The following is a 62,594-nucleotide window of genomic DNA, read 5'->3' on the forward strand; positions in this document are numbered from 1 at the left end:
TGATACATCTTTTAATTTTGAACAGGTCTGGCGACCCTTTATTCAATATTTTCACATGATTTAATTATTTATTTATTTATTTATTTATTTATTTTCCTTTATTCTCTTTAGGGAAAATCCTTAATTGTGAATGTTCGGAGATGACTGGAAGGATGTTTTTTTCCTCTCTTTCTCTTTCTTTTAATTTTATCCTCAAATGGACTGCCCAGTCTTTCTTTTCTTTTTTTTTTATTTCAGTTTAGTTAGTGTTTTTTTTTCCTTTATTAAATAAAATTTCCAATCTTTTTTCCTACGATTGTTAACAGGAGTTTTTTTTATTATATTGTATATATAACAGCATAACATTTTACCTATCTGATTTTGACAATATATACTTTTTTATTGCTGTTTATATGTTTATTGTATTATCTGTTTGCTAACCTTCTCCTCTGATTTGTATATTCTTTACTGGAAAATCATTAAAAAGATTGAAAAATGATATAAGGTCACAACTTGAATACGATGTACAATTTTAGTCTCCATATTGTGTGAGGGATGTGACGGCACCGGATGCAGTGCAGAGAAGGACAACTAGACTCATTCCATGTCTGAAGGATATGAAACATGAAGGAAAATTGAAAGAATTAAATCTGTTCAGCCTAAGTAGATGCAGATTGAGAGGAGACTTGATATAAATGTTCAAAATCATTAAGGGTATAAGTAAGGTGGGTGCCAGCTGCTACTTCAGAATTAATCTATCAACAAGGTCACAGGGCATAGAAGATTGAAGCATATTGAATAATTCTTTGAAGCATAGAAGATTGAGGGCTGATCTCATAGCTGTAATAACAAAATCATGAAGGGCATTAATAGGGTCAGTGGTCTTTGTTTGCAAGGTTGGGGAAATGAAAACTATAGGATATACTATTACAGTTAAAGAAAAATGATGAATATTGTCAATTCATATTGACAAAGGGTGGTGACTCTATTGAAACAGCCAGCAGACGAAGTGGATGTGGCACGTACATTAGACACATTTGTCAAGTACATGGACAACTCTGAAGATTATGAGAATTCAGAGGAATATGGGAATGTGCTGGAAAATGGGATGAGCTTGAGAATACATTTTACTCTGTATGGACAAGCATGGCTGATGGGATGCTTTCCCTGCTGTAAAACTCAAATGACTCTATGATTGAGAGACAATGGTCAGTGTACAAATATATGCCAAAAGAAAGGACAGAGAAAGATCAGTCTGTGCACAGATATCCCACTGAGGGAGATATCTCCCCAAGAGAGTGAGGTAGAGAGACATCAATCACTGTGCAGATATTCTGAGAGAGGTGTACAGAGGGACACTGGTCACTGTAGAGATACCACCCTGAAAGAGAGGGACTGAGAGACACCAGTGAAGGATGCTGTACCTGTTGCAGGGATTTCTGTTCTATGCTTTTTTTTTGCCCATTGTAAATGAGAATGCTGCTCAGAAGGATAGCCAGTGAATAGATGGAATTGTCATTGTGGTTGTCCCCCTGCAGGTGAACAGACAATCTGTTAGTGAGAGCTCTTGCTCAGAGATCAGTCTAATGGATAAGCAACTGTACATTTCTTGCTCAGTTTTTACAGAGGTTGGTGGGGTTTACAGAGGCTTCACTCCACAGCATCCTTGCTGTCAATGCCACCAGGAGCAGATGTATGGCCAAGGAAAGACTTTCAGACAGAATCTGGGCCAGTGCTCTCCACCACAGTGCCCGGAGAGAGCACACTCTCATGGCATCTTATCATCCTTTTCATTTGGGGGGATGAGGATGGGATTTGGTGTGGGTAGGACATGAAATGGAGTGGGTAATGGTCTTGGACCACATGCAGTTCCAATGAAAAAGATGACATATTTCCTCCCTGGAGCTCAGCATGAACCTGTGATAAAGTTAACTAATTAATAAAGTAATTCATTAATTTTTATTTCAAATCTAGATTGTAAACAGAATTTCAAAGTCCACACTGCCTGTGGTGAGATTTGAACTCTGGTCTGTGGATCTTTCCTCTGTCTGTGGGTTACCCATTTGGTAATGAAACCAGTGTTCTGAGGAGGGGGATAGTTGAGAGGGAGCAACTGACCTTCTCAGGATCTCCCAGCCCCTCGGTGTCCAACAACAGGAGAACCTCATTGGGTCTCTGCGGGAGGGATCGACACCACATCCAGGTTCCTTTGGTGTGAGATTGGACAGATGAATCAACTGAGAATCCTGCAGAGTGACAGAGAGACAGAGACAGAGATGTAAAGTTTGCAAGGACATAAGTGGGTCTGTGAGTACCCTTTCCCCAGTTTGTGAGTGAGGAATCGATTTGGGTGGAATTGTTGGAAACATGGGAAGAATAAAATGGATTGTTGTAGATTTCGTAAAAAAGAATGATTGATGGTCGAGGCAGAGTCGGTTTTACAGCAAGTAACTCTAGCCACCATTAATGAGACCAGTGTGCTCTCTGCATCCGAGATATGAGGCAAGCATGCAGTTTAAGTTGCTCAGGTTTCTCTAGATCGATTGTCCAACAGTGATGGGAACACCAACATGACACCAACGGATGTCACCAGTACATCTCCCACTACTGACAGCTTGACAATGCAAGTGTGCTCTGTGTGTCCCAGGTCTCGGTTAATTTTTGCAAGAAAGAGAGTAAACAGAGGTGAAAGGTTAGAGGTGGAAGTTTACAGCCACGGCCCTTACCATTCTTGTCTCCCGCGAGACAATTCATGAGGTAGGACTTCCCTGTATGAGCAGCACCAACCACAGCCACAACAACCATTGGATCCTTGATGGACTGGAGGATCTTTAGAGCCTCTGGGTTAAGCTGCAGATCCTGCCTAAGTTATAAACCAGCTGCAAGAGTTTCTCCATCTTCTGATTGGTGGCAGCAGTGTCTCCAGTTACCGACATCAGACAATCCTTTCCCGAAATGTCTACATAGTCAGAGCAAGTGAATCACACACTGATTGAATTAGAGTAAATGGAACAGACAAAACTCAGAGCACGTCAGCAAAATGTCTGCATCTCAATCGCAAGCCCCTGGAGTAAATTCCAAACTTTTATTTACTCACCGGGATCTGTTAATCCACGGTACATACCAGTCCTTAATACCAGTAATTTTATCTCAGTCTCTACATCACTACCAAGATCTGTTATATATACTCCCTCTGAACACCTGGAATGGATTACAGCCTATAATCCACTCCCAGGAATCTGTTAGACAAAATATTATCTCCCCAAATCCCTGCATTAAATCAGATCCTCTAAAGCACTCCCAGTGATCTTCTTTTTCTCTCTGCTTAGAAAGTTCCAAACCACTGGATTAGGTCTCAGCCTGTAATTCACTCCTGGGAGTTTATTGTTGTATAGTATAATACCCCAAAGAACCCTTCTGTTACTCACACCAAGGGATCTGTCGTGATATTGTCATGGTCCTGACTGAACAGCCGCAGGCATCCAAGATCAAGCACTCCAGTTACCCAGAGTATGGTTAGCTGCCACTGTCCCTTAGTGACTCGGACTGACAAATATTGCCTGCCACATTCCTTCATGGAAAGTCTGTACTTAAAGCCCAAGCTATGCCTGCCTCTTTGTTGGCTATGTAGAACAGTTTATGTTAAAAACCTTGCCCAGTTTTACTCTCCAACTCATTCTCTGCTACATTGATGACTGTGTTGGTGCTGCTTCGTGCACCCATGCTGAGCTCAGCAATTTTATCAATATTGCCTCTAACTTCCACCTTGCACTTAACTTGGTCCATCTCTGACACCTCCCTTCACTTTCTTGCTCTCTCTGTCTTCTTCTCTGGAGAGAAACTGACAACCAACATCTTTTGTAAACCTACTGAATCTTGACTTTACTTTCTCAGTGGCTCAGGCACAGTGAGTGTTACTGTCAGAGCCCTACGGAAGTTGGGAGAGAGAGTATAGAAGGAGCAGATTTGGGTAAGGAAAATCTTTTTTGGCTTCACAGGCATGGTAAATGTCGGCATCAGAGGCCTAAACTCAGATGCAAATAAATGAAGATAGGGTCAAGCAGAGTAGCTAATATTGGAGTGTGCCAGAGATACAGTGGGAATGCTTTAGCTTTACAGGCAAGAAAAAAATCTGCAGATGCTGATAACCAAAGCAACACACATAAAATGCTGGAGGAATTCAGCAGGCCAGCAGCATCTATGGAAAAGAGTAAACAGCTGACATTAAAGCCAGGCCATGTGGGAGTGTTCGGAGACTCATTAGTTAAGGGTCAGAAAGGAGATCCTCTGGCCACAAAAGAGACACCAGATTTGTGTGTACCCTAGGCTGCTAGGGTCCAGGATGTATTGCAACGGCAGCAGAATATTCTCATGGGGGAGGGTGAACAGCCAGAACTTGTGCTGCGTATTCACATCATTAACAGGCAGAAAATGGAAAGAGATCCTACTTAATAAGTATATATAGTTAGGAAAGAGGCTGAAGAGAAGGATATCCAAGGTACTAATCTCCAGCTTACCTGCGGTGTCATGCCTAGAGCAGTTAGGAATGAGGTGATAGAATGGATTATTGAGTGGCTGAGGAGGTGATGCAGGGGACAGGGTTTCAAGTTCTTGGATCATTAGAATATTTTCTAGGGAAGGAGTGACCTGTACGAGAGGAGTGGGTTGCACCTGAACTGGAGGGGAACCAGTATCATGCTTGAATGTAGAGAATGTGAGTGGGGTACTTAATGAATACTTTATTTCAGTGTTTACCAAGGAAAAGCACATAGAGGACCAGGAGATCAGAGCTGAGTACATAAATATGTTAGGGCGTTTAGAGGTCAAGGGGAAGGAGGTGTTGGGTCTGCTAATAAGCATTAAGGTGGTAAATCCCCAGGATCTGATGGGATTTATCACAGGTTATTGAAGGAGGCAAGAGGCGAGATTGCTGGGGCCTTTATCAGTATCTTGATGTCCTCTCTAACCACAGGTGAGATCCCGGAGGACTGGTGAGTGGCTAATGCTGTACCTCTATTTAAGAAAGGAACAAAGGAAAATCCTAGGAACTGGGTGAGTCTCATGTCAGTTGAAGGAAAATTGCTACAGAAAATTCTTTGTGGTAGGATATAAGAGCATTTGGAAACTCATGGCATAATTAGAGAGAGCCAGGCAACACACACACAAAATGCTGAAGGAACTCAGCAGGCCAGGCATCTATGGAAAAAAAGTACAGTTGATATTTCAGGCCAAGACCTTTCTGCAGGATTGAAGAAAAAAAGATGAGGAATAGATTTGAAAGGTAGGGGAGGGGAGAGGGAAACACAAGGTGATAGGTGAAACTAGGAGCAGGAAGGATAAAAGAAAGAGTTGGGAAGTTGATTGGTGAAAGAGTTATCGGGCTGGAGAATGACAATTATGATAGGTGAGGATAGAAGGCCATGGAAGAAAGAAAAGTGGGAGGACCACCAGAGGGAAGGGATGGGCAGGCAAGGAAATAAAGTGAGAGAGGAAATGGAGGTTGGGCTCTGGTGAAGGAGTGGGCGGGGGTGGGGGCATTACCGGAAGTTTGAGAAATTAATGTTCACACCATCAAGTTAGAGGCTAACCAGATGGAATACATGGTGTTGTTCCACCAAGCTGAGTGTGACCTCACCGTAACAATAGAGGAGGCCATGGATTGACATATAGAAATGGGAATGGGTAGTGGAATTAAAATGGGTAGACCGATGTAGATGTGGAGACCATTTGACTGAGCACCTACACTGTCCGCCAGAAGAATTGGGATCTCCCGGTAGCCACCCATGTTAATTCCACATCCCATTCCCGTTCTGATATGTCCATCCTTGTCATGAGGAAACACTTGTGTTGCAGAAACAACACCTTGTATTCCATTTGGGAAGCCTCCAACCTCATGGCATGAACATCGATTTTTCAAACTTTCAGTAATGAACCCCACCCCCAGATTTCAGGGAAAAGCCCCAAAGGTGACCCAATTCCTCGTGATTTTGCCGAATGAAGTGCCATGGGGAGACTAAGGCATCGAGACAGCAGGCAGTGTGTGTGCTAATTGCTGGCTGCTGTCGGAGGAAGGCTCCTGTACTCAAGTGATCCCACTCTCTCTGAGAGAGAGCCTGTCAGTCCTTAAGACAGGGGTCAAAGAGGTTGTGACGTGGAAGACTAACATCAGAGCAGTGGGTTGCTGGTCTCTGCTCTTGGCAGGAGCGACCTCTTTCTCTCACTGGAGAGTGAGAGCCTGTCTGAGATACCGAAGTGCTGGTTTGTGATCTGTAGTTGGCTGGACTCTGGATCAAGGACACTTTGGGCTCTGCAGCTGCTGCTCGCACGGTGGGGGTGTTGGGGTTTGTCAGTGATTCTGCTGCGCGGGTGGTCATTGGGGTGGGTGGGGTTCGATGTTTTTTGTGCGGCTTGTGCAGATACAGAGGGGAGGGGAAGCTATGGGGTTCGATGTTTCTATCGTTCTATGGGGTTTCTTTGTTTCATTGACTTCTGTGAAGATGATGAACTTCTAGTAATACACTGTGTACATTTTCTGATATTAAATATACTTTGAAATTTTGAACTTTATTTGCATTAACAAACAGGTGTACAGGTGTACCTAATAAAGTGGCAGAAGAAAAGGAGTGACCCAGCCCCACCCATCTTCTTACCATCAAAGCCAAGATACTGAACTCTGTCACACCCAGTCAGAATTTTTTAAGATTTAAAAGTCCCCATTTGTTTATCTGAACTTGAGTCTATAAGGTCCTGGAAATGAAATCAATTCTCATGTGCGAGACTTACTATTACTGGAACCAGTGTGGTAAAGCTTCAGTGCAGTCCACCACTGGTGAGAATATATGGAAGGGCACTAAAACTTTTACTGTAACCCCATCAGTCCCCTTTCTCTGTAACTCCCTCTAGCCCTTGTTCTTCCCCCCAACATTATAACCACCCTGCCCAACCAGTCTTTCTCCTGAAATTACCACCAGCTATTTCACTCCTCCTTAGCAACATAATGCCCTCAGGCACTAAAACAGCTTCATATTTTTGTAAAATCCTCCAGCCCTGTCACACCAGTTGTTGACAGTGGATGACACAGTGTATGGAAAAACTATCAGGCACAGCAATATTAAATAAGCCTTGAATCCCCTGTAACTTTCTACCATCAAAGCAGCAACATTTGTTGCACAAGCCATTATATTTTCCAGTGGAATATTGTATTGAAAGAAATAGAGCAGGGATGTGACATTGAGGCTCCATAAGGCACTTATGAGATCACACTTGGAGTACAATGTGCAGTTTTGGGCTTCTTATTTCAGAAAGGATATACTGACATTGGAGAGGGTTCAGAGAAAATTCACGACAATGATTCCAGGAATGAAAGGGTTGCCATATCAAGAACGTCTGGCAGGTCTTGGGCTGCATTCCCTGGAGTTCAGGAGAATGAGGGGGATCTCATAGAAACATTCTGAATGTTAAAATACCTGAACATATCAGATATGACAAAGTTATTTCCCATGGCAGGGGAGTCTAAGACAAGAGGGCACAACTTCAGAATTGAAAAACGTCCATTTAGAACAGAGATGCGGAGAAATTACTTTAGTCAGCAGGTAGTAAACCTGTGGAATTTGTTGCAGGATAGGCTGTGGAGGCCAAGTTACTAGGTGCATTTAAGGCAGAGATAGATAGGTTTTTGATTAGCCAGGGTATCAAAGGGGATGGTGAGAAGGCAGGGGAGTGGGGATGACTGGAATCATTGGATCAGCTCATGATTGAATGGCGGAGCAGACTCGATGGGCTGAATGGCCTACTTCTGCTCCTATATCTTATGGTCTTATAGTATAGGTGAACAGGACAAGCAACATCTGGTAACACTAGTGCAGCTGCAGAGACCAGGGCTTTCATGATGTTAGTCATAGAAACATAGAAAATAGGTGCAGGAGTAGGCCATTCGGCCCTTTGAGCCTGCACCGCCATTCAGTATGATCATGGCTGATCATCCAACTCAGAACCCTGTACCCGCTTTCTCTCCATACCCCCTGATCCCTTGAGCCACAAGGGACATATCTAACTTCCTCAAAACCTTTTCCTCTCTTGCACTCTTCTCACTTCATGCAGAGGGAGATGCCCTCCTTGAATTAAGGCCTCTATCAGTGCCACTAGTGCTGAGAGCTCTGGTATAAAACTACAGTATTAATTGAATAGATCCCATGTTCCTTAATCACATTACGTTTACTGGGCAGGGCACGAAGCTGTTTGCAGAATGTCTGTCAGCTGACATTTCCTTCCTCCTGTGTGAAATCATGTAGCCTGGTATTGTAGGGCTTGGTTTCCTATCTGAGCCTCGTATAGACTGATTTTAAACACTTCTACTTGCAATATCTTTAAAACATTGGCTTTCACCCAGAAATGATCTGTTTCATCATCCAAAGCAATTTGTAGATCATCCACGTTTTGTAAGATGATCGACCAGTAGGGTGTTAGATTGAGCTTTTCCAAAGTCAATGAAAGATGGATGGGGTATTGTGAAATCCCTGGGGGAGTCTGGTCTATGTATACTGCTGCCCACCCAAGGTGAAAGCAAATCAGTCTTGGGACTTGGGTGCTAAAAGGAGCCCCAAAATCCATTAGCAATATCCAGGACTGAAAAGATTTAATGTCCTGGAGACAGTCCATTCAGGATTGTTACAGGGCTTGCCACAATAGGATGCAACCTTGGTGTGGTCTTATTAAAGGCGATATAGTCTATCATTAATTAATATGGCCCATCTGGCTTTTTTACTGGTCATATCGGTGAGATAGTGGTTGACACAGTCTTTCTTAGTATCTCCTAGTGTTGCAGTACCTTCACTGTACTCTTGTCCTTCCCTGGATTATCCAACCCTGAATGCTCCTCAAACACTTGATATATATGTTCTGCAAAATCCAGGGCTGGCTTGTCAGCTCTCTGAACCACTAACGTTATTGTTCCCCTGTTACTCTCAAGTGTGACAGTGGAAATGTGTGTATGGAACCGGAGGAGATGGCAGAGGTACTTAATGAATACTTTGCTTCAGTATTCACTATGGAAAAGGATCTTGGCAATTGTAGGGATGACCTGCAGTGACTGAAAAGCTTGAGCATGTAGATATTAAGGAAGAAGATGTGCTGAAGATTTGGATAGCATCAAGTTGGATAAGTCTCCGGGAATGGACAGGATGTACCTCAGGCTACTGTGGGAAGCGAGGGAAGAGATTGCTGAGCCTCTGTTGATGATCTTTGCATCATCAATGAGGATGAGAGGTTCTGAAGGATTGGAGGGTTGCAGATGTTGTTCGCTTATTCAAGAAAGGGAGTAGGGATAGCCCAGGAAATTATAGATCATTGAGTCTTACTTCAGTGGTTGTTAAGTTGATGGAGAAGTTCCTGAGAGGCATAATATGATCAGGCTTTGTCAAAGGCAGGTCATGCCTTATGAGCCTGATTGAAGTTTTTCAGGACGTGACTAAACACGTTGATGAAGCTAGAGCCGCAGATGTAGTGTATATGGATTTCAGCAAGGTATTTGATAAGGTAACCCATGCAAGGCTTATTGAGAAAGTAAGGAAGCATGGGATCCAAGGGTACATTGCTTTGTGACTCCAGAACTGGCTTGCCCACAGAAAGGTTGTAAATGGGTCATATTCTGCATGGAGGTCGGTGACAAGTGCAGTGCCTGATGGATCCATTCTGGGACCCTTACTCTTTGTGATTTTTATAAATGACCTGGATGAGGAAGTGGAGGAATGGGTTAGTAAATTTGCTCATGACACAAAGGTTGGGGGTGTTGTGGATGGTGTGGAGGGCTGTCAGATATTACAGCAGGACATTGATAGGATGCAAAACTGGGCTGAGAAGTGGCAGATGTAGTTTAACCCAGTTAAGTGTGAGGTAGTTCATTTTAGTAGGTCAAAAATGACGACAGAATATAGCACTAATCGAAAGACTCTTGGCAGTGTGGCGGATCAGAGGGATCATGAGGTCCAAGTTCATAGGACATTCAGTGCTGCTACACAGGTTGACACTGTGGTTAAGAAGGCATACGGTGCATTGGCCTTCATCAATCATGGGACTGAGTTTAAAGCTGAGAGGTAATGTTGCAGCTATATAGGACCCTGGTCAGATCCCACTTGGAGGACAGTGCTCAATTCTAGATGCCTCACTACAGAAGGATGTGAAAACCATAGAAAGGGTGCAGAGGAGATTTACAAGGATGTTGCCTGGATTGGGGAGCATGCCTTATGAGAATAGTTTGAGTGAACTCGGCCTTTTCTCCTTGGAGCAACGGAGGATGAGAGGTGACCATGTACAAGATAATGAGAGGCATTGATCGTATGGATAGTCAGAGGCTTTTTCTCAGGGCTGAAATGGCTAGCACAAGTGGGCATTGTTTTAAGGTGCTTGGAAGTCGTTACAGAGGAGATGTCAGGGTTAAGTTTTTTACGCAGAGAGTGGTGAGTGCTTGATGTTTATTTTTAGAAGCTTTCTGTATGACGCATGGCACCAGGGTTGTACCCCCAATTGGTTCTTTTTTTCTCACTTTTCTTGCTTAGTAGGGTTTTTTTTATTCACAAAAATTTTCAATCTTTAAGATAATTCCTTTTCTTGAGGCATTGTAAGTGTTGTTACTTCAATGTACCTGTGTTATTTTTGAATAATAATAATAATAAAAAGATTTGAAAAGAAAGAGTGGTGAGTGCATGGAATGGGCTGCCAGCAGTGGTGGTGGAGGTGGAAATGATAGGGCCTTTTGAGAGACTCCTGGATGGATATGTGGCACTTGGAAAAATATAGGGCTATGGGTAAGCCTGGGTAGTTCTACAGAAAGGACATGTTCGGCACAGCTTTGTGGGTCAAAGGGCCTGTATTGTGCTGTAGGTTTTCTATGTTTCTATGTTTCCCCAAATCGCTGTCTCACTTCCCTTTTAAAGAAGCGATATTTCTCTTCATTGCTAGTGTTCCCTGTAGCTGTCCATGTATGATCCTGCACTTCTTGGGCTGTCCTGTCCCACATATTCTTTGGGAACTGTGCTTTTGCTAACACAGATATATATTTGGGTGTATCTGGCAAATTTCCACTATTTCTTCAAGCTTGCACCAAATTTCTGAACTCCTAAAGGTGACTTTAAGTAAGGGCAGCGCTAACAAAATGTTCTGCTTCTCCCCGGGCATCTAGGGGTAATGTATGGTTGTAATCAAGGCCAGGTGCTGGCGGGTCATCAGGATTTGTGATCTGATGCTGCCTGACATCCAAAGGTGCCATCTCAAGGGATATATCTGAGTATAATCTTTCCCTTAAATATCCCCACACTAATTCCCACATTATACAAAATATAAACAATGGGTAAAAATTAAATAGTACATAGAGTATGTACTCTGTGATCTGCCACTTATGTGTGTCTGAACTGATCATGCCTGTTGTATTCTTTGCATTTAAAATTGTTACAACAAAGTTACGGACATATTCTTGAAACACAAAGATTCACAAATGAGTCTGCTGCTATACAGTTCCTCAAACTGGTCTAATGGCATCCTGAATGGTCAGTAACCACCCTTGCAACTGGTGGCATTGTCTCACCATATTACACAAAAACATCTAGTCCCTTACATAAACACACACACACACACACACACACACACACACACACACACACACACACACACACACACACACACACACACACACACACACACACACATCATTAAATCTACTAGTTCAGCTCTCCATTGTGTTTGTAAGTGTAGCTGTAATCACATTATACCATTGAGAATTTCATTGCTGGTGTTTAGATAAAAATTCAGTTAATTAAATTAGTCTTGATATATTAGCCAATGGGATTTGTCTCGTCAACATTTCCAGTTTGGAGAGAACGCGTCAGAACAGAGCAGAGGAGCCATTTTAGAGAGCGCGTAGGATCGGTGGAGGAGAAAGAAAAATGGAATTGGACAATGAACATCGCAGAAGTACATGTTGAAATGCTCACAGAATCCATTTGGAAGGACAGATACTGTTGTCAGAAAATCCTCATGAAGATTTTAGTTTCACAGAGAATGTGCAGATAACTTACAGTTAATTAGTTCACACACAACATTGAAGAAAATTTGAGCCCTTTTCCTTAGATGTTGTGTGAATATTTTTTCCCAGGATGATTTCTACAGGGAAAATCATTTCAGTACCCTAAGTAAAGGAAATGAAGCAAACAAGATTGATTACACAACAATGAGCTCAAATGATTAAGATCACATGATAGAATAATATGCATACATGATGGGCCCTTTTTATTTTGTTTTATTGTTTAAAATATTTTGTCAATACAATTTTAATCTCGATGAGTCAAATGGCCTAATTCTGCTCCGATATCTTATGGTCTGAAAAATGATCTTATTTAGTCCAGTATAGTCTATGCAGGGTCTTCATCCACCATCCTCCTTGGTGACAAAGAAAAAACAGGTTTCAGCAGGGGATGTGGACAGTTCAGTAAACACAGCTTCTTGGATGTAGAGCCAATAGATTGTACCACTGTCCCTGAGGTGGACAAGTACCCGGTAGCAGATAGATAGCACATTCATAGTCCTGGTGAACTGGTTGAGTTGTGGCCTTTTTCTTGGAACAGACGTCCATAAAATCTGAATATCCTGGATGTATCTTGTTACGGATTCAGCAACAATAAATATATGAGTGAGGCAGGGTTTTGATAACAAACAAAACGTTTATTAAACACTGAAAAACAAACCGCCCAAAAGTAAACAAACCACTCACGTAACCGGAAATCAGCTGCTGTACGGCAGCTTAAACAGTTCTTAAAGCAAGGAAGCTTAAACAGTTCTTAAAGCGATGTTGCAAAAACAGTTCTTCAAAGTAGTATTGCAAAAGTTCAAAATTCTTACAGTCCATTTAAGGGAGAGACTTTTTAAGACAATTTAAATTCTCTTTCATGTCATCTCGTCGCGGTTCCAAATCGAACTTTTCTCACGAAGAATATACGAAGATGGAAAAATGAAATGGCTTAAAGGCACTGACCTTTCCTTTACAAAACTGTTCCCAATCCTTTCTGCTATTCACAGGGATTAACACAGGGACAGTCAACAAATTCTTTTCGAATGAGGATCAAGCAAGGTCGAACCTGTTTCACCGTCGAAATCGACTCTCCTTGATCTTTTAACTCCCGAACTCCGATCTTCACTCTCCACTGAATCTCAACTAGCAGTATTATAAAGAAACTGCTGGCAATGACCTTTTAAACTTTTGGAATTAAATAAAACTTCATCTTTCAACTAAACTGCGTCATAACATTAAATCACGCAGTGGCATGAAGTCAACATGGCAAATCCAGCCACGAACTACCCCTACTCACAGGGAGGGGTCCTCCTTTTATACCCTGTAAAAAAAACCTGTCACATGACCTCTACTGGCGGGAAAATGACGTCACTCCATCATCACAAGACCATTACCTCAAGTCCAGTATAGCTTGAACACCTGTCACGTGACAAGTACGTAACACCTCCCTCCAAAAAGAAAAATGTTTGTCTGTCAAGAACAAAAATTTTAACAATTATTTATAAGAAAAACAAATGTATAAATTTTATAACATACACAATATACAATATAGTATCATCATATAACATCTTACAACTCACAATACAGTAGGAGTGTTACAATTGTAAAAAAACCACTCCATAAAAAAAATTGCATTGTACATTCAACATCGAGATAGACAATCAGCAACCACATTATCTTTACCTTTAATATGAGTTATCACAATATTGTACTCTTGTAACATCAAACTCCAATTTAATAATCTTCTGTTTTTGTTTCTCATCTTACTCAGAAAAACTAACGGATTATGATCAGTGTAAACAGTAAGTGGTTTTTGAGTTGTACCAACATATCCCTCAAAATGTTCTAAAGCTAAAACAAGAGATAACAATTCCTTCTCTATTGTCGAATAGTTTCTTTGATGCTTATTAAATTTCTTAGAAAAGTAAGCTACTGGATGATCAACTTCATCCCCCTCATTCCTTTGCATTAATACTGCTCCTGCAGCCTCATCACTAGCATCTACAGCTAATGAAAAAGGTTTTTCAAAGTCAGGTGCCTTGAGAACAGGTTGTTGACATATCATTGTTTTCAACTTTTCAAATGCTTCTTGACAAGGCACTGTCCACACAAACTTCACATTCTTCTGCAGAAGGTTAGTTAATGGAAGGGCAACATTAGCAAACTTCTTACAAAATTTTCGATAATAATCTACCATTCCCAAGAATCTTCTGAGAGTTTTTTCCCCTGTTGGAGTGGGAATCTCTAAAATTGCCCGAACTTTTGCCTGAACAGGAGCTACCTTACCTTGACCCACCACATAACCAAGGTAAGTCACAGTGGCATGTCCAAATTCACTCTTAGCTAAATTAATAGTTAAGTTAGCTTTTGAAAGCTTTTCAAACAATTTCTCCACCGCAATAATGTGTGCTTCCCAAGTATCATTTCCTGTCACTAAATCATCAATATAAGCATCAGTATCTTTCAATCCCTGAATCACGGAGTTAATCATCCTCTGGAAAGTACCTGGGGCATTCTTCATCCCAAATGGAAGAACATTATATTCATATAGCCCAGATGGAGTTACAAATGCAGAAATCTCTCTACCTCTGTCCATTAATGGAACACACCAATACCCTTTCAATAAATCAATCTTTGTAAGGAACTTTGCTTTTCCAACTTTATCTACACAATCATCTACTCTAGGAATTGGATATGCATCTGTTTTCGTTACAGAATTCACCTTCCTATAGTCTGTACAAAACCTAATACTACCATCTGGTTTTGGCACCATAACTCAAGGTGAACTCCAATTCGAGTTAGAAGGTTTAATAATATTATTCTCTAACATATATTTAATTTCTTTCTCAGCAAGTTCACATTTTTCTATGTTCATCCTATATGGGTGTTGTTTAATAGGTTTGGCATCTCCAACATCTATATCATGTGAAGCTATAGTAGTCCTTCTCGGAACATCTGGAAATAAGGATTTGTTTCCTTATTTAATTTAATTCCTTCATCTGTTGTTTCTGCTCTAGCTGTAAATGTACTAGTTTCTCATCAATATTTTCCAGAATGGTTGAATTTGGTAACCTAACAGAAACAATGTTGGATTTAGAATAAAATTCAGATGAATCATCTATCATGTTCCTAGTTAAATCAAACTCATTATCACTAACCACAACAGTCACAGTATCAGATTGTTTCTCAAAGTATGGTTTTATCATATTTATATGGCAAAGTTGTGTGGGCCTTCTACAATCTGGAGTTTTTATCACGTAATCCACATCATTAATTTTAGAAACAATGTCATAAGGACCATGAAATCTAGCTTGTAAAGGATTTGTTTGCACTGGGAAAAGAACCAGCACCTTATCTCCAGGCTTAAACATCCTTATCCTAGCTTCTTTATCATACCAAATTTTCATTTTCTCCCGAGCCAATTTTAAATTTTCCTTGGCTAAGCTAAAAGCTTTATGTAACCTGTCCTTAAATTTCAAAACATAGTCCAACAAATTAATGCGTATTTCCTTACTAATCCACTTTCTTTTAATAAAGCTAAAGGTTCTCTAACTCTATGCCCAAATACAAGTTCAAATGGACTGAAACCTAAAGATTCTTGTACCGATTCCCTTACTGCAAATAAAGGTGAGTTTATACCCTCATCCCGATCACTTTCATTTTCCACATAATATGTCCTAATCATGTTCTTGAGGGTAGAATGAAACCTCTCCAAGGCACCTTGCGACTCTGGATGGTATGCAGATGAAGTGATTTGCTTAGCTCCCAATTTATAAACTATCTGTTGAAACAATCCAGACATAAAATTACTGCCTTGATCAGTTTGTATTTTCTTAGGTAATCCAAAATAAGTAAAGAATTTTATAAGGGCCTTAGTCACAGTTTTAGCTGTTATATTCCTAAGTGGTACTACCTCTGGAAACCTAGACGAACTACACATAATAGTCAACAAGTACTGATAACCAGTTTTTGTCTTTGGTAACAGACCAACACAATCTATAATAACTTTAGAAAACGGTTCACCAAATGCTGGAATAGGTTGTAATGGAGCCACTGGTGTAACTTGATTTGGTTTACCCACAATTTGACAATTATGGCACGTTTTACAAAATATCGCCACATCTTTTCTTAGACCAGGCCAGTAAAAATGTTGAAAATCTTGTCCACAGTTTTCCTTACCCCTTGATGTCCACCTAAAGGCACACTATGAGCTAAAGTCAAAATCTCATTTCGATAAACTTTAGGGACAACTACCTGGTAAACAATATTCCATTCCTCACTTGCAGGAATATTAGGTGATCTCCACTTCCTCATCAACACTCCTTTTTCCAAGTAATATCCTACAGGCACCTTCTCAATTTCACTAGCTAGTAGAGCTTGTTCCCTTAATTTTATAATCTCAGGGTCTCTATTCTGCTCTGCTATCATCTCCTTCCGAGACAGAGATAAATCTTCATAGTCACACTTACTCCAAGAATCTTGTTCAAACAATGAAGGTAAGAAAGTCTCTGACACATCCTCATAACTCGAATCCTGAGTTGAACAGTCATGAGTAACAACCTCATTCTGCGCATCAATCGTTTTAGCCATAGCTCTAGTCACAACACAGGAAGAATCTGTGTTAGAATTCATCTCTGGTTCCTCTGACTCCATTGTCAAATGCACTTCAGGAAAAACGTGTCCACCCGCCAAGTCATTACCTAACAATAAAGAAATATCCTTCACAGGTAAGCTATGCTGTAATCCTACTTTGACAAATCCTGTAACTAACCCTGACTTTAAATTTACTTTATGCAAATATACAGGCATAAAATCACTCCCAACACCTCTTATATAATTTACCTCACCAGTATCAGACTCTTTATTAAACTTCAATACACTGTCTAACATCAGTGATTGAGAAGCTCCAGTATCCCTAAGGATTTTTATTGGCACCAGAGTAGATCCTTCTTTCAAGGACACAAACCCTTCAGTTATGAAATGATCATATCCCTTTTTAACTTGGTCAGACTCTAACAAAACCTCATTTGTGTTTATCGAACCCTGTAATTTTACAGGTGCTTCAGTATGTTGCACACAAGCATCTGGAACTGCTTCCTTCTCTTTCTTTTTCAACCTGAAACAGTTAGCTATTACATGGGCAGGTTTCTTACAATAGTTACAAATAGGACCAAACTGTCTTTCCTTCACAGGTTTTCCTTCCTCCTTACCTTTCTCATTAACTTCTGATTTAATTTCTGATTTACCTTCAGTCTCCATATTATTTTTCCTCTTAAAAATTGTGCCCTGAGGAAATTTATTCTTATGGATTAAAACATACTCATCAGCTAATCTAGCACAGTCCTGCAATGTATCAGTATCCCTCTCATTTAAGTAGGTCCTTACTTCAACAGGAATGCTTCTTTTAAATTCCTCCATTAAAATCAGCTCTTTCAATGTATCATAGTCCTCATTTACATTTTTAGAAGACACCCATCTCTCAAAACACACAGCTTTATCATAGGCAAATTCCACATAAGTTTTTTCCACAGACTTCTTCAAACTTCTAAATCTTTCTCTATATGCTTCTGGGACCAATTTGTATGCTTTTAAAATATGCTTATTCACAATATCATAATCAAGTGCTTGCACAGCAATTAAAGCTGTATAAACTTGTTGTGCTTTACCTTTAATTACACTTTGTAACAACACTGACCATTTATCTTTCGGCCACTCTGAAATCTGAGCAATCGTTTCCAAATGTTGGAAATATCTTTCCACTTCTGTTTCACTAAATGGTGGGACCAATTTAATTTCTTGACTAGCAACAAACGGTTTTCTAGAACCAGAAGACTGTTCCCAGACCTTAATTCTGCCATTGCATATTCAAATCCCCTCTGTTTACTTTCAGCTTCTAACCTACAACGCTCCAACTTCATTTTTTTCGATTTGCAACTGCATCTCCAGATTACTTATTGGAAACGACTCTAAAATCGATTCATCAAAATCACCCGAATCCACATAGTGTGACGCGATTTTTCTCTGTATTAGAGCATTTGATGTTGACATCAAAATACCTTTAAGTTGCAATCTACTAGCTATCTCAGACACCTCGGTTTTTTCGCCTTCGCTAACAACTCCACGTCTGGCAAAGCCAGAAACTCATCAATATTCATTGTTGCTGAATACTGCTCACAAGCCAATCAAACAAAAAAAATCGAGTATTCCCCTTTTCCAAAACACCGATTCAAAATTTAACAAGCATTTAAACTCAAATGATTCATTCCGGACGAGCCCCCATATTTATGTTACGGATTCAGCAACATTAAATATATGAGTGAGGCAGGGTTTTGATAACAAATAAAACGTTTATTAAACACTGAAAAACAAACCCCCCAAAAGTAAACAAACCACTCACGTAACCGGAAATTAGCTGCTGTACGGCAGCTTAAACAGTTCTTAAAGCAAGGAAGCATAAACAGTTCTTAAAGCGATGTTGCAAAAACAGTTCTTCCAAGTAGTATTGCAAAAGTTCAAAATTCTTACAGTCCATTTAAGGGAGAGACTTTTTAAGACAATTTAAATTCTCTTTCACGTCGTCTCGCCACGTTTCCAAATCAAACATTTCCCACGAAGAATATACGAAGATGGAAAAATGAAATGGCTTAAAGGCACTGACCTTTCCTTTACAAAACTGCTCCCAATCCTTTCTGCTTTTCACAGGGATTAACACGGGGACAGTCAATGAATTCCTTCCGAATGAGGATCTTACAAGGTCGAACCTGTTTCACCGTTGAAATCGACTCTCCTTGATCTTTTAATTCCCAAACTCCGATCTTCACTCTCCACTGAATCTCAACTAGCAGTGTTATAAAAAAAACTGCTGGCAATGACCTTTTAAACTTTAGGCATTAAATAAAACTTCATCTTTCAACTAAACTGCGTCATAACATTAAATCACGCAGTGGCATGAAGTCAACATGCAAATCCAGCCACGAACTGCCCCTCCTCACAGGGAGGGGTCCTCCTTTTATACCCTGTAAAAAAAATCTGTCACATGACCTCTACTGGCGGGGAAATGACATCACTCACCATCACAAGACCATTACCTCAAGTCCAGTATAGCTTCAACACCTGTCACGTGACAAGTACGTAACAATCTACACCAATCAGATTCAGTTGGGTTAGAAGTGGAAGGTTCAACAGATCATTTGGGAGGTTTCTTGGAAGGTGTCCTACCTCTTTTGGAGACATATCTCTTTCACTGATTTGACCAGCCCACATAGATGCCAGTAGTCGAATTGACTCTCCGATTGTGGGATCACAGCCAGGGATGACTCAGAATGAGTGGTTTTTGTAGAGCGAATGAGATGGAGCTGGATTGATTGTACATGCTGACGAATCTTCAGCTTGAGCTTGGTGGTTGATCTGTCCCAGCACCAAAGATCATGGCAATGAGCTACTGATTGAAATGTGAAAGGGGACTTTAAATCTTCTCGTCAGTCTGTACTCCAATAAATTTCCCACTGCTCAGAAGTCATTCAGCTGTCTGGGGAATGATTTTGATCTCCCCTTGGCAGTGACCTGGGAAGCACCACTACAGCAGGAGCTGAACTGAGACTAAGGCTAACAACCGTCACAACCCTCCCTACTCCAGGTAGACCCGTGAGTTTTCCAGCAGCTTGAGACAAGTGGTCTGATAATGCCGAGCCTCTCCACATAAATGCAGCAAATCTCCCTCCTTCTTTCTCCTTCAGCTCGAGAGAGCCACATCCAGCCTATTTGCATTGGTTCCTCAGAGGCTGGAGTCTACAGTGGTTGAGGAGAAGTCCTGATCCAGGGTATAGGAATAAGAGAGAGGTCAGTCAAAGGGAGAGTCTGTCCAATGTAATCCCCTTTTACTATCGCTTCTTTCCATTAATTGATTATCGTGTCAAATCCCCAGGTTCATAAAATGGACTAAATCATCCACTGGGCCTCAGGCCACATGGGCATCCCTTAGCTCATCACTCAATCCCTTATGGAATAGATCAGTTAGTGCTTCCATATTCCAACTGCTCTCTGTGGCCAAGGAACAAAATTCTATAGAATAATCAGCTGCTGACCAATACGCCTGGTGCAAGTTGAGCTTTATCACAGACCCATGTCCTCCAATGGGGTGATAAACACCCTCCTCTAAATCTCTGGAGAGAGGTCTGCACTGTATAGTTGGGGGAACACTTCCCCTAGAGTGTGGGAACCTGGCAATGGTTCTTCCAGGAAGGAGCCAGATGATACAAGCAACCCTACTGAGTTCTGACAGGAACTGGAATAGCTGTAAATTGAAGGCCAAGAAGCATTGTACCGAGAATCCACAGCACTCTTTGGGGTTGCTGTCATACCACCTGGTAGGTGCAGCAATCCCTCACGTGTATTAAATCACAAACACAAGAAAGTCTGCAGATGCTGGAAATCCAAAGCAACACACACAAAATGCTGGCAGAACTCAGCAGCTCTGGCAGCATCTATGAAAAACTGTAAATATTCAATGTTCTTGGCCAAGGCCCTTCTTCAGGATGGAGAAGGAAAGGGAGAAGCATGTCTGAAGAAAGTGTTGGAGGGATGGAAGGAGCTGCTGGGAGATGAGAGGTGGTAAAGGCCTTAGGCTGGAGAAAAAAATCTTATAGGAGAGGAGAGTGGACAATAGGAGAAAGGAATGGACAAGGGGGCCCCGGGGGAAATAACCCAGTGAGAGGTGAAAGGTCAGTGTGGGAAATAGAAGTGGGGGGGAATTTGTTCACTAGATGGAGAAATCTTTGTTCATGCCATCAGGGTGGAGAGTACCCAGATGGTATATAAAGTGTTGCTCCTCTACCCTGAGGGCAGCCAGAAAAGGAGGCCATGGATCACCCTTACCTCCATAAGCAACTCTGGTGAGATCACCATTGTTCAAATTGGGAAATCTCTTGTGCAGGCAAATGGATGTTGGATTTTAAATCGGAAAGGGCAGGAAATGTGGGGTAGACCAGAGAGGGGTAAATAAAGTATTATGTACAGGAATTAACACAGAAGACATTATAACCTTTGATTATAATTATTATATTAGTGATTATATCTCTCACCAAAAACTTTGACAGCATTCTATAGATGTACACTGGAGATACACAAAATTGAGTTAATAACCTCATGCAGTGTTTCAGGGGTCATTAATAGAATGTCACATCACTGGGAGTGGGCTACAGACTGGGATTTAACATAGCAGTTCGAGGGGTTATATATGGAATAACAGAACCCCAGAAGGAAGTTCATGCTGGGATTCAATTTAAGAGTTCAGGGGTTTATATACAGACTAACCTACCCATGTGAGTGGGTGCAGACTTAAATGTTATCCAGGCTTTTGGGGTAGAACAGATCTCTGGGAGTGGATTACATGATGGGTTCTAAACACAAGTTTGGTGGGTGCTAGGTTAGATATCTGGTATGTTCAATAATAGGTACCCACAATGATTTACGGACTGGCATTTAAGTGTCTGATCACAATAGAAAGCAAAGGTGTGTTTTTGTAATCATCTAAGTATGTCATTCTGGATTAATTTCTCATATTTGTCATTTCTACCTGACTGAAACTACAAGCAATGTAGTTTTAAGGTGGCACACTATAAAGTGTCAACTCCCTCTCAGGGAGTTGTTTCCTGGACAGAGGTGTGTCATTACAGTCAGGTGACGTGTACATGCTAACAACATTGAAAATAAATCTGCTTCCTGGTGAAAGCTCAGTGCCCTCCACGGTGAAAGGAATTCTGGTGAGTACAGTAATTCAGAAGAGTTCATGTTATATACACAATCAGTTATTTAATTCTGTGAACGAATGAAATTGTACATGGGCAATGGTGCAGTGGTGCTCATAACAGCGAGTTCGAGGGACAGCAGGGATCAAGTGGGCTGGTAGTTTATATTATAGAACAACAGATAGGCAAGAGTGAATTACAGGCTGAGTCCTAACCCAGGGGTTTGAAGGGATTGGGGTTGTATTTGTAATATCCTGGTAGAAGACCATGATTTACTTTATTAATACAGTTATAATATTGAGTAAGTATTCCTGTAAATTACATTATACAATTGAGTATTTTTTTGTTGCTGTTTAAAATGAAAATTCAGTTGATTAAGTTAGGCTTGTTATATTAGCCAATAAAATTTGTCTTGTTAACATGATTGTTATCTACTTTGGTTCTTCTGCTATATGTTAAAGTTGCTATTGACTGATCCCTAACAGATAGTTAAGAAAATAAGACAGTCAATAAAATTATTTGATCTGAAACTTCCATCAACAACTTACATTTATTTCAATAAATTTAGTTCAAATATTAATATTGGAATAAATATAGTCAGCAGAAAGCTCCTGAATATAATACATCCCTTTATTTGTATACCACTTATAATATCAGGTCAAATACAGGAAAGAATACCTCCAAATGATTACCTTCCATAGTACTCTATGACACACTCCAATTGCAGTAGAAAATGAGTATGTAGTCTGAGGGACTTTGTCAATCACCCGATGACTGAACAGGCACTGTAATTGACCATTATGTCCTGAAGGATATAGCTGTCAGGCCTAAGCTGAAGCAAGTCTTTTTCAAGAGTTTGCACAGGAAAAGAGAGTGGGATAGCCACTTTAGAGAGAACATAGGATCAAAGAAGGAGAAAGTAGGAAAATGGAAATGGACAACAAACATTGTTGAAGATCATGTTGAAATGCTGACAGAATCCATTTGGAAGAACAGATACTGCTGTTGGAAAATATTTATGCAAATTTTGGTTTCACAGAGAATGTGCAGATAACTTTTAGTTAGCTGGTTACTGCACAACCTTGACAGTCCTTGGATGTTGTGTAATATTTTTCCTTGGACGGGTTCTTCAGTGCAAACCGGTTCAGTACTGTGTGCAAATGAAATTAAACAAACTGGATTGGTTCCACCAAAATCAAAAATATTATGCCAATACAATTTGAATTTAAGTTTATCCTGGTGTGAGTTAAATTATTGCTTCCTGGTGAATAGTTATCCATGGGTGTGTCAGTATTCATACAAGTAAGAGTCCTACTTTCCCTTAAAGGGAAATTCGAACATTTATGTTCCTGGATCATATTTACCCAAGATGTGTTTATTTATTGGAAATGGTTTTTCCATCATTATTCCAATGCATTGTTGAGTTATGTTGCTGTTTGCTTGTATGCACACCAATAGCTAACTCATTACAAGCCCACAGTGAGGGAGTTACATATTATATCTGTAATGAGAGGGCTATGGAGAGGGGTGAACCCAAGTGCAGAGTAAGGTCTAGAATTAACTCAGCCTCAGACTGGAAATAAACAAGACAACACCAACAAAATCCAAAAGCAGAAGTGCTAGAAACAGAACTCCTATCATTGAGTACTGAGTGCTCAGCATGAGGTCTGTAAGCAGAGACTTTCCATAAAGGGATGTGGGAGACAATAATTAGCAGTCTGAGTCTTAAAGGGATAGTGGCAGCCAACCATTCACTGGGGAATTTGTGGCCAAATCTTGGATGCTTGCCGCTGTTCAGTCAGGACCATGATAGAACCACCTCCTAGGCCAAATCCTGATAACCCAGTGTTATCATGATGGTGCAGGTGGAAGTCCTCAGCCAGCATAGGGTTCAGGATGACCCATGAACAAATAAATTTCTTCTTCTTTCTGGGCCATATCCCTCCCAATACACGAGTTACTCCCTTTTACCTCAAACTATGTGGGTGTCCAAAAAGTTGCCATAATATGTAGGTGGGTTGTCCCTCAACAATTCTGGGAGGTGGAGGAGGTTTGGGAGCTGGAACCAAGGGGTCGGCACCCAAAAGTTACAGGCAGGATTTGTGGAATGTTGAGTAATTCCGCATGTTTCTTGGGAGTTGGAGACAGTAGGTAACCAGATTGATGCGTTGCAGGATTTTGAATAGACCAATGGAATAAGGGACTGATAATTTTGGATTGAACCTTCATGGGGAGATCTTTCGTTGAGAGCCAGACCCGCTGACCAGAAAGAAGTATGGGTCCCTGGCTTCTCCAGTGGTTGACCTGATTGTGTTGTTGCCATGAATTGGCCAAGAACATCTCTCTCACCTTAACCCATTTATGTCAACATCTCTGGATCAGTTGATCCACTGGTGGAATCCCAACCTCCAGTTCTAGTTTTGAGAACAGTGGAGAATGGTGCCCAAATTGACATTGGAAAGGAGACTTCCTAATAGAAAAATGCTGAAGTGGGCTGTACGCAAGCTCTGCCCAGATTAGGTTGTCACTCCAGCTGGTAGAGTTTCCCAAGGCTAGACTTCTGAGTGTTCTCTTTAGACGTCTTTAATCAAGCCTAATTACCAGTAACGTTTCTTGACAAACTCTAGGATGTGAGTCACCTTGAATGCGCAGCCTGGTTTGAAGCATGTCCCCAGCTGAGCACCTCTGAATAAACAGGTTCAGGAACAAAGATACATCCGTGAGGATCATTACCAGGGTCTGCCCCGTGTTGCTCTTGGGCTCAAAGTGCTGTCAACTCTGTGTTGCAGCAGATGAGCGCCACCACTCAAGGGCTGGGAATTACAATTGAAGGGTCTCGTCCCTGATATATACTTGAACTGTCAAGAGAGGGTATCTGGTATTTGATTTTATGATCCTGAGTGATAATGTAATAAAGAAGTTGAACCTATTAAAGAATAGAGACCAATGTGCCTCCCTGGAATTGAGCCTCCTCGCATCCTGTAGGCTGGTTTTTGTGATCATTCCATATCACAAATAGATGTTTAGACCCCTCTGAGCAGTGTCTCCACTCCTCCGGTGCCTGTTTAACAGCCCAACAGATACCTATTCCAGATGTCATAGTTTGCCTCTGTGGGAGAAGGATGTCTCGAATAGAAGGGTTGTGGAGGTCAGAGGGACATGATGGCACCAACTCCCATATCCAATGCGTTGAGCTCCACCACAAAAGTTAATACTGGGTCTGGTGGAACGAGGATAGGATTGGATGTGAACCTTTGTTTTAACATTGCAAAAGCCACCACCTCTGAAATGAAATTGCAGATGAACTGCCTGTAAAAGCTGGCAAAATCTAGAAACCCCTGGAGCTCTTTCACGGAGTTGGGTTGTGGCCATTTCCGCATGGTCTGGGTCTTATCGGGGTCCATTTTTTATGTCGCCATGAGATATAACAAGCCCAAGAAATGAAAGTGTTGTTTCATGGAATTTGATCTTCATGCTTAACAAATAATTGATTCTTGAATAGTTGTTGTAGAGCCTGTCAGAGTTGCTAGGCCTGTTCCTGAGTAGCCTTGGAGAAAGTGAGTTTATCATCTAGATCAGGAGCTCTTAACTATTTTTTTAAAAAATGTCATGGACCTCTTTCGCAGTTGGGTGAAACCTATGGACCTATTCTCAGAATAATGCATTTAAATATATAAATAATATTTAGTTCAGAGGATACAAAAGAAACCAATTACATTGAAATATAAATTATCAATATTTTTTAAAAAAACAAGTTTGAGGTGTAGTCATATATGTATATATTTCTTTTTAAAGTTTTAAATAACTTGACTTTACATTTAAAATATAGGTCAGCTAAAATTAAGTTTTATTTTTTAAAGACATGTCAGTGTGAAGGCTGTTGCTGCTTAGCTTGAATGAAGACATTAATTTGTGGGATGGTCATATTGGACATCCAATCAATTTCAACTTTTTGTTTTAATGGTTTTAATTGAAAATCCTGGTTTAAAATTTTATGTTCTTACAAATGGAATTTACACTTCCATAGCTCACTTTACAAGGTGATGATAGGCTTCTCTCAAGGGATAACAGAATTCTCTGAGGCTTTTTAGGTAAAATGCAATTGCAATCAGGTTTTTGTCCCAAGGTCAAGGAGATCATCTTTGGCAAGATCAACATCTCCGATACATTCTATATCAGAAGGAAAAGGATTGTGGATCCATGGTTCAATTTTAATGCCATCAAGAAGGAAATAACTTTTAAGAGAGTTCTGAAGTGTTTCCTGGTCTTTGTAGATGTCTCTCTGCAAACAAATTGCCAGAGGAATTTCTATCTCAGCTCTATCTTGGTAAAGCACTTCCCCCAGTTTTTGAAAGTTTGCAGAAGTATTGGCCTTTACTCCCTTCTTCCATATTGACAGCTTAGCCATGAAAGTTTGTAATTTTTCAATAGCATCCATAACGGTGGCTTCACAACCTTGAACTGAAAATATTATTTGATTCATTTGGTTAAAAATATCTGCCATGGATACAGTCTTATCTTTTTTTCTCAGTGTCCCAAAAATGGGTTTTCTTTTTCTTTCAGAAAAAGTGAAACTTTTGTCCTTAGTTCAAATATACACTTCAAGACTGGTCCTCTTGAAAGCCAACAAACTTCTGTGTGGTAAGGAAGCATTTCATATTTTATGCCTATTTCTTGACAAAATCTTTTAAAATGTGATTATTTGGAGATCTGCTTCTAACAAAGTTGATGACTTTTATGGCTGTTGACACAACTTCTTTCAGGGCTGTTGGAAGGGTCCTTGTTACTGGTGAAAACTTATGTAAATAGTTCTGAGTGACGACAATGTGAGGAGCCTCCTTTCTCGCTAAAGTGGCAGATCCTGATGTATTACCAAGCATTGCAGGAGCTCCATCCGTGCAGAGAGCATGGATTTTACCTTTCCAGTCAAAGTTTTGTCTGGCAAAATAACTTTCTACCATTTCCACAATGTTGATGGCTTTTATATATTCTAAAAGGGACTGACAAAATAAGAATTCTTCTTTGACGGCATCAGCATAACAAACAAAAACAAGGAGCTAACTACATTGAGAGATGACTGTAGTTTCATTCTGAATGGGAATTGTGAGGTTGCCAATCAAAATGTTGAAAGAAATATCATCTATTCTAGAATGGTCCGATCATTTGATTGTTCTAGGCCTGTACTCACCTGACTTCAGAACAATTAGGGGGATCTCATTAAAATCTATGGAATGTTCAAATAGCATCAGTAGAGTGGATGTGGAGAGGATGTTTCCTATGATAGGGGTGTCTAACACCAGAGGACACAGCCTCAGAATCGAGGGAAGCCAATTTAGTCTTGAGATTACAAATTTCTTTAGCCAGAGCATGATGAGTCTGTGGAATTTGTTGCCAAGGCAGCTGTGGAGGCCAAGTCATTGGGTACATTTAAGGCAACAGTTAATAGATTCTTTATTATTCAGGGCATGAGGGGATACAGGTAGAAGGTAAGACATTAGGCCTGAGAAGGAACTCGATCAGCCATAATGGAATAGTGGAGCATACTTGATAGGCCAAATGGCTTAATTCTGCTGTTTTATCTTATGCTCTTAGAAGTGACCTGGTTCCATTTTTTCTGTCAGTTCCAGTCCACAAACAAACTCAGCCATTTCCAATGCACATGATTTTACTAAAGTCTCTCCAGTACTGTGTGGCTTGTTTTGTTTGGTAATCTGGTAAATTCAAAATAAATTTTAATATCAAAGAACATATTTGTCACCTGAGATTAATTTTCTTGTGGGCATACTCAACAACAAATATATGGAATAATAACTAAAATAGAATCAACAAAACACTACCCATCAAGGGCATTCAAGCATAGTGCAGAAGACAAAAAAAAATCTATACAAATACCAAAAGAAACAATAATGATAAATAAATAAGAAATAAATTTCGAGAAGATGAGATGACAAGTACTTCAAAGTGAGTCCATTGCTTGTGGGAATTTAGCTACTTGCCAGTCCTCCAGGACCTTACCTGTGACTAGAGAGGACATGAAAATACTGGTCAAGGCCCCGGCAATCTTGCCTCTTTCCTCCTTCAATAACCTGTAGTAAATGCCATCAGGCCCTAGGGACATATCAACCATAATACTGATTCAGAGACCCAACACTTCCTTCTGCTTGACCTCTAAATGCCCTAATGTATTTATACACTCAGCCCTGATCTCCTGGTCCTCCATATCCTTTTCCTTGGTAAATCCTGAAGCAAAGTACTCATTAAGTACCTCACTCACATTCTCCACATCAAAGCAAATGTTCCTCCCTTTACCTTGAGTGGTCTCACTCACTCCCTTGTTATCTTCTTGCTCTTGATGTATTTATAGAATGCCTTGGGATTTATCTTAATTCTACCTGCCAGGGACTTTTCATGACCACTCCTGGCTTTTCTAATTCCCTTCTTTAGTTCTTTTCTGGCTTCTTTATAATCTTCATGTGCTTCATTTGATCCTGACTTTGAAAGCTTTCCTTTTTCTTCATGACTAAATTCATCATCTCTTTAGACATCCAAGGTTCTCTTATCTTTCCATCCCCATCCTTCCTTCTAACAGGGACATATCTTTCCTCCTCTCTGTGCAATTGATCTTTAAACACCTTCCACATGTCTGATGTGGATTTACCAGAAAAAAAGGCATTTCCAATGAACTCTTCTTAGCTCCTGCTCTAATGCCCTTGTAATTTGCCCTGTTCCAATTTAAAATTCTCCCACAAGGACCATGCCTATTCTTATCTACAGTATATCTTTCCTGAATGTTAAGGAGTTCAGTTACTGTTCACCAATTGAAAGATTACTCACCTGGCCAGGCTCACTGCCCAACACCAGGTCCAGTCTGGACCCTGCTCTTGTTGGACTGTCCAAATATTGATTTAAGAATGTACCTGAATATACTTAACAAATTCTGTCCCATCTAAACCCTTTACATTAAGAAGGCCCCAGTTTACATTAAAGAATTTGAAATCCCCCATGAAAACACCCTATAATTTTTACAGATTTCCTTAATCTGATTACTTATCAGTTCCTCAATATTCCAGTGGCTATCAGGGGTTCTGTAGTACAATCCCATCTGTGTAATTGCACCCTTCCTGGATTCAGTGTCTGACCCCTCCATTATGAGTAGTAGCACAACTCCACCTCCTGTTTTACTTCCTCTCTATTTTTTCTAAAATTCAGTACATTAATCAGTATCCATTACTGCCCCTCTCTCGGCCAAGTTTCAGTAATGGCTGGAACATCATATTTGCATGTACCGATTCATGTTCAAAGTTCATCAACTTTACCTGTAATACTCCAAGCATTAAAATAGACATACTTCAAACTATTCAACCCATCATACCTGTTATTTCAATTTTATATTTGAATACTTTCCCTGATACCTACTTCTGGTCTGATCCTGCACTTACTGACATGCAGGGGTGCATGAAGCAGCACTAACACGGCCATCAATGTAGTGCAGGAGGAATTGCAGAGTAAAACTGAACAAGGTTTCAAACATAGACTAGTGGCCGAAGGTACTTGTGGATTCAGACAAAGTGGAAAGACCCAACAAACAAATTTTGTCAGTTCTGTCAATCAGAAGCAGTTGGTGGTGTAAGGGAATTGGTTGTCTTTTATCTTCACAAAAGAATCAGAGAGCTTTGAGGCCTTCCTGATGAGGGATAGACAATAGTCTCCAGCTTGAACATCCCTGACACTGGCAGCCACTCCGGTTCGTGATGGCTCATTTGTGCTGTAACAAGAGACCTATGGATGAGGTTAAGCCATGTGCAGAGTAAGGTCCAGAATTAATTCAGGCTCAAAATAAATAGAATGATACAAATGAAATCCAAAGCCAAAATCAACAAAAAAAGTACTAGAAATGGAACTCTGAGCATTGACTGCTCAGCACACGGCCCTTAAGTAGAGACTTCCCATGAAGGAATGCGGTAGGCAATATTTGGCAGTCTGAGGCTCTGATGGACAGTGGCAGCTAACCATACTCTGGGGAACTGGAGTGCTGGATCGTGGATGCCTGCTGCAGTTCAGTCAAGACCATGACAATATCACAACCGGTCCCTTGGAATGAGTAACAGAAAGGTTCGTTGTGGTGTTATGTTATACAACAATAGACTCCTGGGAGTGAGCTACAGGCTGAGATCTAATCCAGAGGTTTGGAGATTTCTATATTGAATGTAAACAGCTCACTGAGAGTGCTTTAGAGGCAGGGTTTTGGGGAGATTACAGTACATGTTGAAATGCAGGTACCTAGGAGTGAATTACAGGCCATAATCTATTCCAGGTGTTCAGAAGGAGTATATATAAAATAACAGCTCCTGGTATTGACGTAGAGGCTGGGTTACAATCCACGGTATCAGGGATTGGTATTTACTGCAGGTAACAGATCCCAGTGAGTAAATTAAAGTTTGGGATATATTCTCGGGGCTCAGGATTGAGATGCAGACATTTTGCTGATGTGCTCTGTGTTTTGTCTGTTCCATTTACTCTGATTCAAGCAGTGTGAGATTACCTTGCTCTGATTTTGTAGACATTTTGGGAAAGGACTGTCTGATCTGAGGAACCAGAATCCAAGATGGAGAAACCCTTGCAGCTGGTTTACAACAAGGATGGGAAGCTACAGCTTAACCTAGAGGCTCTGAAGGTCCTCCAGTCCATCGACGATCCAATGGTTGTTGTGGCTGTGGTTGGTGCTGCTCGTACAGGGAAGTCCTACCTCATGAACTGTCTTGCGGGAGACAAGAAGGGTAAGGGCAGTGGCTGTAAACTTCCACCTCTAACCTTTCACCTCTGTTTACTATCTGTCTTGCAGATATTATCCTGAGAACTGGGACACAAAGAGTACACTTGTATTGACAAGCTGTCAGAAGTGGGAGATGTACTGGTGACATCCATTCATGTCATGTTGGTGTTCCCATTACTGTTTTGGACAATGGGTCGAGAGAGATCTAGGAAATTTAAACTGCATGCTTGCTTCATACCTTGGATGCAGAGAGCACACTGGTCTGGTTAATGATGACCAGAGTCACCTGCTGCAAAACCAACTCTGTGCTGACCATCAATTGTTCTTTTTCATGAGTTGTACAACAATCTCAGTTTATTCTTCCCTTGTTCCCAACAATTTGTCCAAAACCCTATCCCTCACTCACAAACTAGGGATAGGGCACTCACAACCTGCACATCTTTGGGCTATGGAACACAACAGATCCAATTAAGTTTTGCAAACTTTACCTCTCTGCCTCTCTGTCTCTCTCCCTCTGCAGGATTCTCAGTGGATTCATCTGTTCAGTCTCACACCAAAGGAATCTGGATGTGGGGTCAATCCCTCCCTCAGAGACCCAATGAGGTCCTCCTGTTGTTGGACACCGAGGGTCTGGGAGATCCTGACAAGGTCAGTCCTTCCCTCACAACTATGCCCCTGCTCATAAGAGTGGTTTCATTACCAAAGGGGTAACCCACAGACCAGAGTTCAAATCCTACCACAGGCAGTTTAGATGGTTAAATGCCATTTACAATGTAGATTCTTAGTAAAACATAATTAAGTTGTTGATTTATTAACTAACATTGTCATGCTGAGCTTCAGGGAGGAATTCTGGCATCTTTTCTATTGGAACTATATGTGATCAAAGACCATTACCCTTCCAAATTACCTGTGCCACCACACCAATTCCCATCCCCATCCTCGCAAATGAAAAGGATGTTAAGGTACCATGACAATGTATTCTCCCCCAGCACTGTGGTGTTGAGCACTGGTGCAGACTCTGTCTGTAAGGCTTCCCTTGGCCATACACCTGCCACTGGTGGCATTGACAGGAAGGATGATGTGGAGGGAAGCCTCACTCACTAACCTCTGTAAACACTGAGCAATAAATGTCTAGAAATGGGATTGTTATCTATCAGACTGATCTCTGAGCGAGAGCTCTCACTAACTGGTTGTGTGTCCTTCTTGCAGGGAGACACCAACAATGATAATTCTATCTATTCACTGGCTATCCTTCTGAGCAGCATCCTCATTTACAATGGTCAAAGAAACATAGACCAGCAATCCCTGCAAGACCTACAGTATCCTTCACTGGTGTCTCTCAGTTCTTCTCTTTCAGGGTGATATCTCTACAGTGACCAGTGCCTCTCAGTACCCCTCTCTCGGGAATATCTTCTGTGACTGATATCTCTCAGTCCTACTCTCTTAGAAAGAGATTGTACACTGACAGGTTTTTCTCTGCCCCTGTCTCTCTTAGTGGGATAATTGTGCACAAACGTACAATTCTCTCTCCCTTTCTTTTGGCATGAATCTGTCAACTGGCCATTGTCTCTCAATCATAGAGTCATTGAGTTATACAGCTGCGAAAGTATCCCTTCAGCCATGCTTGTCCAGTCCAACAAAAATGTATTCTCAATCTGATTCCATTTTCCGGCACGTTCCAATATTGCTCTGAATTCTTGACATCTTCGTACCTAACCACATATTTCATAAAAGTGTCTAATGTACATGCCTCATCCACTTACTTTGCTGACTGGTTTAATATAATCACCATCCTCTATGTACATCTCAGGTTCTTATTAATCCTTTCACTCTATCCATAATACTAATTCCTGTAGTTTTCATTTCCTCAACCTTGCAAACAAAGACCACTGACCCTATCAATGATTTTGTTATTACAGCTGTGAGATCACACATCAATATTATATGCTCCAAAGAATAAAGGCCAATATGTCTAACCACTAAGTTCCATGACTCCTGGCAACATCCTTCTTAATGCCTTTTACTCATCAAGACCCTGTCTCTCAGGGAGATATCTCCACAATGGCTTTTGTCTCTTCGTCACACTCTCGCTGAGAGGGAGATCTGTACACTGACTGGTGTTTTGTCCCTCTTTCTGAGAGGGAAGTCTGTATACTAAATGGTCCCTCTCCCCTTCTTCCCCTGACATTCCTCACTATTTTCCTGCCAACCCTTCATTGCTTTATCCTTGATGTTTCTCCCAGTTTTGTGACTGAACTGTCTAAGCGGATCCAGATGAAGTCCCAGCGTGATGGCTGCAGCAGTTGGAACTTTGTCCGTTTCTTCCCTGAATTTGTCTGGGTGATCCGTGATTTGATACTGGATATGAACATCAATGGAAAAGATGTGACTCCGAATGAGTACCTGGAGCACATTCTGAAACTGAAGGACAGTGAGTATGTGGCAGTGCCAGTCTCTGAGGAGTCAGGGTGAACTTGGAAAGCGACCAGAAAATAGAGGGAGCAGGGTTGAATTCAGTATGTGAGGGGTGGTGAAGAAAGTGGCAACCTCTTACCTGATGATCTGTGCACACATTCTCCAGGGTGTCCCAACCCCTTCACATCTCTCATTTCCTACTTTGTCTGCATTCCCCTGCCCTGTTCATATTCACATTACCTCACAATTACCTGCAATAACCGGATGCCAGCATACACCATCCTCTGGTTTGATGGTGTAAATGCACTATACCCACCCAGCTGACACCTCCTTCCCATCAGAGTTTCATTTCATTGGCTGGGAGCCAGTCTCCCACACACACAGCCCTCTCAATCAATATGACCCTCAACTACCTTTTATCATTTCCCTCCATAACAAGACACCCATGACCCAACTACGATGCACTTCATGCTCCCCCCACAATCCTGTCCCTCACCATCACACCTCGCAAACTGCCTCCCCTCTGTTTCCCTCCTGTCCTTCCCTTATTCCTTCCCACAGCCCTGTGGGTAACAGTCACCATGTTGGGAATGGGAGAACAGACTCAGTAAGGATGATTCCTGCCTGATTCTTCATTCTTTTTTACAGGTGACAGCAGTGAGCAGGACAAGAAATACAATGAACTCCGCAGGTGTATCCGCGATAACTTTCCCTCACGTTGCTGCTTTGCATTTCCCATTCCCGCACACCGGAAGAAACTCAAGCAGCTCCAGGAACTGGAGGACAAGGATCTGGATGAGGATTTTGTTACGGAGCGGCAGAACCTCATCGATTACATTCACACCCACAAGAAAGTCAAGAGAGTTGTTGGGGGTCAGCTGGTCACGGGCAGGAGTGAGTAACTGGGCAAAACCTCACCACCTCTCTTCAGTATAACACACTAACCTGGCATGAGAAAATCTGCAGATGCTGGAAATCTAAAGCAACACACACAAAATGCTGGAGAAGCTCAGCACGCCAAGTAGCATCAATGGAAAAGCGTAAACAGTCAATGCTCCGTGCCAAGCTCCTTCATCAGGACTGGAAAAGGGAGGGGAGATATCAGAATAAGAAGATGGAGGAGGGGAAAGGAGGAAGAAGTACAAGGTGGGAGGTGATAGGTGAAACTGGGAGAGGGAGAGGTGGTAAAGTAAGGAGCTGGGAATTTGATTGGTGTAAGAGATAAAGGGCTGGAGGAGGGTGAATCTGATAGGAGAGGACTGAAGAACATGGAAGAAAGGGAAGGAGTTGGATCACCAGATGGAGGTGATGAGCAGGTTAGAAAGGACGGTGTGAGAGGGAAGCAAGAATGGGGAATGGTGAATGAAATGGGGAGGTGGGGGAATTACCAGAGTTCGAGAAATCAGTGTTGATGCAATCATGTAGAGCACCTTCTCTCTGTCTGCCACAAAAAGCAGGATTTCCTTGTGGCTACCTATTTCAATTCTACTTCCTATTCCATTCCAACAGGTCCACCCATGACCTCTTTTTTCCACAATGATGCCAGCTTATATTCTGTCTGGGTAGTCTCCAATCTGATGGCATGAACGTCGATTTTTCAAACTGTTTCTCCTTCCCTTCCCTTCCCTTCCACCATCTCCTTTCAGATTTCCCCCTCTCCAACCCATTGTCTCTTTCACAAATCACCTTCTCATCTCTTCACTTCACCCCTCCTCCTCTCCTGATGTCACCTATCACCTGTCACCTTGGACTTCTTTGTCCCTTCCCCACATTCCCAACCTGATCTCTGCCTTTCCTTTGCAGTCCTGGTGAAGGGTCTTGGCCTAAAACACTCACCTGGAATGGGAATATACTATCAGAGTAGATGGCAGTGTAGGCAACTGGCATTGAATGGGAAGAGATTTGGATGCCATTGGAAATGTGTACAAGGGAAGGGAATGGGAAGGGGCTGAGATCCCATTGCAAGTGTGGACAATGGAATTGAATGGGAGGGGGTTGGGATCCCATTGGGAGTGAGTGGAGTGTTGTGGGATACCAGCATGTGTGCAGAGGTTAGGAGTGAATAGAAAGAGATGGCGTTCACTACAAGTGCAAGGGGAGGTGTAGGCATATGAACTGTAGGATTCAATAGGAAACAGGTGGGGTCCCATTGGGAATATGGACTGTGGGATTCAATGGAAAGGGAGGGTTTTATTGGGAGCATTGACTATGTTTTTGAACAGGAAAGGAGTGGGGTCCCATTGGGATATCGACTGTGGGATTGAATGGGAATGGGAATTGTGGACCAATTGGGAGTATAGTCTGTGGGATTGATTGGGAAAGGGGTCAGGTCCCATTGGGAGTATGAATGATGGGAGGGAATTGGAGGAGGCTTGATCCCATTGGAAGTGAATGAGAATGGATTGGGTACATTCGTATATGGAGAGTGTGGATTGAGGTTGTGATCAGATCTCCAGGTGCTGACCTCCAGAAACATCCCACACAGGATTTGTTGAATTGGCCAAGGCGTACGTGGGCATGATGGCAGATGAGGTCCTACCGTGTGTTGAGAGCAGTGTCGCCAAATTAGAGGAGGTAGAAAACCAAGCAGCAGTAGATGAAGCCCTGAAATTCTATGATGATGGAATGAAAAAATTTTCAGAATCTGGCTGTCTTACTATGAGCAAACTCATAGAGAATCACAATGCGAGGAGCATAGAGGCATTCAGTATCTTCAACAAAAGATCTATGAACAACAACAGTGGCAAATACATCCAACAGCTGGAGGTGAGCTTCTTATGTTCCAGGATTACCAACTGTCTCATCTCCGAACACCAGTCCCTAGACTCAACATGTAATAGCATGGACTGAGAGACAGAGTGCATATGTATCATCTTGATAGTGAGGGACTTAGAGACACCAGATAGTGCACGTCACTCCCTGAATGAGAGAGGCAGAGAGACACCAGTTTGTATGCAGATCACTCCCAGATCTCCCCCCTGAGAGAGACTGACTCAGAGATATAGTTGAATGTAAAGATTTATAACGGAGAGGGATGGACTGAAAGACAGTGGTCAGTGTATGATTCTCTCCCTGAGAGAAAGTAACTCAGAAACTGTTAGTGTACAGATCTCTCCCTGAAAGACAGCGACTCACAGATATAGATGGTATGCAGATATACCACTGAGAGAGAGGGACCGAGAGATATCGGTCAATGTACAATACTACGTTTCCCAGTTCACTATGCATCTTTCCTTCACTCCCAGGAGACAATGAGCTCTACTTACAAGTCTCTCATAGCCAAGGTCAAGGAAAAGTCACAAGAGGAATGTGAGACACATCTAAAAGAAGTAATGTCATCAATAAAAGAAAACCTGACATCTGGACATTACCTGAGACCTGGTGGTTTCCAGGAGCTGAAGAAGGATCTTGATAAGGCCATCAAGGAGTATGAAGAAAGGAGTAAGAACGAGATGGAGGTGTGTTCAATATTTTACAGCAAGGCATTTACTTTCCAATTCTCATAGCTTTTCCTTCCTCTGCCTTACATGGATTCAGAAAACTCCCCCCTCTGCCTCCTTCCATTCACTCAACAATAGTGTATTTGATTTCCACTCTCCATAACATCTGGAATGTGATTAACTGGGTAGATTGAGTCTATGATTGGAGAACGAGAGTTGTGGATTGTGGGAGGCTTTTCAGTGGATGGGGTATGTGCCTGTGGGTCTGTGGGAGGGGATTCCATGTGTAGGGAGAGCTTGTGATGGGGAGATGTTTGTGGGATGTGAAAGTGGATTCAGTGGTTGGAGAGTCAGTAATGGGGCAGAGTATCCATGGGCTGTGGGAATTAGCTTTTAAAGTTAGTTTCTAAGAACCTTTCAATCTCTCCCTTAAAAATCCCTACTCTCTGTTTCCGCTCTGCGTCAATTGAGACAGTTCCAAAAACCAATCATGCATTGGGAGAAAAAATGCTTGTTTAACATCTCCATTGATCAAGCTACCTGTTTATCTAACTCAGCTTTGCAACTCACGACTTTCCCCCATACACTATCTGGCATGACTCCTGTTTCTGGGTTTTCCCAAATAAGTGTCTAGTCCCAGCCTGTCCTACCTTCTCTAATAAAGTAATCTGTCCTTCCAGGTATCAGTACAGGAACCCATCTCTGAACTGCTTCAAGTGTGTTATTGTTAAAAGAGACCTATACAGACCATATTCCAGATTGTAATCTCATCAAAACCTGATATAACTGAAGTTTTCCCTTCTACTTTTGTTACACACTCTTACTTGCACACAAGAATTTTGCGAATCTTGCACTAGGACACCCAGAACCCTCTACATCTTAGAACTTCATAAACTCTCCCATTTGGATAATATGGTTTTATTTACCTTTTTGACATAATGGGTATTTTGCATTATCCCACATTGTGCTCGATTTGCCTGATCCTTATCCATTCACACAATTCTCTACTCTTTGTGTCATTTTTACAATTTATCCTTGTGTCATTTAGAAAAGACATTCTACCAATCCTGTAGATTGGTAAAATGAGTTCCTTAATTGTGTATCAATCCCCAGCACTAGATGTTTGATGGTGAGAACCTGTCTCTGGTCTTCTGTGGACTGGTGTAATGGGAGAGAGTTGGATGTGAATGATTGTATCTTCTATTCTCTGTAGGAGCTGGCTGTCCTCACCCACTTCCTGGAAGAGGAAAAATCTCGTCTGGACCATGTACAGAAAATGGACAGCCAGCTGACGGAGGAACAAAAGCATGTCTCTGGTGAGAAAATAAACAAAATGCTCAAAATATTCAGGTCAGGGTGTAGATTTAAAATAACTCTCCAAGTCTGAAAACTAAAAATGCAAGAAACTCTTGCTGATGTTCTTCGACATGTTCCCATTAAGAAGTAGCTGGTGTTGGGTCTCCCAAAAAACAGAAACAGAGGGCCAGAGTGAGGTGCCCAAGAGGAGGAGGTGGATTTGAGGCAGGAGTAGTGGTCACCAATTGGTAATCCTTATCGAAGAGACATAGGTGCAGAGACAACAGAAAGGCTTGGCATATGATGTAACTGGAACTCTAACATAAATATCAACTCTTTAATCCACCGTTCATTTATTTTTGAAATGTATCAACTATGTGTCTTTGCCCTGTACTGTACTGTTGCCATACAAAAACAAATTCACATCGTATGTTGGTGATAATAAACCTGATTCTGATTTCTGAACTCATTGAGGTGTCAGCACATGGAGGATAAGGGAAGGTCCTGTCTGAGGACAAACTCTCCGCTTCAGAGAGAGGAAGATGAGACAGGGTATTGAAAGCATGGCAGAAGGTGGAGTTGGTGTCAGGGGTGGGTAGAGGGTCGGAGAGATGTGCAATAAAAAGAGAAGGTCTCAGTGGGGTGAAGGAGCTGGAGATACTGGGAGGCATGGGAGAGCAGGAGTGAGAGGGGAAAGATGGTAGAAGACAAGGAGACAGTAGGATGCAGTGGTGGCATGAAATAATAACATTGCAGTGGCAGAGGCAATAAACAAAAATATCCAGTGCATGATTGAAAAGATCAGCAGGTGTGATGGGAACTTTCACATTGTGTGGACAAATCGAATTGGTCCAGGCAATCTTGAGGAGGAATTCATAGCTTTCTAAAACAATGTGTTATTGAATCTACAAGGGAATGTATCTTTTTGTCATCCTGGATAATGAAAGAGGGTAATGATCTCCTAGCTGGAGATCATATTGCAAAGGGTGATCAGAGTATTATTGAATTTCACATACAAATGTAGGATGCAATAATTTGATCTGAACCCCAGTGTATTATGCTGAAACAAGGGAAAATACAATAGGATGAGGAAGGAGTTGGATAGTGTAGATTAGAGCACAGGCTATATGGTGGGATGATGGCTGCAGGAGTGGGAACCCAGCATTTACCCCGATTGTGGCCGTGGGTGATGGGAATGGAAAACAACGGTGGGACACTGACCCCTCTCGTGGGAAGAGCTATGGTGCTCCAGTGGTTGGGGGACCGCCGGTATTGTGGCTGGGACAGTGAACTGGGTAACAAAGAGGGTGTGGACCATAAAGGTTCTGTTTTACGTTCAGACTCCAGGGTAGACCAAGAGCTGCCCATTTCTTAATGAGGAATATTTTCCTTGGACTTCTTTACCAACACTCAGAGACTGTGCAAAAGGTTGTGATGAGGTGTCTTGCTCATCTCTACTTCAAGACATGGCACTGGATGGACTTTCAAAATCAGGAACAATGACGCCATCCATCAGTCTGATGCTTGACGTGGCGAGGGTCCCTTCCTTGTGTCTACCAAAAGGCTCAGATTCCCCTGAGATGTCTGAGGATTTCTCCACCAATGATATTGAGGTTAGGAAATGGAACAAGCTGGTGGGTCTGGCAGACTTGCTGCAGAGAGAGGAATGCACATGTCAGCTACAAGTGGCTTCTGCTCGTAAGGGTCAGGACTGTCAGGTCTGTCGTAAGTCCTGTAAGATTATTCCTTTTATCCTAATCCCTGGAAAAAGACACCACTGGCTACTGACTTCGAGCTTGGAAATGAGACAGTTCATGGGCTGTGCTGTACCATTCTCCAAAACCTGCTGCTGTGCTCAGGCCACCACCTGTTGTGGGCAGAGCTCATTCTATCACACATGTTGGTATGGTCCGCATACTGGCACTTTAAGAACCAGCTCTTTAATAGACTGGAGCACAGCACCTTTCCAAAATTTGTTCTGACTGTTATGAGAGACGTAAAGGGGAAGCAGGGGAGTTTCCCATCCCTTAGGGTCATGGGCAAAGATCACGTTTATCTCTTTTGTTGGACTATTTCTGGGGGCTGACAAAGGAGCGGAGGAGATTGAGGAGGACAGAGATGAGAGTTTAAATATGTTGTTTTTGATTGCATGCATATTTGTGAAGACTAATCTGAGAAATACCTAAAAATGACTTTTTGGAAACAAAAACCAGTTGAACAGTGATGTCCTTCTTTAAAGAATGGGATTTTCCTCCCTCCATTATTGATGATGACATCACCCACGTCTTCTTTTTCCGGAATATGCGTACTTAACGGTGCTAGTGTTCCTTTGTCTTTACCCACCACCCTGAGAGACTCTGCATACAAAACATCACCCTCTCGAACATCTGCCATCTCCAAAGGGATTCTACACTAAATGTATCTTTAGTAACCCTCCCTCTGCTTTCCGCAGGATTGCTCCTTCCCTGATTCCCTTATCTATTTGTTCCCCCCCCCCAAATATCTCTCTCCCGGCACTTAACCCTGCAAGCAGGCTAAATGCTACACCTCCCCATACACTGCCTCCATCATCTCCATTCAGAGTCCTAAACAGTACTTCCAGGTGAAACAACACTGCACCTGCAAATCTGCTGGAGTTTATTGTGTCTGGTGCTCCCCATGTGGCCTCTACTTTGGTGAGACCATTTGTAAATCGGGCAACTGCTTTGTCAAGCACCTCTGCACCATCCTCCACAAGCGGGAATTCCCAGTGGCTAAACATTTTAATTACAAATCCCATTCCCGCTCCAACATATCGGTTGCTGGCCTCCTCTTGTGCCAAGAAGATGCTATGCTCAGGGTAGTAGAACACCACCTTATATTCCATTTGTAAAGCCTTCAACCTGATGGCATGAATATTGATTTTTCCTTCTGGTAAACCAATTTCCCACCACTCCTTCCTCTATTCCCCACTCTGACCTTTTGCTACTTCTTACCGGCCTATTACTACCCCAAGTTCCCTCCTCTTCCCCTTTCTCAGATAGTCCACTCTCCCCTTCTATCAGATTGCTTCCTCTCCAGCCCTTAACCTCTCCTACCCACCTGGATTCACCTGTCACCTTCCAGCAAGTATCTTTCCCCTCACCTTACCTTTTTATTCTGGCATCTTCCTCCTTCCCTCTCAGTCTTGAAACCGGGACATGGCTGAAACATTGACCGTCTATCATTTCCATAAATGCTGCCTGATCTGCTGAGTTCCTCCAGCATTTTATGTATGTTTTTAGATTGAACACTGAGTGAAGCTCCCTCTCAATGTCCTGTCACAGACACATAGGGAAGTGATCCCTTCAAAACTCTCTGCACAAACTAACCCATTCATCCTTTTTCCTTTTTGTCAGCTTTGGAACAGGAGTTCTCAAGTATGAAACAGGAGATGAAGATGATGGAGCAGAAGAGGAAGGTGGCTGAGGAATACAGGAATAAGGAGATCATGGATCAGATCAAGAAGAGGTTTGAGGAGGGTAAAACGTGCAGTGTGGATGAGCTGAAGGAAGCCATGGAGCATATGAGGAGTGAGATGGAGAAATACGAAGATGAGGGCAGGATGGAGGATGCAGAAAGGGCTCAGCAGAGGTACGAGTACCTGAAGAAGAAATTTGAAGAGGCAACAAAATGGAGTTTTATGAAATTCATAACGGAGAATGCTGAGACTATTGCTGCACTGGCATCTATAGCGGCACAAATTATTTTATCCATAGCAAGAAAGTAGTCAAAAAAGATGTCTACAATTAAAGTGGATTCAGGAATTTTCTCCCAGTTTATTCATAGATTCTAGCTGGTGAATCTCAGAACCACAGGGATGTGAATGAGATCATCATTTCCCCATGAACTAGTGTAATATGTCCCACTCATTAAATCCCCTCACACAACCCACACTCTCCCCAATCACAGACTTTCTCCATTCAGCAAATCCCCTCCCATAACCCACCATAACCTCCCATAACTCTCAAACAATTCTGTTTATTTTTTAGTCTCACAACCTCTACTTGTATTCATAATTGCCTGCTCCAGGTGAACATGTCCAGATTTCAATGCAGTGATTTCTTCTCCGAGACAGGGTTGTGGACGTTTCTTCAGCAGTTGTTGGACTCCAGAGTTACCACCACCAAATATCTCCTCGAGCACATTTTATGCATTCCCACATAAAGGTTCCAGACTCCACCTAGTAATTGGTAGCTAATTATAAAGCTACATGTCCAGTTCTTATCCACATTTTTTCAATCCTCTCATATACGTGTCTACACTGTACCAGAATTATCTGAACTATCAGTTCTTTAATTATAAGAGAGTCTGTTTATCCTTGGACATTTCATCAACCTCTTCCCGACACAGAATGTCAGCTTCCACATCCTACTTATCTGCTGGTTCAGTGTTCTGGGTCAGTGGTCAGTTCTATTCAATACTGACCCTGTGTTGATAATGTGGCCTTCCTCCACTCTGCTCTGTGTTCTGTGGATCTCTCTCTCACCAGCAGAGTTTCCTCCCAGAGGCTAATGGGGAACGTCATCTCCCTCTGGCTGCTACATTCCCATCATCAATCTATGATCAGTCTGATTACTGGATCACACTAATTATCCAGGCAATAAATCTGACCACCAGCAATGAACAATTGGAAACTGAAATGTGAGAACAGATGTACATTCAGCAGAGATATGCGAGACTGCAGGTGCTGGAATCTGGAACAACAAGCAGGAAGATGGAGGAATCTTCAGTGGGTTGATCAGCATTTGTTGGTGGGGGTGGGGAAGAAGGAATTGTTGATCAAGATCTTGTGGGTCAAGATCATGTATTAGAACTGATAGAATCTTGACCCAAAATGTCGACAATTCCTTTCTGACCACAGATGCTGCTTGATCCACTGAGTTCCTCCAGCAGGTCATTGCTTTATATAAGTTGAGTGAATAGTTTTAGCAAATAGATTTGTTAAGTAACATAGATGCTACATTTATCCACAATATAACTTTATTAACAAGCCAGTAATCTTTCCAATTAGCTAAATCAATGTAACTGCAATAATAGGAATCAAGATATATATGTGTCAGTGAACTTAGATATTGTATCGTCATCCCACCACATGGATGTCTGGATTGAAATACTAACAGTTTGAGTATTTTGGTAAATCTGTGAAACTTTCATAAATGTCTTGTATGAAGCAGAAAGTTGTTCTCTATTGCATTTAGAACATTCTGGAGAGGAGAAGACTATGATGGATATATCTTTGTAGGTAAGAATAGAGATTATTGATTCAAAGTTTCAGTTATTATCAAAGTATGTATGCAGTATGCAACTGTAGCATTCTTTTTCTCCAGATAGCCATGAAACAATGAAATATATGGAAGTTAGTTCAGAGAGAAACAGCAAACACAAGCCCCCCTTGCACAGAAAAAAACGACAGCACAAATCATCAACTCCCCAAACCCCTGTCCCCCTGCATAGAATGCAACACAACAGCAGCCCCCAAATCCCTCTCCCTTGCATAAAGCAAACAAAAACACAATGAGAACATCAACCCAAGCCTCCTTCCCCCACAAAAAAGCAACAAAAACATCAACCCCCAAAACCCCCTCACCCCGACCCAAAAACACAAAATATAAAAACCATAAGGCTGAAGATTTTATAAGCCTTAGTGCATATTCATAATTGCAGAAACCTCAGTAACATCCTCCAACATCATCAAAAGAGAGCCACAAAGGGCTTTAATTGGCAAACTGTGGAAGCTTTAATCAGTGAAATGGAGTTGAACAATGGATCCCAGTTTCTTGTGCTTGCTGCTTTCCGGAATCTTCTCAGAGACAGCCAAGCGTTGGATCATTCCATCGATCTCCAAACTGTAAATCACAGATTCTAACAGTTCCAGAACACATTCAGAATGAAAAACAGATGTAAAAGAAGTGAAATAAATAGGTCCATGGTCTATCCAGAAGATGTTGACCAAGGGAATGTTGTACGTAGGTGTCATCTTGACTGGAATCATCATCGCAATAGGAATCATTGACATTTATGAAGATTATCTCACATTAATGAATATCAAATAAATTATTGTGGCCAAAATAGGTTGGGAGTTGAAGTGTAAAACAAAATAGCAGCTTGTTAACTTTCAAAATTGAGGTGGGAAAGGGGAGCCAATATTTGTCCTTACCTGCATAAGCAACTCTAGTGAGATCACTATAGTTCAAATAGTTACGTTCTCAAGTGCATGTAACTGGATTTTGGATTTTAAACCGGAAAAGGGCAGGAACTGTGGGGTGGATCAGAGAGGGACAAATATTACATTTATTGACAGGAATTAACACAAGGCATTATAACCTTTGATTGTAATTCTTATATTGGTAATTATATCCTTCATGTTTATTATATACTGATTGCTATTATATTAAATTCAGACCAGTGGCTTCATTGAAGGCACAATAATCAGGGAATCAAACAGGCAACGTAGCAGAGTTGACTGGTTGGAATATCTCCTGAATGGGTTTGTATGGTGAGAGGAATAATCAGTATGCTGAGTCTCTGAGTAGGAACCAAAGCTTTTTTGGCCTGCTGTTAATTCTCATGCCATTGCCTCTACATCCAGCACCCACAGGTGCTACAGAGCAAATGGAACAACAATAAATACTTCATCATGTGTGGCATTTTCTTGTACAATACTCAGGTCTGCATCATTATTGTATCATTGCCTTGAGCATCCACACCTGTGTTATCATTAGAATAAGTTGGAATACACTAAACTAGACAGAACATGTAATCACACATCAATTAGCTAAATATAGAGTACTAACAATGGAATGACCAGAAGCTGTAGGTATGGACTCAAAGAGGCATCATTTTCAATGAGGCTGAATCACTGACTCAGAACTGGAGAAGGTAATTTATGTTCAGATTCTTCTGGAAGTGAGTTAGAACGTAGGTCACTACAATGTTTACTGATGTTGGAGAGACATCAGTCACCTTCCCACTCTTCTTCCTGGCCACCACTAATGTAGGCGCACAAGGGCTTCTGGACACAGAGATGATCCCAGCTTCCTTCAACTTCAACAGATGCTGCTGAATGTCCTCCACCTCTGCAGGCACCAGTTGCCACAACCCTTCTCTGAACGGGGTGTCCTCTGTCACCTGGATGGTGTGGCAAGTGCTCTTGAAACAACCCATATCAAACTTGTCAGTAGAAAAGACATCTTCCAGCTTCGTCGTCTTCTCTATCAACCTCTTCTTCCAACCTCTAGGTACTGGGTAGTCCCCAAATTTAAATGACTCAACAGTCAACTTTCCCTTTTTCGGAGAGAATTTCTCCCCAGCTTGTCTCAAAGGGACAGTGGACATTACCATCACCGGAAACAGGTATGCCATTGGCATCCCCCTCCTGTTCTGAAGTGTTCTGACACTCACTGTCATCCTGTTCACCTGTACAGCCGAGGGTTTCTGCAGTTCAGGACTCACCAGTACCCAGCAGGTGAGCCTAACTCCTTTTTAGTCCTCTGGAGAATCCACCATCATCAAGTATTCAGGGAAGTTCGGGGTTTCACTTCACTCTAGCTACTTTCTAAGGCTGTAACATGACTGGTTTGGATTGGGTGTACCATATAGTCCCTCTTTTATGTGCATCATCCAGCCCAGTGTGGCCCTGCACTTCCTCAAAAGCAGTTTGGAACACAGGGTGAATTGACAATGATTTCAGAAAGCTCTCTCCAACTTTCTACTACAATGAGTATTCGTCCCCTCAAGAAATGAAGCTTCATCCTTCTCGACCACGTCCAGACAAACCAACACTAATATATCAAGGACTTCAGCTATATCCACATCTGCCTCTGAAAACTCCAGCTTCAATGACAAGTAAGCATGAAACGGATAGTCATCCGTACTAAGACCCCAAATCACCCCTTGTAATAATAGTCAGAGAGGCACAGAGAGAATCAGTGATTTCCAACAACTATCTTCAGAGTTTGAACTAACAAGCACGTGAATTCATACACAAAGTACCGGTGTGCACAACCACTCAGTTCCCCTGACTCTCTTGAAAAGTGAAAGAATAGAAAAGGTAATATAAAGGAGTCTACGCTGACCAGGAGTTCCTTGTAGTTCTAATCAGTCTCCAAATGTTCCATGTAGGGTCTCTTACTCTTGTTCTCTGATGGTTAATCTTCAAATTTATCTCTATTTTGCCTTTACAAGCCTTTGCTTGTATATTCATTCCTTATCAGATGTTACATTTCAGTGTCATTGGCTATGGAACACCTGACTGACCTAAAACAGCATCCATTTCAAAGATTCAAGATTCAAATATTCAAAGAATATTGATTATCAAAGAATGTATAGATTATAGACCTTAAGATTTTATTGCTTACATACAGCCACAAAGCAAGAAACCCGAAGAACACAATTTTTAAAAAACCATAACCACTGTGCTGAGACACAGTAAATAAAATTCACACACACATCATGTGAACAACTGGAGCAAATGACAGAATTCCAAACAAGATTGAGTCCTTGGATCTGCTCCCTGGAGCAGAAGGAGTAGGTCCAAGCCTCGATCTCAGTTCATCATATCAGCAATGCTGAAAGACTCTCAGGGACAAGCAGTTAACAACCTTGGTGCCGCAGAGAAAGGAATGAATACTGTGAGAGTCTGAGCAAAACCATCCCGACCTTCACTTCTGGTTCTGACACTTGGACTTCCCTGTCTATCTGGTCCAGTGTTTAAATTGTCCAAGCAACAGGTAGTACCTTACTTTAGGACTCAGATCGCAGTGCAGGGTCAAAATTAGGCTGCACAGCTCAAAGCCATTCTCAATCTCACTAAATCAGCTTGGCACTTGGATCAATCCAAACTCACACTTTGGTTTAGGTGGACGGGCATCGAAACTGTTGTACATCCACCCCTCTCCAAATCGCTCACTCCAACTCCAACAGTGAACCAACTCCATCTGCGACTTTGCCTTGAACAAGTTGCATCTCGGCTTTGAAATGCACCTACACGGCCCACCCTTTGAATCAGCATCACCTCTGTTTGCTTTTTCATTGATTGCGGTGATGGGTTACAACAATATAATTCAGGAAAAAGTGTTATCAGTAATGTCTTCAGTTGAATATCTATTTATTGCCCTTCTTCCACAAGTGACGACTTGTAATTTATGGCCATTTGTTCGAAATCAGTTACCGAACCAGAAACCAGCTCGTATCATTCAGGGCAGACACAGACCCCAACATTCACAAACTTGCATGTTATACCTAACCAATGAACAGCTCACAAATAACTTTATAGTTAGAAATGATCACCAGTCCAGCAGATTACCTGGAGCAGGATTTCTCAACCGGGGATCCACAGAACCCTAGATTTCCCTGAGATCACTAGGGATTCCATGAGATAACATGTTTAAAGTATTTTTTTTTTAAACTTTTGAGCAATGGGCAATGCCAGCATTTACTGTCTCTTTTATTAAAATCTATTGTGGCTTCCCTTCAAAGGAACACTTGCTGCTCCACTTCACCTTTTGAACCTGCTCTTGACAGAGGTTGCCATGTAGGGATGGAAAATGGACACTAGCAGTTGCAGATCAGTAACAAGGGTAAACTCTCTCCTGTATATGTACTGATTGAAACACCCCAAACCAGACCCAAGGCTCCCCGGTCAATTTGTGCATAATTTTTTTGGCAGTGGTAACGGAATATCAGTCAAAGGCCATGGGCTGGTCACATCCATCACTCGTAATATGTGACATGACTGCACCTAGACCATAAGGTGAGGCATCACAGGCAAGCTTCTCTGGACGATGTGGATCATAATGTGTCAGTACAGTGTCTGACGTCACCATCTCCTTTACCTTTTTGAGTGCCATCTCACATTGCTTTGTTCATTGCCGTTTCTTCCCAATCTGCAGTAATGAGCTCAGGGGGTGAAGCACAATAGACAAGCTCAGCTGGAATCTGTTATGAAAGTTAAAAAAAAACCTTCAAGGACCACAACTGTTACACATCCTTTGGCCTTGGGGCATCCACCACAGCTTGAACTTTCTCAGCACACTTATGTAATCCTTGTGCGTAAATCACGTGACCACAGTAAATAATGCCTGGTTTAAAGAATTCACACGTCTTGTCATGCTCTGAGCCAATAGAGTATTGAAAGATGAAATACATAGCAAAATTAACTGTAATTTTGCCCTATCATCTGCCTGTCCTTCCTGACAGTCTCAATACACACCTCTCCTGCTTATACCAACATCTCTATCCTCAGCCCTACCACACAGGCTCTCAATCTTTGGCCAAATTAGTTCAAACCCACCCAACACGCAAGCATATCAAGAATTATTGGTTCCCCCTTGGGTTCAGGTGTAACCCGTTCTTTTCTGCACATCATACTTCCCCAGAAGAGATTCTAATGATCCAGAAATTCCAAACGCTGCCCTCTGCACCAAGTTCTTAGCCACTCACACAATGGCCACTTCGTTCAACTCTGGCTTATTTTTATTTGACCTCACAAAGGAATTGTGATGGCACCTGCAAAGAAAATGAAACAAGTCACTTAAATGATAGAGGAAGGGTTGTGGAGTGAGGATGAGCCTCTAGAATGGAGACGAGCAGAAGCAATAAGGTGGTAATCTTGGGATTATTATCCAAAGCACCTGAGTCAGTAAAATCTGGAAGTTGATTGAGAGCTTCAATTGGGCTGGGTGAAACAACAGATTCCCGGGAGTGGGTACAGGCTGTGATCTAATTCAGGGGTTTGGGAGATTATATACAGAATAACAGATGATTTCTTGGAGAGGGCTACAGGCTGGGATCTAATCCAGAGGGTTGGGGGTTCATAAATAGAACAGCAGATCCCTGGGATTGGGTTACCAGTTGAATTCTAATCCAGAGGGTTGGGGTTTTATATATAGAATAACAGATTTCCAAGATGGGTTACAAACTGGGATCTAATCCAAGCGTTTGGAATGCTATGTGCCTCCATTGGTCAGGGTTAACCATGTATATTGTCTCCCTGCTGTCTAGATAAACAAGCCTGGGCAGTATAATACAGACAGCAAGTTATTGCCCATGTAGCAAGCTCCCACTCTCCATGCATCGGATGACCCCAAAGCAACAACAGAGACCAACTGATATAGTTTGGCTTCAGCAGCAATGCAGGAGTTGCCAGTCAGCTTTGAGCTCAACATAGGACTGCCTCAAGGACTCCAGTCGTGGATTTTTCCCTTGTGATTTACTCCCAAAGCCTTCCCAGTGGGTACAGCCACAAGGCAGCGGCAGTTTGTAATCAGAGTTTCCTTCCCCTAGATGAGCTGCCAATCATGGCTGACAAGCGCCATCTGCTTGAAAAGACATGATTTTAAGGTGCAAATAACCCACATTTCTCCTTCTTCTGTCAGTAGAAATGATTCCTATTAGCTTAGTAGCTAAGACACACATGAAAGCCAGGAGCTGTATTTAATTGTCAGAGGTTATTTGTGGTGCACAATATTTGAAGCATTTAATAGGTAGTGGGAGCTTATCCACACTACCATCCCTAGCTAAAACAACCTTGGGGTATATTTATAGTATATCTATAATATAACATTACTCACTGGGATCTAATCCAGGGGCTTGGGGAGTTTATATTAGAAATACAGATCCCCAGGTGTGGGTTACAGTCTGCAATATACAGTAATCCAGGAACGTGAACCAGGAACTCTGGTCTCCAGAACCAGCTTGCAGAGAGCAGGAAAGGTATGTTTGACTCCCTTTAACCTTTCACCTTCAAGCATGCAGATCATGAAGAACAGAGCAGAGGGTATTATTTCTGCTGGACTATACAATGGTGAGAGAAATGACAAAAACATTTAATTGCTGAGAGGTTTTGACAGTTTAATTAATGGACAGAGAAAGTAATCATGACAGTTCAAAGTAAAATTTATGATCAGAGTACATACATGTCACCACATAAAACCCTGAGATCTTTTTTCCATATGGGCTATTCACAAATTTACAGAACAGTAACTGTAAACTGTAAACATCAGGAGCCATTAACTGTAAACATACTGTTCACAAGAAGATATAAATAAATAACAAAAAAAAACAAGCATGAAATAGCAATATAAGAGTCCTTAATTCAGTGTACCTTTCCCCTTTTGTTCAAGAGCCTGACTGTTCAGAGGTAGTACTGTTCTTGAACCTGGTGGTGTGAGTCCTGAGGCAGCTGTACCTTCTACCTGGTGACAGCAGCAAGAAAAGAGCATGGCCTGGGTGGTGAGGATCTTTGATGATTAATGCCATTTTTCTACAGCAATGTTTAATGAAGATGTGCTCAATGGTGAGGAGGGTTTTACCCGTGATGTACTGGGCCGAATCAATTATCTTTTGTAGGATTTTCTGCTCATACCAGGCTGTAATGCAGCCAGACAGCTCACTTTCCACTATACACCCATACAAGTTTGCAGAGGTTTTCAGTGACATACCCAAACTCCGCAGACCCTTGAGGAAGTAGAGGCGCTGTTGTGTTTTCTTTGCAATAATATTTACATGATGGGTCCATGATAGGTTCTCTCAGAAAGTGACACCAAGTAACTTAAAGTTACTGACTCTCTCCAGCTCTGATCCTCCGTTCAATGGCTCATAGACCTCTGGTTTCCCTCTCCAGAAGTCTACAATCAGTTCCGTGGTCTTACTGACATTGAGTGAGAGTTTGTTGTTATTACACCACTCAGCCAAGTTTTCGTTCTCCTACCTGTATCATCACCTCCTTGGATAGAGTCCACAACAGTGGTGTCATCAGCAAGCTTGTCCATGGTGTTGGAGCTGTCATAGGTGTAAAGCGAGTAGAACAGAGGAATAAGCACACATTCACTTCAACTGAGAGATGACTTTCCACAGATCACACTTGCACCTCTTGTAGCATTCTTGATCTCAGACTTGAAAGCCTCTGGCCAGTAGGTTGGCACCAGATCCACTGGTGCAACACATTACGTGCTGGTGATAATTGTGCAGGGTTTTCTTCAAACAGGTCTGGTTGAAATCGCCGACTATAGTTTGAAATGCGTCAGGCTCGGGCGCTTCTTGTTTACAGACTGCACTGAGCAGTTCCACGAGTGCCTGCTTACAGTCAGCCACTGGTGGGATGTAAACTGCGGTCAGGATCACGGATGAGATCTCCCGAGGCAAATAGAATGGTCTACATTTAATCGTTAGTTGTTTTAAGTCGGGGAACAAGAACCAAAGATAACCCCAAAGTCCGTGCACCAACTAGAATTGACTATAAAGCATTCCCGCCATCTGTTTCCTTACCAAAACTCAAGGTTGGATCCATTCTGAAAATGGTAAAACCCTCTGGTCTGTTGCTGCATCCGGCGTGTTTGCCGTTAACCAACTCTCAATGCAAGAAACAACTGAGATCTGCCTCTGACACAGCAGTCTTGCCCTGAGATCCTCAATCTTATTTTCAAGAGACAATATATTCGTCAACAAAATGCTCGGAAGAGGAGGCCTCAACCCCTCCGCTTCAGTCCGCTTCGAATCCCGCCTCTCTTGCCGCCTTTTCGGCCATGGCCCTTAAAAGCGCTGCACTTAACAGTTCCGCATTTAACCGTCGAACATGAAATCTGAGTATCATTCATATAGTTTCGTAGTCCGTTGTGAAGAGGAAATTTACATGCTGCAGGTTACAGCGAAAGTAGTTTAAATGGAGTATATCTAAAAGGAAAATTGGTGTAATTTTCTGCAGTCCGCAGAGTCGCCGTTGTACTCTGGCGCCATTTTAAGGAATGAAGTTTTTCAAACCACAATGATTTCTTCTGTTTTGAGAGGATGGTGTCCATGGTAGGAGGAAGATCCAGAACTGTGGGTATCATCTTGGAATAGGGGTCAGCTAATTTAAGAGGGAGACAAGTAAGAATTTCTCCTTGTGGATCTTAGGCATTCTCATTATTAAAAGGGACAATGAGATATACTGTATAGTTCGTGAGCCAGCAGGGTTGGTCGGTACCATCTGAGGGGAATAATGCTCATACTAATTATTGGCAAGGTACATATCTGTAGAGTTAGAAAATATGTGATAGCATTGTACCAGTGGTTACTTTATGTGTGTCATTTTGTATATTATAACACTACCCTAAAATAAGCATTTCTGAAAAGTGGCCAATATCAAAGACAGCATATATATTCAACCTAGTGGTATTTTGTCATCAGTGATCCCTCAGCATTGAAATTTGTCTCAATGATAGCTGAGTTCAAGCACTTTTCATCAAATGTTGTTAAAAAATTCTACTTTGAAAACTATGTCATTGGTGGCATTCGCAGTACAGTGCCCAATTTCAGCAGAGTGAATGATTTCATTTTTATAAAAAATATTTGTGTGTTGTTTATTTTGGAAAAGTCAATAGAAACTCTAGGACACACATAATCACATGGATTGGTAGAGAATGTATTCAGGAATTCAAATAAGTAATCACTTTTTGTATATATTCCATATTAACATCAGTACAGCAGACAATGTTACCCCATCCCTCAAAAGGTAAAAAAAACACCTCATTTGGAGAGATTTCTGGAGTCTTATCAATGTGATAATATTTTCCATAGTGTTGTATTAAATCAAAACAATCTTAAGCTTTTGTCATAGCATTTACAATTAAAGTACAATAATTCACTCAGTGGGATAGACATACCTAGATGCAAATGTTCCCTAAGCAACCTCTACAGTTCCACTGTGCATTTTTTTTTTAGAACACTTGCTCCAAAGTTACTGCCCATTGCCACTTGACCTGTTCTTCTCAGTTAAATACATGGCTCTTGGCCTGAAACATCAACTGTTTATACATTTCCATATTTGCTGCCTGACCTGCTGAGCTCCTCCAGCATTATATGTGTGCTGCTATAGATATCCATCATCTGCAGAATCTTTTGTGTTTACATAAGGTAATGAGTTTTACCAGAGAAAAAAGCATGTATTGCTGCATTCCTCAAAAATGTTATATGGTAACCTGTTGTGAGCAACTTTCTTTTATGCATTCCATAGTCTGTTTACTATCCAAGGATTTATTTAATAGTGGCACTGTAGCCTGTGAAGGTACTGTACGTCCAGCTGTATAACAAAATGTGAACTGAATCTGAAGTAGTGTTTCTTGGGAAAAGAAAGCATACATTTCCAATGTCCACAAAATCACTGAATGGTATTGTACTTTGTTGAAACAGTTTTATTTAATGCATTTCATGCTGGAGCACTTAGACATCAGTTATTTGAACATATAACTTAATTCTTAGAAAATATATGAAGTTGTATGAGAACTGAAAGATTGCAAATATTACCATATAATAACCATATAACCATATAACAATCACAGCACGGAAACAGGCCATTCCGGCCCTCCTAGTCCGTGCCGAACTCTTAATCGCACCTAGTCCCACCTACCCGCACTCAGCCCATAACCCTCCACTCCTTTCCTGTCCATATACCTATCCAATTTTACCTTAAATGACACAACTGAACTGGCCTCTACTACTTCTACAGGAAGCTCATTCCACACAGCTATCATTCTCTGAGTAAAGAAATACCCCCTCGTGTTTCCCTTAAACTTTTGCTCCCTAACTCTCAAATCATGTCCTCTCGTTTGAATCTCCCCTACTCTCAATGGAAACAACTTATTAACGTCAACTCTATCTATCCCTCTCAAAATTTTAAGTACCTCGATCAAATCCCCCCTCAACCTTCTACGCTCCAATGAATAGAAACCTAACTTGTTCAACCTTTCTCTGTAACTTAAGTGCTGAAACCCAGGTAACACCCTAGTAAATCGTCTCTGCACTCTCTCTAATTTATTGATATCTTTCCTATAATTCGGTGACCAGAATTACTCCACTCTTGAAGAAAAAAGAGGAAGGCAAAAGAAAGGAAATTATAGGCCAGTTAACCTAACCTCAGTTGTTGTGAAAAGCTATTATTAAGGATGAGGTTTCAGGGCACTTGGAGACTAATGATGAAGCAAGTCAAATTCAGGACAGTTTCTGTTAAGGGAAATCTTGCCTGCAATCAGAGTTCTTTGAGGAACTAACAAGCAGGTGGGTGAAGGAGAGGCAGTGGATGTCATTTACTTGGATTTGCACAAGGCATTTGATAAAGCATGACGCTGCTTAAAAAAATGAAATCCTAAGGTGTTACAGGAAAGATACTAGCATGGGTAGAGGAATGGCTGACAGGCAGGAGGCAGTGAGTGGGAATAAAAGGGGCCTTTTCTGGTTGGCTGCCGGTGATTAATGGTATTCCTCAGGGGTCAGTATTGTAACTACAACTGTTCACATTTTTGTAAATGATTTGGGTAATGGAATTGATGGTGTTGTGGAAAAGTTTGTGAATGATACAAAAATAGATGGAGGGGTAGATAGTGTTGAGAAAGCAATGCAATTGCAGCAGGACTTAGCCAAATTGGAAGAATGAGAAAAAAGTAATTTATGGAATACAGTGTTGGGAATTGTATGATTTTGCATTTTGGTAAAAGGAACAATAGTGCGGACTATTATCTAAATGCGGAGAATGTGTAAATGTTCAGAGAGACTTTGGAGTCTTCATGCAAGTCTCCCAGATAGCTAATTTACAGGATGAGGTTGTGGCAAAGAAGGCAAATGCAATGTTGACATTTATTTCAAGGGGGATAGAATATAAAAGCAAGGATATAATGCTGAGCCATTATATGACACTAGTCAGGCTGCACTTAGAGTATTGTCAACAGTTTTGGGCCCCGTATCTCAGAAAGGATACGTTGTCATTGGAGAGAGTCCAGAGGAAGTTCAGAAGGATGATTCTGGGAATAAAAGGGTTAATGCATGAGGAGTGTTTGGCAGCTTTGGCCCTGTACTCAATGGAATTTAGATGAATGCATGGGGATCTCATTGAAGCCTACCGAATGTTGGAAGGACTAGCTAGGATGGATGTGCAGAGGATGTTTTCTATGGTGGGGGTATCCAGAACTAGAGGGCACAGCTTCAAAATTGAGGGGGAGCCTTTTAGAACAAAGGTAAGGAGGAATGATTTAGCTAGAGAGTAGAGACTCTGTGGAATGCTCTGCCACAGACTGCAGTCTGTGGGTAAAGGCAAAAGTTGATCATTTCTTGATTAGTCAGGATATGGTGAGAAGGCAGGTGTATGGGTGTGGGATCTGGGATCAGCCATGATGGAACAGTGGAGCAGACTTGATGGGCTATATAGCCTAATTGTGCTCTTTATGGTTTTATGGTATTACAAAATTTCACATCTAGCGTTCCCAGAGCAAAACACATATATTGCCACTTTCCTCAAAGATGCTATGTGATAACTTGTTATGAACAATTTTATGTTTCTCATGGTTTTAATTAATCCAACACCACTGATTTGATAGTGGCACTTCAGTCTGAGAAGGTATATGCAGTTGCATAAGAAAAAGTGCGCAGAATCTAATGTATTGTTTTCTGAGCAAATAAGCATATATCTACAATGTCCTCAAAACAATAAGTGGTAAATTGATTTAATTAGCTTAATTTATTTATCACTGGTTGTAGAGTGTTTTGGAATCAGTTATTTGAATGTACATGTTAAATCTTTGCAGTTCTATAACAAAATTGCACATTCTGTAAATGAAATTAGTGTATTCTACCAGATGAAAGCACACATTTCCTCTTTCTTCAAAAGTGCTATGTGATAACTTCTTATAAATAACTTTCATTTGTGTATTCTATGGTCCTGATTACTATACGATATATTTGATAGTGACATTTATACCTGATGTGTTTTATCCAGTTGTAAAACAAAAATTGCATCAAATATAATCTAGAAGTAAAATGCATAAATTTCCAATTTCCTCAAAAACACAAGGAGGTATCTTGGTGTAAACAGCAAACATGAGGAAATCTGCAGATGCTGGAAATTCAAGAAACACACATAGAATGCTGGTGGAACACAGCAGGCCAGGCAGCATCTGTAGGAAGAAATACAGTCAACGTTTCGGGCCGAGACCCTTCGTCGTGACTAACTGAAAGAAAATATAGTAAGAGATTTGAAAGTGGGAGGAGGAGAGCGAAATCTGAAATGATAGGAGAAGACAGGAGGGGGAGGGGTGAAGCTAAGAGCTGGAAAGGTGATTGGCAAAAGGGATACACAGCTGGAGAAGGGAAAGGATCATGGGACAGGAGGCCTAGGGAGAAAGAAACGGGGAGGGGAGCACCAGAGGGAAATGGAGAACAGGCAAGGAGTGATTGTGAGAGGGGCAGAGAGTGAAAAAAGGGGATGGGGGATAAATAAATAAATAAGGCATGGGGTAAGAAGGGGAGGAGGGGCACTAACGGAAATTAGAAAAATCAATGTTCGTGCCATCAGGTTGGAGTCTACCCAGACGGAATATAATGTGTTGTTCCTCCAACCTGAGTGTGGCTTCATCTTGACAGTAGAGGAGGTCATGGTTAGACATATCAGAATGGGAATGGGACATGGAATTAAAATGTGGGGCCACTGGGAGATCCTGCTTTCTCTGGCGGACAGAGCGTAAGTGTTCAGCGAAATGGTCTTCCAGTCTGCGTCGGGTCTCACCAATATATAAAAGGCCACAGCCTTCTATACAGTAAACAGTTTTATTTTCTTTATCAGGAGCCAGATGGTTATAGGGTAATAAATTTTCCTGAACCTAATGGTCTGGGATCAAAGGCATCATTGCCTCCTGCCCAATGGGAATAGTTAGGCTGGATGGGAGGGATCTTTGAAGGTGGATGCTGCATTCTTGTGTAAATTTAGATGTGCTAGTTAGGGCTGTGTGCACCACTTTCTATAGATCTTTTTTCCATTCCTGGACATTGCTGTTTCCATACCATATGGTGATGCAACTAATTAGAATACTCAGCTCTAGAGAAGTGTTTGTCAATATTTTTGGTGACATGTCAAATCTAAGCAAATTTCTTTGTGCATCTACACTGGTCCCAGGACAGATCCTCTGATATGTTAATGGCTGTAATGGGCTGGGTTGATCAGACCCAAACAACTTGAGTGTCCAGGAGGTTTAGCAATAAGCATATAAACACAACAATGGAACTTCAGCCTAACTTATAACAAGAGAACATATGCAAATGCTGGAAATCCAAGCAACACCCACAAAAAATGCTGGAGGACTCAACAAACCAGGCAGCATCTATGGAGAGTGAGAGCCTGTCTGAGATACCAAAGTGCTGGTTTGTGATCTGTAGTTGGCGGGACGCTGGATCAAGGACACTTTGGGCTCTTCAGCTGCTGCTCGTACGGTGAGGGTGTTGGGGGTTTGTCAGTGATTCTGCTGGCACAGGTGGTCATTGGGGTGGGTCAGGTTCGATACTTTTGTTGTGGCTTGTACAAACGGAGGGGGAGGGGAAGCTAATGGGTTGATGTTTCTATCATTCTATGTGTTTTCTTTGCTTCATTGACATCTGTGAAGAGGATGAACTTCTGGTAGTACACTGTGTACATTTTCTGATATTAAATGCACTTTGAAATTTTGAATTTTAATTGCATTAACAAACAGATGTACAGGTCTACCTAATAAAGTGGCAGAAGATCAAGGAGTGACCCAACCCCGCTCATCTTCTTACCATCAATGCCAAGATACTGGAAATTAATACTGAACTCTGTCACACCCAGTCAGAAATTTTTGAGATTTAAAAGTCCCCACTTTTTTTTGTCTGAATTTGAGTCTATAAATGAAGTCAATGCTCATGTGCAAGATGAACAAGTGTGGTAAACCTTCAGTGCAGTCCACCTGTGGTGAGAATATATGGAAGGGCACTAAAACTTTCAATGTAACCCCATCAGTCCCCTTTCTCTGTAACTCCCTCTGGCCCTTGTTCTTTTCCCCAACATTATAACCACCCAGCCCAACCGGTCTTTCTCCTGAAATTACCACCAGCTATTTCACTCCTCCTTAGCAACATAATGCCCTCAGGCACTAAAACGCCTTTACATTTTTGTAAAATCCTCCATCCCTGTCACACCTCTCTGTCTCTGTAACTCTCTGCAGTCCCCTACACCAATGGTTCACAAACTTTTTCTGTTCATGAACCCACTTGTGACTTTGATTTACATCTGTGACTCCCCCAATATAGTCTTCGTTAGGAGCTAAAGTTTTTTTCTTTAGTCAACTCCACCCAGCACGGATGGAAAGTGCGCAAGCAGCCAGCCGGACTCGAACTCGGGACCATTCGCCTTGAAGTGAAGCCACATCTGCAGCCAGCAATTTGCGCTTTGGCACAATTTGTGCTTCAGCAGCATGTACGTTATTCAACAAGATAAAAGGTGGGAAGTCCAATTAAAAAACAACCTTGCTTGCTCCCAGAGCTGTGGAAAATTATTTTCAATATCACTAGTTTTGCAGAAATTTACTTGTTGCATTTAAATTTTGTTTTGGTTGTTATATCATTCTGCAGCACAATTCTTGTGATATTGATGTTGTGGTCGTAACAGCATTCATATTCACCCCAAATGGATCCACAACCCAATCTGGAATAGGCATCTCCAGCAGGTCTCCATATCAGTGTGCAGCTGTTTCAAATGCTCAAGATGGAAATTAGATGATCACCTTTGCAACCAGTTGCTGACGGTGGATGACACAGTGTATGTGACAAACACCAGGTACAGTAATTGCAAATGAGCCATAAATCCTCTATACCTTCCTACCATTGAAGCAGCAACACAAGCAATTATATTTTCCAGTGGAATATTGTATTGAAAGAAATAGTTCTTCACATCTTCAAAAAATAATTTCACCTTTGATATCTGTATTAAGCTTTCCGGCAAAAAATATTTCCTCGCTGGCCTGATCATCATTCAAAAACCTAACCAATGTCATCAGAAGGGCTTCATTATCATTTAATGTGCTTTCATTGATATGTAGGGCACAATTCTTTGCTTGCTGTTGTGCAATTAATTGTTTTATATGGCTCAATACTGATGAGTTGCTCAAGGGGATGGCTTGAATCATTTAATATGTTCCCCGATTCACAACAGTAGAAATTACAACAAAAACTGGAGGCAGAATCAATGATTCACCTATAATATGTGGATTGAAAACTTTTACAATTAAGTATGAAATTTCCTGGGATGCAAGAAAACATTTTTCACTAAACGTTTGCTTTACTGTCTGCCTTGATTTAAAATTATCACATAGTTTTTTGAAGTAATCCAGTGACTTGTCTTCTTGTCCTTTTGTAGTGCTTCCAAATGATTCCTCAGCTTATATGGTCACATACTTTCATTTGACAGTGTAGTCATACAAATTAGCCACATGGCATTCCTTTGTCCTGTGATAAAAGCATGGGCAAGATGCTCAATGGAATATTGCTGATGGGTTTTTTTTGCTGCAGCAGTCATGGATAATCTGCTATAAAACACATAATTAGAAGTATATATGTGTGTGAGTGAGAGAGACTTTATTAACAATACAATTGTGTGTTTGGGCTCTTTAGAAAATTAATAAACATTATCAGTGTTATCTCAGATGAAAAGGTATCATTGTTGTTGGATCTCTGTAATTTTCAATTCCTGGTTCTTTTAGGAGTTCAGGAATGAGCAAGAAACTTTGATTCATTGATTCTTCATGGTCATTCATTATTAAATTTAAAGAATGATACAGACGAAATAACAAGGCCCATGAGCGACGAGAGAAAGTAAACAGATTCAGTTGATTCAATGACAAGATGGCACTTTTGAAAAATCTAGCACTTTATTTTCGAGATACACTTACTGCTCTCGACATTGGCTGGTTTCCCAGCCTCATTTTATGCCCTTCTCAGAGTTATGCTGGGCACAGGTTCTGGTAAGGATGCTGAGAAATTCTGCCAGAGTCATGATCCAGCTCTGCCTTCCCTGATGCATCACCCCATGATATAACTTCATAGGACTCCTGCTTCCCTGTGTGTCCAGCTCCCACCTGGACCCTCCTTTGCTCCCTTTCTCCTCCATTTCTCTTTCTCCTCTGCCTCCACTGCTCAGTAGTTTCTTCCTGCACACTTGCAATTTCAACTGCCTCTTGCTTGTCTTGCTGCCCCCTTCACACTGATGTCTGCCAACTCATTTCCTTTCTGCTCCTTACTCTCTCCTTTCTGGTGACCCTTTACTTTAATCAGTTCAAACTCTGCTGGCAGCCTCACTGCTTCCAAAGTTCTTGTAGCTATGCTGAATGACTGCTCCTGTTGAGGTTACATGTCCTTGGCGTGACCACGTGATCAGATAATCATGCACCACCCTGAAGGAATACCTGCTGCCTGTACATATATTTACTTGTCTCCCCTTACAGTAGTGCAGTGATTGTATCAGGGCCTGCAGTTCCATCACATGAGCTGAGAAACCTCCTGGCAATTCTCCTGCAGCTGATTCCTCAGATTTCCTTCACCACAGCCCATACAGTCCGTGGCTTCCCATCTATAAAAAAAACTCCTCTGCTTTCCCTTCCAGAGGTGTTTCTCTTACAACAATACCTTCATCCTGTTCTATTTCCATCTGACACACATGTGCCTTCCCTTCCATTAGGGTGGTAATTGCTGGGTTCATTCCGTTGTCAATTACTATTCTCACTTGCTTGTCTGTGGGGACAAAAATTGTCCCTCAAGCTGCCATTCTGCTTCCAGTCTCCCTGTGTTCAGGAGCTCTGCAATGGGATGGAGAGTGTGTAGCATGGGTTGTCCCATCATCACAACAGGTTCACTTAATTGTACAGCCCTCCTTGTACAGTGTAAAGCTGCTACGCAGCAGGGAAGTTCTGCTAATGACTGTCTATTCATTGAATAATATGCCAAGGGTCTTCTTGTGTCCCCATCGTCTTACACCACCACTGGATTGTAATTACCACAGTATAGGTGAAAGTGACAAGCTGCATCTGGTAACACAAGTGCAAGTGCAGGGACCAGGGCTTTCGTGATTTTTGTAAAAACGTTTTCCTCAGCCGGCACCCATCTTACTTCCTCCAGAGGGAGATGCCCTCCTTTAATTAATGCCTATACTGGCACCACGAGTGCTGAGAACTCTAGTATGAAATTACAGCTGTAATTGATTAAACACCCATGCCTCTTCAGAGATGAAGCTGATTACAGAATGTCCGTCATCTGATATGTCCTTCCTCCCCTGAAAAATTGTGTACCTTAGGTACTGTATGGCTTGGTTTCCGATTGAGCTTTGTGTGGACTGATTGTAAAACACTCATCTTGCAATATCTCTAAAACACTGGCTTTCATCTCCAGATGGCCTGCTTCATCTTATAATGCAGTTAGTTGATCACTGACATATCTTAAGATGATCGACCAGTGGGGTTAGACTGAGCTTTTCCAAAGTCTGTGCCATGACCTTATGAAAGATAGATGGGCTATTGTGGAATCCCTGGGAGAGTCTCATCAATGTATACTGCTCACCACCTTGGGTGAAAGCAAATCAGTCAGGATTTGGGTGCAAAAGGGAACCTCCAAAACCCTTTAGCAATAGCCAGGACTGAGAAAGTTTAATATCCTGGAAACAGTCCATTCAGGATTATTACAGGGCTTGCCGCAATGGGATGCAATCTCAGTGTGGTCATATTAAGGGCAATATAGTCTGTCATTAACTGATATGATCCTTCTGGCTTCTTTACTAGTCATATAGGTAAGCTAGTGGTTGACACAGTCTCTCTTAGTATATCCTGGTCTTTTAGTATGTTTACTGTTCTCTGAGCAGTTGTCAGGGCATCAGCTATTATAGGATACTGCTTATGAGGTTTATGCAAGTCACCCTCTATTTTGACTGATTTATCTTCACTCGACCACAGTCTTGCTTGGGAACTATTGGGAGCTACTGGCAAAGTAACCCATAGGCACCATCCTGGCTCCAGTCCCTGATGATCAGAGCAGATGGAGCCATGCTGCCTAGGTTGTGTACTCTATTAGTTCTACATGTTCTCTGCTGCTGACTTGTCCATATTATTTCTTCCTTTTTGGAACCTATAACCTCTTTGCTTAGGATGCCTATTACAAGGATAGTGCAGTTATTATTTGGACAGCCCCAAAAATATACCGGAAGCTCACTCCACCGATTTCAAGTATCTGTGACTTGCTTCTTTCTGCCTTCACTGTTTTCCCTCTTACACCTGTAATATGAATAGCCTGTCCAGTCATTGGCAAGGCTACGTTAGTTATCAATACCAATGCCCCTGTGTTCATGAATATATTGCACTGCCGGCCCCCTAACAGTGCTGTTGTGTACATCCATGGGTCAGCAGCACTGGCAATGGAAGCTGCCATCAGCTGTTTGTCTGACCACCCCTGCTCTATAACCCAGCCAGCAGTCAACTAAAATAGAAAGGACCCTGTGGATCCTGCCTGCTTTGGGGAGTGATTCTCACAACTTCCTCTCTTTTCAGGCCTCCAACCATGGCCTGAGAGGCAACATCTTTAACAAATCTCTGCTTTACCTATTCGACAGTTCCTTGTCCAGTTCCCCGATTGTCATCACATCAGCTAAAACCACTGTAGCTACTTGAGGTCTGCTCTTACCCCTCCTGTGGTCTATCTCACTGGCCCATGATACTATCACAGTGTAGGTCGATACCTCTCGCTCTTGCCACGTTTAAAACCTCCTGGTGTGCTGAGCTCAGGTCTTCCTTTAGTATTTTAAGGAAGACTGTCATTCCTCTCTGGATTATCCAACCCTGAATGCTCTTCCTTAGTGCAATACTTACATTCTCATAATCCATGGCTGGCTCATCAGCTGGCTGAAACACTGACATTATTGTTCCCCAGTTGCTCTCACCTCCCCCCAATCGCTGCCTCATTTCACTTTTAAAGAAGTGATACCTCTCTTCATTGCTAATGTTCTCTGTAGTTGTCCATGTACCATCGTGGACCCCTTGGGCCATACTGTCCCATATATTCCTTGGGGGCTGTGC

At 41.7% G+C, this 62,594-nt stretch overlaps 1 protein-coding gene across 1 annotated transcript; it reads left to right on the forward strand.

Annotated features, from left to right (window-relative positions):
- The first annotated feature begins 21,782 nt into the window (after positions 1 to 21,782).
- On the forward strand, positions 21,783 to 42,920 carry LOC140719036 (guanylate-binding protein 1-like). The gene is made up of 11 exons (XM_073033389.1): positions 21,783 to 21,798; positions 26,347 to 26,424; positions 30,344 to 30,560; positions 31,077 to 31,204; positions 31,766 to 31,875; positions 32,800 to 32,987; positions 33,620 to 33,865; positions 35,457 to 35,737; positions 36,217 to 36,429; positions 37,625 to 37,727; positions 41,085 to 42,920. Exons 3-11 carry the CDS (start codon positions 30,389 to 30,391, stop codon positions 41,453 to 41,455), a joined length of 1,812 nt encoding a protein of 603 aa, XP_072889490.1. The 5' UTR covers positions 21,783 to 21,798; positions 26,347 to 26,424; positions 30,344 to 30,388; the 3' UTR covers positions 41,456 to 42,920.
- Positions 42,921 to 62,594: the final 19,674 nt, after the last annotated feature.

Source organism: Hemitrygon akajei, chromosome 31 (assembly GCF_048418815.1).
Source record: "Hemitrygon akajei chromosome 31, sHemAka1.3, whole genome shotgun sequence".
Taxonomy (NCBI): Eukaryota; Metazoa; Chordata; class Chondrichthyes; order Myliobatiformes; family Dasyatidae; genus Hemitrygon; species Hemitrygon akajei.

Coding starts and splice junctions, on each gene's coding strand:
- LOC140719036 (XM_073033389.1), top strand. CDS start 30,389: ATGGAGAAACCCTTGCAGCTGGTTTACAACAAGGATGGGAAGCTACAG. Junction 30,561..31,076: donor TCTTGCGGGAGACAAGAAGG/GTAAGGGCAGTG, acceptor CTCCCTCTGCAG/GATTCTCAGTGGATTCATCT. Junction 32,988..33,619: donor CATTCTGAAACTGAAGGACA/GTGAGTATGTGG, acceptor TCTTTTTTACAG/GTGACAGCAGTGAGCAGGAC.